The sequence below is a fragment of the Taudactylus pleione genome, unplaced genomic scaffold (assembly GCF_031769625.1).
Source record: "Taudactylus pleione unplaced genomic scaffold, aTauple2 ptg000095l, whole genome shotgun sequence".
In the NCBI taxonomy this organism is placed as follows: Eukaryota; Metazoa; Chordata; class Amphibia; order Anura; family Myobatrachidae; genus Taudactylus; species Taudactylus pleione.
Genome location: NW_028284497.1, coordinates 7,119,113 through 7,191,201, shown reverse-complemented (window position 1 = coordinate 7,191,201; position 72,089 = coordinate 7,119,113). Strand labels below are relative to the sequence as shown.

Below are 72,089 nucleotides of genomic sequence, written 5' to 3'. Positions count from 1 at the left end.
TGTAAAAAAAGAGTTTCTTATGAGATTTTTGCAAATTTAATAAAAAAAAAAACCCCCAAAACTTAGAAATCACACGTACATAAGTATTCACAGCCTTTGCTCAATACTTTTGTTGATACACCTTTGGCAGCAATTACAAAAGTCTTTTTGAATATGATGCCACAAGCTTGGCCCACCTATCTTTGGGCAGATTCGCCCATTCCTCTTGCAGCACCTCTCAAGCTCCATCAGGTTGGAGGGGAAGCGTCGGTGCACAGCCATTTTCAGATCTCTCCAGAGATGTTCAATTGGATTCAAGTCTGGGCTCTGGCTGGACCACTCAAGGATATTCACAGAGTTGTCCTGAAGCCACTCCTTTGATATCTTGGCTGTGTGCTTAGGGTCGTTGTCCTGCTGAAAGATGAACCGTCGCCCCAGTCTGAGGTCAAGAGCACTCTGGAGCAGGTTTTCATTCAGGATGTCTCTGTACATTACTGCATACATCTTTCCCTCTATCCTGACTAGTCTCCCAGTTCCTGGCGCTGAAAAACATTTCCACAGCATGATGCTGCCACCACCATGCTTCAATGTAGGGATGGTATTGGCCTGTTGATGGGCGGTGCCTGGTTTGTTCCAAACATAACGCCTGGCATTCACGCCAAAGAGTTCAATCTTTGCCAAAATGCACCTGAAGGACTCTCTGGTCTGATGAGACAAACTCCAGGTGGCCTGCCATGTGTTTTTTTTTTTTTTACTAAGGAGTGGTTTCTGTCTGGCAACTCTAATATAGAGGCCTGATTGGTGGATTGCTGCAGAGATGGTTGTCCTTCTGAAAGGTCTCTCCACAGAGGAATGCTGTAGCTCTGACAGAGTCACCATCGGGTTCTTGGTAACCTCCCTGACTATGGCCCTTCTCCCCCGATCGCTCAGTTTAGATGGCCAGCTATTTTTCCTTTCCCAGATTTGTGCCTCGAGACAATCCTGTCTTGGAGGTCTACAGACAATTCCTTGGACTTCATGCTTGGCTTGTGCTTTGACATGCACTTTCAAGTGTTGGACCTTATATAGACAGGTGTATGCCTTTCAAAATCATGTCCAATCAACTGAATTTACCACAGTTGGACTCCAATTAAGCTGTAGGAACATCTCAAGGATGATCAGTGGAAACAGGATGTACTTGAGCTCAATTTTGGAATAAGGCTGTAACATAACAAAATGTGGAAAAAGTGAAGCGTTGTGAATACCTTCCGGGTGCATTGTTTATCACCGCTGTCCTAGCATAATAATAGCACTAGTTGTCGGTGGGCTCAAACAGCTCCCACTCCCAGTGCAAGCAGTTGCTGCATTCTGCCTGCTTAAGTAGTTAGACTGCTGCAGAATGCTTATAGTATAGCTCTGCCTCATCTTTCCTGATGGGGTTGGCCCGTAGAGAATCTGCCCACTTTGCGGGACCTCCAGGTACTGTTATCTTCACAGTATTTTGCTAGTAAGAATGTTGAGCAATGGTTATGCTCCCACCTAGCATCCCGCCCAACCTGGGTTCAGAAGCCACCAGGTTTACTAAATTTATACTTATTTTGCTTATTCTCTGCCTGTTACTCTTTGCAGTGTAGCATTTTGTCAGTCTCAAGGGGAGTACACACCTAAAAGATGTATCTGCAGATCGAGTGATATGCAGATATATCTTTAGATGATGGTCGGACTCGTTCATACTAGGGGTGTGCACCGGCCACTTTTCGTGTTTTGGTTTTGGATCTGGATCTTTCTTCGTGTTTTGGATCTGGATTGGTTTTGCCAAAACCACCCTTCCGTGTTTTGGGTTCTGGGTTTTGTGTTTTGGATCTGTATTTTTTTGAAAAAAAGCATAAAAACAGCTAAAATCACAGAATTTGTAGGTTTTTCTGCTCCTATGCTATTATTAACCTCAATAACCTTAATTTCCACTCATTTCCAGTCTATTCTGAATACCTCACACCTCACAATAGTGTTTTTATGTCCAAAAGGTTGCACCGAGGTAGCTGGATGACTATGCTAAGCGACACAAACACGTGACCCATCTAGGCGTGAAACTGCAGTGGCAGACAGGATGGCATTGAAAAACTAGGCCCCAAACTGTACATAATGCAAAGAAAAAAAAGAGGTGCAAGATGGAATTGTCCTTGGGCCCTCCCACCCACCCTTATGTTGTATAAACAGGACATGCACACTTTAACAAACCAATCATTTCAGCGCCAGGGTCTGCCACACAACTGTGGCTGAAATGATTGGTTCGTTTGGGCCCCCACAAAACAAGCTGGCAATTTATCTGTCCCTGCACAAACTGGCTCTATGGAGGCAAGATGTCATCCTCATCCACCGATTCCTCACCCTCTTCAGTGTGTACATCCTAATCCTCACAGAGTATTAATTCGTCCCTGCTGGAACCACAGGTCCCTCTGTACGTTCTGGAGGCTGGTCTCCCTGGAAGAGTTGATAATTCATTTTATGAACATCATCTTCTCCACATTTTGTGGAAGCAACCTCCTACGCCTTTCGCTGACAAGGTTCCCGGCTGCACTAAACACTCTTTCGGAGTACACACTGTGGGGGGGGCAACTCAGGTAAAATAGAGCCAGTTTATACAGGGACCTCCAAATTGCTTCTTTTTCCTGCCAGTACAGGTACGGACTGTCTGACATGCCTACTTGGATGCTGTCACCGATGTAATCCTTTAACAGACAGACGCACGCTTGTCGCTGCTGCTTTGAGGATTCAAGTGCGGCTACAGCCCACACAATTCACAAAGACAGAAAAAAAAAAAGAATATTTTTATTGTTTGTGGAGCACACTTTGAGGGTTACACCACCCTTTAACAGACAGACGCACGCTTGTCGCTGCTGCTTTGAGGATGCAAGTGCGGCTACAGCCCACACAATTCACAAAGACAGAAAAAAGAAGAAGAATATTTTTATTGTTTGTGTAGCACACTTTGAGGGTGTCACCACCCTTTAACAGACAGACGCACGCTTGTCGCTGCTGCTTTAAGGATGCAGGTGCGGCTACAGCCCACACATTTCACAAAGACCGAAAAAAAAAGAACAATATTTTAATTGTTTGTGTAGCACACTTTGAGGGTGTCACCACCCTTTAACAGACAGACGCACGCTTGTCGCTGCTGCTTTAAGGATGCAGGTGCGGCTACAGCCCACACAATTCACAAAGACAGAAAAAAGAAGAATATTTTTATTGTTTGTGTAGCACACTTTGAGGGTGTCACCACCCTTTAACAGACAGACGCACGCTTGTCGCTGCTGCTTTGAGGATGCAAGTGCGGCTACATCGCACACAAGTCACAAACACATTAAAAAAATAGTTTTTTATTTTTTGGAGCACTTTGAGAGTTACACCACCCTTTAACAGACAGACGCACGCTTGTCGCTGCTGCTTTAAGGATGCAGGTGCGGCTACAGCCCACACATTTCACAAAGACCGAAAAAAAAAGAACAATATTTTAATTGTTTGTGTAGCACACTGTGAGGGTGTCACCACCCTTTAACAGACAGACGCACGCTTGTCGCTGCTGCTTTAAGGATGCAGGTGCGGCTACAGCCCACACAATTCACAAAGACAGAAAAAAAAAGAACAATATTTTAATTGTTTGTGTAGCACACTTTGAGGGTGTCACCACCCTTTAACAGACAGACGCACGCTTGTCGCTGCTGCTTTGAGGATGCAGGTGGAATCTAGACGGGATTTGGAACCGAGGACACACTACCTCCATCAATTGTCTAAATCCCACTGCACTAATGTCGGATACCGGACGCACGTCTAACACCAACATAGCAGTCAAGGCCTCAGTTATACGTTTTGCTTCAGGATGACTGCTGTCGTACTTCATCCTCATCGCTAGGGACTGTTGGAGGGTCAATTGTTTAGTAAAAGTAGTGATGTTCCTACTTCCTCTCTGGGATGATGAACAACTCCCAGCAGCAGCAACAGCACTAGGAGGAAGTGGTTCTTGATCTTTCCCTATTTTATTTTTATCGGAGAAAGTTTGGTCTTCCATTTATGTTATATTGATATATATACGTGCGGCTAAAGCGCACACAAACACAGAAAATATTTTTTTATTTTTGCTGGAGAGTAGTGCACTTTGTGGGTTACACCACCCTTTAAGAAATGAGCCAGCCGGCTCTTTACTTATGGGACACAGGCGAACGCTTGGCGCTGCTCCTTTGTTGATGCACGTGCAGCCACAGTGCACACAAGTCACAAACACAGAAAATATATATTTTTTTGGTTTGGAGTGTACTTTGGGGGTTACAGAACCCTTTAACGGTCAAGACAGCCGGCCCTTTACTTATGACACAGGCGCACGCTTGGCACTACTTTGTTGATGCACGTGCGGCTACTGCGCACACAATTCACAAACACAGAAAATAATTTTTTTTTTGGTTTGGACTGGAGTGTACTTTCGGGGGTTATAGCACCCTTTAACGGTCTAGCCAGCCGGCCCTTTACTTATGACACAGGCGCACGCTTGGCACTACTTTGTTGATGCACGTGCAGCTACTGCGCACACAATTCACAAACACAGAAAATTATTTTTTTTTTGGTTTGGACTGGAGTGTACTTTGGGGGTTACAGCAACCTTTAACGGTCAAGCCAGCCGGCCCTTTACTTATGACACAGGCACACGCTTGGCACTACTTTGTTGATGCACGTGCGGCTACTGCGCACACAATTCACAAACACAGAAAATAATTTTTTTTTGGGTTTGGACTGGACTGTACTTTCGGGGGTTACAGCACCCTTTAACGGTCAAGCCAGCCGGCCCTTTACTTATGACACAGGCGCACACTTGGCACTACTTTGTTGATGCACGTGCGGCTACTGCGCACACAATTCACAAACACAGAAAATATATTTTTTTTTGGTTTGGACTGGAGTGTACTTTGGGGGTTACAGCACCCTTTAACGGTCAAGCCAGCCGGCCCTTTACTTATGACACAGGCGCACGCTTGGCACTACTTTGTTGATGTACGTGCGGCTACTGCGCACACAATTCACAAACACAGAAAATAATTTTTTTTTTGGTTTGGACTGGAGTGTACTTTCGGGGGTTACAGCACCCTTAACGGTCAAGCCAGCCGGCCCTTTACTTATGACACAGGCGCACGCTTGGCACTACTTTGTTGATGCACGTGCGGCTACTGCGCACACAATTCACAAACACAGAAAATAATTTTTTTTTGGTTTGGACTGGAGTGTACTTTCGGGGGTTACAGCACCCTTTAACGGTCAAGCCAGCCGGCCCTTTACTTATGACACAGGCGCACGCTTGGCACTACTTTGTTGATGCACGTGCGGCTACTGCGCACACAATTCACAAACACAGAAAATATATTATTTTTTTAGCACTTGGGGGGAGCACCCCTGATGGACAGAGCACCCCCTGGACAACACTACAGCACCTCTTTAGGACTGGGACACTGCACAGGACTTTGGAGTGGACACAGCCCCTATGGAGAACTGACTGCACAACACAGTCCAGCCAGCCCCTATGGACTTTGAAGTAGTGGACACAGCCCCTATTAACAACAGCAGCACAGCACAACACAGCCAGCCCCTATGGACTTTGAAGTAGTGGACAACAGCAGCACTACACTACACTACACTACACAGCCCTAACTCCCACCCTCCCTCTTCACTGTCCACAGCCGAGTGAGAAAATGGCGCCGACGTGGGTACCTTATATAGGATCCAAAACCCGCGAGACTCGGAAGGCGGGAAGATGACGTTTTGCCTCGATTTCAGAATCCGAGTCAGGCGGGAAAAGTCGAGCCTGACTCGGATCGGGGGGGCTCGGGGGGGTTCGGATTTCAGAAATCCGAACCCGCTCACCCCTAGTTCATACACAGAGCAGCCATCATCTATCCGGCAGCCGTTGGTACTGCTGACTGGGAGACGGGTCAAAAATGGGACCGCCCCCCTCCCCACGGCTGCTGCTGTGTGTACGGGTGGTCTGCAGACCGCCCGTACACACTAGCCGATGGACAGATATGTCTGCAGACATATCTGTCCATCGGCTGTGCAGTACAGCCAATGCGATATGTCTGAACGACGTTGTTCACAGACATATTGTCTGTGCACATTGGCTGATGCCCAACAGATATATTGGCCAATCAATTCATCGGCCAATATATCGGCCAGTGTGTACCCAGCATCAGTGCGGTTATGTGATAACATAATCTGACACGTGGCTATCTCAAGATTGCTACCTACGCCCAGTCCATCAAGACACCCGATCTCGTCTGATCTTGGAAGCAGGGTCAGGCCTGGTTAGTACTTGGATGGGAGGCCACCTGGGAATTCTAGGTACTGTAGGTTTATCAGGTAGTAATACCCTGTAATTGGCATAAGGAGATTGTGGCTTCAGTTATCACTAATGTCAAATGTTATTGAGGAGAAGCAGCAGCTATCACTGTTACCTTGAATGTCTGTCAGAATATGCCTATATAATTACAGTATTGTAAACTGCATTGAGTTATGGTGCATACACACGGTCAGATTTTTGTTCAAATCTGACTGATAATGACTTAAAAATCGTTAAATCGTTCATATCTGAAGGAAAATCTGACATATCTGACATGTTTGTCAGATAAACGATGAACGATGCGCGTTCCCGCTTGCCAGATAACGATATCTGATATCTGATGTGTTTGCAGTCAGGTTTGGACGATTCCATTCATTTTAATGCAGTCAAAAATCGTTTGTAGCGTTCAATCGTTCATTTGACACATCTGACTATGTGTATGCACCTTTAGAGCTAATGCAGCGTTTTTCATGGCATATTGGGGCGGGGGGGAGGGGTCCTAGAACCTTCTCTATATCAGTACTTGCTTCCCTGCCTTTGGATAGGATATGTGTAAAGTGGTACTTATCAGTTTAATATCTGATATGCCTCCTATCTGGGGCACAGGCAGTGTGACTGATTGTCCATCTCTCAGTACACATAGCCAGAACTCCCGAGCAAGCTAATATAGCCTAGTGGGCTAATAGCAGAGCACACCATGCACAATAACCCACCTTCGAGCTTCACAGGAGACTAAAGAATAAAAAAAAACAACTCTTGTTCAGATAGTTACCTTATCAGGTTATATGGGTACCTCTGTGTTTAATATGTTTCCTCAGTCTTAAAGGAAAACGTGAAGATACAAATATATCCCAGACATAAAAAATATTAATGTGTTTGAAACCATATAAGCTGTTAGGCGAGGCCTACTCACTCCAACACTTAATGTAAAGGTGCCCATACACGGGACGATTTTGAACACGATTTTGGCAGTTTCTACAGGCTGGACAGACCAATTGTTTGAAAATAGATGTATTTTGAGTCTTCTGCGACCCTGAGGCACGTCCCCGCTGTCGTCTAGTTGGATCGCAGATCAAATGGTTTTGCAGAGAGATCCCAACCGAACGCGTACGATGTGACACACTTCTATGCATCTTATCCTATGATTGTAACGATCAATCGTAAACCATTTGACCACATCTTATGAACAATTTCAAGGGAAGAATTTCAAGGGCAATCGTCCAACTCATCTTACCAACTTTGAATCTTACCGTGTATGGGGGCCTTAACCCAAATATATACGTATATAATCTTTATCAGTGGTTCTCAAACTTGGCCCTCAGGATCCAACACAGGACATGTTTCCAAGTCACCCAGGGGTGCACAGGTGTATTCATTACTCACTGACACATTTTAAAAGATCTACAGGTGGAGCTAATTATATCACTAATTCTGTGAGGAGACCTGGAAAACATGCACTGTTTGGGCTCCTGAGGACCGAGTTTGAGAACCTGTGATCTATATCTTCAGGTTCCATAGGGATCCACAGGAATACCATGGGGATAATGTGGTTGGAGTGACCCAGGCACCAAAAAGTTAAAGCTTTCAGCTCCCAGGATACCTCTGTTCCTCATCCACATATACCCCGCCCCTGGCCACAGGCATTCAGTTGTTCATTTGGTGCAACAGGATTCAGACGCACCTTTGTAACGGGACTGCTCAGGCAGTACTAAGCTTTAATTTTATGTTTTATTTTCTATGTTTCTTCAGGATCCACAGGGATACCATGGGGATATTATGGCTGGAGAGACTAGGCACCAAACTGTTAAAGTTTCAGCTCACAGGATGCCTCGGATCCTACTCCCATATATGCCCCGACCCTAGCCATAGGAGTTCAGTTGTTCGTTTGGTGCGACAGGATTAAGACGTACCTTTGTAACAGGACTGCTAAGCTTTTGTTTTCATATATATTATTTTATGTTTTTGGGTTGGCAGTACTAAGCGTCTGAATTAAGACGCATGTACTGCGACTCCATCTACCATCGCTGGGCCGCAACATCAGTGGCTGGGCTGGTGATTTTCGTGGGTCGCGGCTGAGCTTACTAGCAGGAATGCTGCGCCCCGGACTGCAACTGGACGCACGAAGATGTCAGGTAAGGTGATTCTTCACTTATGGGGATTCGTGCGCAGCAGTCCTTGCTTCTGGTGTCAGAGATGCACCAGAAACCGCTGCAGTCAGGACCCAGGATTGTCCGTGTCCTCGCTACACAACTGGGACCGTATCGTCTGACGCCGGGGATCGGCAGTAGACCTTTCTGCTGCCACGAGGCCAGCGTACCCAGCTGGTTAATGCAGCTTAGGGGAGGTAGGCGCTCCCCCGGCAGCTCCTTCCCTGACCCAGACGCAGTCTCTACGAAGGGTTTTGCGCATATGGGTTGCTCTGCCTACCCTCCACATGTATATGAGATGCTCACGGTCCAAGCTCAGTGAGCCCTGTAGCTGTTTCAGTCTCAGGAGGGTTTGGGTCAGTCTCCCTGAATACCTCTCCCTTGGTTACGGTATATAGTGCTCTATATCCTACCATTCCTTTGTGTTTGTGTAGTTGATTCAGAGTTGATTGTAATTTTATTGCATATGCATTGTATGATACTGTTTACTAGCTGCTGTATTGACACTATACACAATACTTCATTCATTAAGATTTTGTGAAGGCTGTCACATAACATAGTAATTATCGCCTTTATTGAACATGTCAAAAGATAAAGGGATACAGGAGGGGGAGCCCTCTGTGCTGGTTTCATATAATTCATGTATGGCCTATTTATCCCCACAGGACATTAAGGATGGTTTGTGTGTTGTCTGTTATAAAGAGCCACCTCACCAGTCCAGTTTACCTGTCCCTGGACAAGAGCCATCTTGGGTATCCTTTTTGCCCCAGGTTATGATGAAGGTTGTGGATCGTATGGCTGCTCCCACTATGCCTCCTTGGATGGGGTGTCCACAGCATGCTATGTTTGCACCTCCTATGCATCCTTCATGGAAGGATGTTTATGGCCATTCTAATCAGCATATGGCACCATCTATTGTTGATAGCAGACCGGTTGTTACTAAGGCGCCTAAGTGCTAGATAACTTTTTGTCAGTCTGCTCAACATATGGATTCAGACGCATCATCAGAGGAATCGGATGATGCGCAAGGTTCCTCTCCAGGGTCTAGCTTGGGGGAGGAGGACCATCTGTCCACAGTGGATGTTCCTTCTTTGGTGAAGGCAGTTAAATCAATCTTAGATATTCAGGATGATGAATCAGCTCATAGTAAGTAGGCTCTAGTGTTTAATCACCAGTGGAAGGTGGTTAAAAGGGAGTTTCCTGTATCTGAACAGCTCACTGAGTTTATGGATGAGGCACTGATAAACTGTTTTATTTGAATAAGAAAATAACATTGATGTATCCTTTCACGGCTTCTGTATGTACTAAGCGGGAGGTACCTCCTACAGTGGATGCTCATGTGACGCATTTAATCAGAAACGCTACATTGCCTATTCCGTCAGCATCTTCCCTGAAGGATTCCATGGATAAAAAAAAATAAAAATTGAAGCATGTCTTAAAACAATATTTTCCTCATCTGGAATCTGAAGCTGTTACTCGTCCAGCTATGGCTGGAACCTGGGTAGCGAAAGCTGTTGAAGAATGGATGGCAGCATTGGAAAATTCTCTACCAAATGCTACCAGAGAACTGATGATTTATATCTCCCATATATGGGAAGCGGCTTCCTATCTGGGAGGAGCTGCTGTACAGCCATGGCCAAAGTTTTGAGACTGACACAAGTATTGGTTTTCACAAAGTTTGCTGCTTCAGTGTGTTTAGACCTTTTTGTCAGATGTTACTATAGTATACTGAAGTAAAATTACAAGCATTTTATAAGTGTCAAAGGCTTTTATTGACAATTACATTAAGCTTACGCAAAGAGTCAATATTTGCAGGTCTTCTTTTTCAAGACCTCTGCAATTCACCCTGGCATGCTGTCAATCACCTTCTGGGCCACATACTGACTGATGGCCGCCCATTCTTGCCTAATCTATGCTTGGAGGTTGTCAGAATTTGTGGGTTTTGTGTTATCCACCCACCTCTTGAGGGTTGACCACAAGTTCTCAATGGGATTAAGGTCTTGGGAGTTTCCTGGCAATGGACTCACAATTTTAAGTTTTGTTCCCCGAGCCACTTAGTTATCACTTTTGCTTTATGGCAAGGTGCTCCATCATGCTGGAAAAGACATTGTTCATAACCAAACTGTTGGTTGGGAGAAGTTGCTCTTGGAGGATGTTTTGGTACCATTCTTTATTCATGGCTGCGTTCTTAGGCAAAATTGTGAGTGAGCCCACTACCTTGGCTGAGAAGCAACCCCACACATGAATGGTCTTGGGATGCTTTACTGTTGGCATGAAACAGGACAAAAACTTTTGGAAGATGGCCTGGTGTCAAGAAGGGCAGGAAAAAAGCCACTTCTCTCCAGGAAAAACATCAGACAGACTGATATTCTGCAAGAGGTACAGGAATTGGAATGCTGAAGACTGGGGTAAAGTTATTTTCTCTGATGAATCACCATTCAGATTGTTAGGGGCACATGGAAAAAACATTCATGTGTGGGGTTGCTTCTCAGCCAAGGGAGTGGGCTCACTCACAATTTTGCCTAAGAACACAGCCATGAATAAAGAATGGTACCAAAACATCCTCGAAAAGCAACTTCTTGCAACCAACAGTTTGGTGACAAACAATCCCTTTTCCAGCTTGATGGATCACCTTGCCATAAGGCAAAAGTGATAACTAAGTGGCTCGGGGAACAAAACATCAAAATTGTGAGTCCATGGCCAGGAAACTCCCCAGACCTTAATCTCATTGAGAACTTGTGGTCAATCCTCAAGAGACAGTTGGACTAACAAAAACCCACAAATTATGACAAACTTCAAGCACTGATTAGGCAAGAATGGGTGGCCATCAGTCAGTATGTGGCCCAGAAGTTGATTGACAGCATGCCAGGGCGAATTGCAGAGGTCTTGAAAAAGAAGGGTCAACACTGAAAATATTGACTCTTTGCATTAACTTAATGTGATTGTCAATAAAAGCCTTTGACAATTATGAAATGCTTGTAATTTTACTACAGTATACCATAGTAACATCTGATAAAAAGGTCTAAAAACACTGAAGCAGCAAACTTTGAAAATCAATACTTGTGTCATAATCAAAACTTTTGACCATGGCTGTAGATGCTGGAATTTTAGCTTCTAAAGCATCAGCAGCTTCAATAGTGGCACACAGGGCCACAATAAAAGCTTGAGGGCGCTAAGATGTGGAATATAATTGTAATGTAGATAGGTTAATCAGCTTGTACATAAATACATTGGCATAAACAATAATTCTTTTCAGAGGTATGGATGGTTCTGAAAGTCTCTTAAATCAGCTCGTAATTGTTCTCTTCATATGTCGAATCGAAGAATCAAGTTTTAAGGTATCCTGGAAATACACCCAACTAAGAACAAAGGTGCAGAGAAACCCACTGCCTTTGTGGGACAGATGTTCAGACCCATCAACACCCCTGCGGATGTGAGCTCACTTGTGGGGTGGGGGACCTCACAGATGGCAGAAGGGACTCTACCAATGACCATAAGAATGCCAAACCCTGTAATAGATGCGGGCAGAGGAAGGCTTTCATGCCCTAAGAGAAACCTTTGGCTCTTAAGATAGAAGATTCAAGAGCCATGCCGTCAAAGACAGACAAGGTAAGTGCGGATGCATGCAGAGACCCTGTGCTAACAAATCCGGCCATAGAGGAAGAGGATATGGCTGTCTATGGATAGATTCCATATGTCGGTGAACCTACTATTGTGACATAATTATAAATTAGTGTAAGAGATGTGAAGAAAGCATTATGTATACTGTGAATAAAAATAAATAAATAATTAATAAACATAATATCGAACCTACCCAAAAGAAATTTATGATAAAACACCTCAACAGTGTCCCATTAATACAATAATAAAATTAGAGAAAAAAAATATAATTATAATATATAATGGTGATTAAACTACCATACCACTATCCGATTGGAATCCATCTTAGTATTATCTCATGTTTCTTATTCCTCAAGATAATTATTGTAATCCATATATTACATAGAGAAAGCTAGTAGGTCATTTCAGGAAAACCCCAAAATTAATATGTTCATTTAAACCTACTGGTTGTAAACCGCCCTTTAGGAAAGTCCAATGACTCTCCCTCTTCAGAAGTTCCTGGGTAAGGTTGCCTCCCCTAATACTTAAGCTCACCTTCTTTATACCAAACACTCTTAAGTTTCTAGGGTCTCCATGATGTTGGTCACAGTAATGTCTCGCAACAGAGGTAAGTTGTTTACATTTCTTCAAGTCCGTTGTAGAATTTCTTATGCTGCCTACATGCTCTAGCGCTCTTTGCTTAAGGGACCTAGTTGTCATACCAATGTATTTCTTCTCACATGGACAGATTAAACTGTATATGACCCCAGATGTATTGCAATTAATAAAGTCTTGTTTTTTGTGTACTTTATTGAATTTAACCTTCAATTCTGTATTGCGAAGCATGTAGTTGCAAGCCTTACAACTTCCACACTTATATGATCCAAGGAGACAGCAAAACGCGCTTCAGGAGTTACGCGGTACACACTGGCTAACGTACAATGTGTTTTTAGTTTGATAACCACCTCCAACATACAGTATAAGAGACGAATGAGATAGGTGTCTGTTAGATGCTTGGGCAGTACAAGCGGGCACATGTGACCTGGAATAGCTGTTGCTGTTTATTATGTGTAACATTGTATCAGTTTACTTATGTGCCACAGAGCAAAGGGATACATGATACTTGAATCTCGGACAGTGCCTGACGTAATACTGCGGGGAGTTTTCACTGCCGTGCTGTCTCAGGGAATACTATATGGGACAGTGTATCAAGATATTTAAAAGCAGAGAGATATAAAGACAGCTGGGTCACGGATTATGCCTGTTGATTTATCAGGAGGAATCTTCACTACCATTTTGTTATATGGGGAATTATATTCCCTTGTTTTATGAATAGTACACACTGATTCTATTCACCCTCAGAATAAACTACAAGAAGATGGATTATATGTATTTTGATAAAATTGATGAGGTAGATAGACACTCATTCTCAGGGGTGGAAGTTCCATCTTTGGGACAATATATTCCTGTGCTGAGAATTATATCAGCATATATAATCATTACCTAATTAATATTCAACGTAATATAGTTTACCTAGTAGGTTATATGTATGTATATACCAGCTAAAGGAATATATGAGTCAGAATAACTCATGGAAATTTGTGTTTAGGCTGAATATCTTTACAAAATAGTTGATAAGTATCTCAGCGACTACGAGCTAATGGGATCCGCTGTGATTCCTAATTAAATAATTTATTCTGATTTTGAAGAGGATATGTGAGATATATGATACTATAGTCCTAAGAGATAAACAATATATCTCTGGATTACTAGGATTTATGGGATCTGCTGCGATTCCTAATAATAACTGATGTTGAATTGTGAAAGAGCTAGATGAGCTGATGATGCAGTATAATCCTGCCTGACATATTTAAGTATGAGAAACATCTTGAAAGGAGTCGGTTGCTGAGATATAACAAGAAATCACTTGATCTATATATCCCAATACAACCCGATATCGATGTGGGATATGTTATAAGCCCTAAGGGTGCTGTATTGGACCTAATACCATGGCCAACTGACATATTTATAGGTGTAGATGGACCATATGATATTGTACTTGGACGGAATCAGTCCCTTGATTATGAGTGTGCGTTGGAGATACAATTAGATAGACAAACATAAATATATATATATGCTTCATCTACGGTTGTGCAAATAACGTAAATACAATGATGTTCCAGCGCTCCCTACTAGGCCTATAGTCCAGCAAGTTCTAAAAAACACATAAATAAACTTGTTTTTTTTCTTCATAAGTTTTTCCACATCTAAGGTGATTCTTCTATTTTTCCCCACATAGATGTCCAACGGAATGTAATTTCAGTGGTACATCAAAAGAGAGAAATATACCAAATATAGTGAAGTACCGCTTTAATTCGTGACATATACAATACAAAAGTATCCACCAGCACTGAGGGTATAAGCTGCGTACCAGATATGGAGGTGTATATGTACACCAGCATACATATGTGTCAACAAGGAGCAATCCCGGGAAAATCACCTGTATTAGCACTCACTGATGCACTCCAACTCCTCCACATCCACCTTTGCTCCTTCCTTCTGGGTGGACAGTGAGTGCTAATACAGGTGCTTTTCCCCGGATTGCTCCTTGTTGACACATATGTATGCTGGTGTACATATACACCTCCATATCTAGTATGCAGCCTATACCCTCAGTGCTGGTGGATACTTTTTTATTGTATATGTCACAAATTAAAGCAGTACTTCACTATATTTGGTATATTTCTCTCTTTTGATGTACCACTGAAATTGCATTCCGTTGGACATCTATGTGGGGAAAAATAGAAGAATCACCTTAGATGTGGAAAAACTTATGAAGAATAAAAACAAGTTTATTTATGTGTTTTTTCGAACTTGCTGGACTATAGGCCTAGTAGGGAGCGCTGGAACATCATTGTATTTATCTCGTTTCTGTTTCTGATAGAGTGTGTGACCTCTATTGATTTGTCCCAGCTGCACCCGTTATTGAAGTGCATTTTTTATATACCTATTGTATTTTTGTGAAAATAAGGTGTAGTTCATTCATATCTATATTTATACTCATACAAGTGGTAGTGAGGATCATTGATAAAGACCTCTGATGCATTACAGCTAGTGACAAATAGAAACATAGAATTTGGCGGCAGATAAGAACCACTTGGCCCATCTAGTCTGCCCCTTTTCACGTGTCCTTTAGGCAACTTCAACCCTATTTAATCCTTATATCTCGCTTAAGGATAGTCTCATACTTATCCCAAGAGTGTTTAAATTGTCCCACCGTTTTAGCTCCAACCACCTCTGATGGGAGGCTATTCCACTTATCCACTACCCTTTCTGTGAAGTAATTTTTCCTCAAATTTCCTCTGAGCCTACCTCCCTCCAGTCTCAGTGCTTGTCCTCATGTTCTTTTATATCTCTTCCTTTGAAGAATGCTTCCCTCCTGTCCCTTGTTAAAACCCTTCATGTATTTGAAAGTTTCTATCATGTTCCCCCTTTCCCTGTTCCAAACTATACATATTAAGATCTTATAGTCTTTCTGGGTTAGATGATAAATTAATTACAATTAAGAGCTGGCTGGTGGTAACAATTTTTTAGGTATTTTCATTTGTGTTGTATTTAATCTATATTTCGATGACCTTGTTCTAAAGATCTATTAAAGGTTATATTTTAATGTGGTTTGACAATAGGAAGTGTCAATACTATGAAAATTACATGACTATGATTAGTTCATAACATTTTGATGTAAAATTAATAATTGTTATTGAGTAACCCATTATAGGAATACTTAATTCTTTTTCTTCAGCAAAAAGCTGCAACTGCAGATGGCTAAGGATAGCAAATATTGGAACACAGGAAAAGTTCATCTATCAGTCTCTCTGGGTGTTGGTTGTGTCATAGTGAGAACCTTCAGGAGAGTAGAGCAATATGTGAATGCCACAGGCTATTTTAACATTGTTGGCAATCCATCCAGTCACCACACTTGAGAAGTTGTAGAGTGAGATGCAACTTGCTGTTGGGTAAATGTGCATAACGTACACCTATTAAACATGACTTGCTGTTGGGTAAATGTGCATAACGTACACCTATTAAACATGACTTGCTGTTGGGTAAATGTGCATAACGTACACCTATTAAACATGACTTGCTGTTGGGTAAATGTGCATAACGTACACCTATTAAACATGACTTGCTGTTGTCAAAAAACGAATGTAAATACATGTGAGTGGACCAATACACACACTTTTCCTGATCAGCTTTTGCTTTGTGTCATCTTTGACCTCTGTCTGCAGTGTTTAGAAGCGTTAATGCTTGTTAAAATACATTGGATGCTAAGGGAACGCTCATTATGTACATTGTACACTGCTGTAGGAAACTTTGAAGTGTCCATGAATGCATTGCTGTCACTTAGATTTAAGTATGATTTCTTCACTTCCATTCAAGCTCACACGCCTCTCAGTACTTCCAACACCTGTGTTTCTGCACAGTAATGGGTTAGATATATATATATATATGCGCTTGAGAACAAGTGACTTAATTAGCACCTTAGTCAATTTGATTTAACAGTTTAGACTCAAGCTTGGATATCCTTAAAACCTGGACTGTAATGGCAGCGTTTGTGAAACTCTGCCTCAATGAATAATATACTTAGTTGTTCATAGCATAAGAATGTCAAAAAGGTGCACTATTGAAAAGATGCATCCTTGCAGAGGTTTGTTTTGTGCCTGCTAAAATAACTACTATTTTGATAATATCAATTCTATGTTCTGCTAAGATGTTTAATATCCCACAGCACAGTTGCCTTTTACAACAGTAGCTATTACACAACATATGGATAACATGTAATTGAATAGAACTTGTAAACATTTGGATTCTATTTATAAAGCAGATCCCATTTGAAAGTAATTTGCTTAATCTCTCCTATACCATCTTAAATGCTTGGGGCAATTTTCTGTTCTTATTTTTATTTTTTTACTGTTTGTTTCTTCTCCTACGTCAGTGGTAGCTGAGAATGCCAAAGGCCAAATTTGGTGAAAGTGACTATGAAAAGAAAACATATTGGTGATTTTGACACGATTTGAAGCAGTGATTATTTTTTATTAAAGGCGTAATTGCACAAAAATCTGTACTTTTTCCAAATCGCACCCTAGCCATTGTTCTAATACTATAACTGAATGTATTGCATATCTGTAAGAGTAGACCACAAAAAGTTCTGAGACTCATGGTACTGGAACACTGTTTTACAAAATTGATTTGAAGATTTAATATATCTGAATTTCACAGTTTGTCTTTCAGGTTTAGGACTGTTTGGCCTAATCAGTTTGTAATAAGGGAGGTGATGATACGGCTCTGGTCTTCATTCTTTCCTCTCTCTGTACAGCCCGAGCTGCTTCCCTGGCTTCTATCACCACACGTAGTGCTCCAATTATTTGTCTTCGATTAGATGCATCCAAAACTAAAGAAACATAGATTGCACATTTATAAATAACCACAAGCAACAATGATGATAAACTTGATTTAAGCAACACATTAATTTGTCCACATATTGCATTGTGTGTGTATTTTGTACTTGACTTAATGCAAGATGCCTATGCAGTTGATAATAAAATTATTTAACCAATGCATGGTAATAAAACAAGCACTCCTAGAATGTACCCATCATACTGTAAAACAAATAATTAGCCAAATCTATGCAGACTCAAATGTCATTTTTTTGCAATACTTAAGGGTTATAATGCCTATTTGCTATACATGTAACAATAACATATATATATATATATGTAATTGTCATAGCATTACCTATCATCTGTGGAAGGGGCAGTGCCCTAAAAACATGTTTTTTCCTCACTTTTCCTGAATAATGAATATGCCCCCCCCCAGTGGTGGGCTGGGCTGGGGGGCAGGGTGCCATGTGCCCCCCGGGCCGCAGCGTCATGCGGGCCGCGGGCCGGCGCAGTCTGTGTCACTGTGACACAGACTGCACCGCGTGTGTAGCGCTGACCGGACGGAGTCCGGTCAGCGCTACACAGCACAAACACACAGCCGCCGGAGCCGGCAGCTATGTGTTTGCTGTAATCTGCAGCCGCTGAGAGTCTGTCAGACTCTCAGCGGCTGCTGCTGCTCCCACTGCGGGAGCCATCTTCCGGCTCCCGCAGTGGGTAATGGGAGAGCCGTCATCATGACGACGTCTCTCCCATAATGCAAAGCGGCCAGAGGAGTCGGTGGAAGCGTCGGGACCAGGAGCGGGAGTTTCAGGTAAGTGTTTTTTTTTTTTTTTTTATAAAGTCTCTCTCTACTGGGGGGGGGGGGGGGATTTCTATGGTGGCACTACCAGGGGGGGATTACTACTGGGGGCACTACCAGGGGGGTGGATTGCTACTGGGGGCACTACAAGGGGGGGACTACTACTACTGGGGGCACTACAAGGGGGGGACTACTACTACTGGGGGAACTACAAAGGGGGACTACTACTACTACTGGGGGCACTACCAGGGGGGGATTACTACTGGGGGCACTACCAGGGGGTGGATTACTACTGGGGGCACTACAAGGGGGGGACTACTACTAGGGGCACTGCATAGGGGGGAGGGGACTACTACTAGGGGCACTACATAGGGGGAGGGGACTACCATTGGTGGCACTGCGAGGGACCACTGCTGGGGGCTCTATATAAAGGGCAATACTGGGGGTACTGCATAGGGGGAGACTACAACTGGGGCTACTATTTAAGGGACATTGCATAAGGGTTACCACTATTGGGGGCACTGTATGGGGGGGTGGGCTGCTACTGGGGGCACTGCATAGGGGGTACCACTATTGGGGGCACTATATAAGGGGCTTACTACTGGGGGCACAAGGGGCACTGAACAGGGGGGACCACTACTGGGGGCACAAGGGGCACTGCATAGGGGGGGATCACTCCTGGGGGCACTACTGGAGGCCTGCATAAGGGTGTTCTCTCCTGTGGCACACGGGGGCACTGCATATGGGCACTACGACAGGGGGCTGCCCCTAATCTTTATTTTTACCTTACATTAATCCCATATGGACCCGCCTCCTCCCTGAAACACTTGAGGGGGGCGGCGCCGTAGCACGCACGTTCTTCGGGCACCCTGGCTACACGCTACTCCTCTGCCAGGGCCGCCTGCATGCATTTGCCCCCCAGGCTAAAAGCTGCCAGCCAGCCCCTGCCCCCCCCCCCCACAAAATATATCCATGTGCCCCTTTACCTGTAATAACCCTGCTTTCATTACAGCCATTGATGCTCTGTTATTCCCTTTGTCAAATTAAAACATGTTCCAGATAATATATATGTACTCACTATGTAGAGTTTCCTCTGCTGGGTCTACAGCTCTTCTTAGGAGGTAGCGCAGGTCCAAATAAGCATATCCCACATCGTGACACTCATCATCTTCGTTCATTGGATCACTCACTACTGTGAACTTTAATCTTCATTACACCCATGAGAAAAATACAAAAAGTTTTAGTACCAACGGCTCATTTGCACATGCCTGCTTTATTCTTATTATGCCTTTTACGCATTAATAAATGCATGACAAATACACTTATGAAGCGCATTTAAAACATGGCAACAATACCCCTTTCAGACATACGCCCTGGAAAAGACTGCTCCGATGCTGGTTTTTCATCACTGTTGTAACCCTGGTCCCAGCTTTGAAAACCCTTTTCACCCTATGCTGCAGACCTGGGTTTTTCCTGGGTCGACTCCTTTCACAAATAAACAAATAAGCCGTGTCTGCCCATTCAGTGTGAAGACATTTAAAGAGGACTTTTTTTTTGGCTGCCGCTGATGAGGTAATCAGCGCCTTCTCGGTATAACCCGGGCTGGGCCATTGACCTGGGTTGCGAGTCCTGGGAATAATGCTGGCCGATTACAGGGTCACGGACTCGGTTCTTTCAACCCAGGTCTGATCCTTTCAGACATGAGCAGGACCCAGGTCGACTCAGCAAGCCCTGGCAAATTCCCAGGTTTTAGGCTGTCTGAAAGAGTTATAAGATTCAGCAGTGGCGTAACTAGGGTATATGGAGCCCAGGGCAAATGTAAAAATTGAGGCCCCCCTCATGTGTGCACGTGCTGGAAAAATGGACATGGTCATTTAAAAATGGGGCGTGTCAACATGATACACACCCCTATCTCGTCACTCTGAACATTCCTTTCCATTCCATATGCACCTTAATGCAGTGGCCCTTTTATACAGTCCCCCCTATGCAGTGCCCCCAGTAGTGGTCCCCCCTTATGCAGGCCCCCAGTAGTGCACCTTATACAGTACCCCCAGTATACAATGTCCCCAGTAGTAGTCTCCCTTATGCAGTGCCCCATGTAATGGTCCCCCCTATGCAGTGCCTACAGTAGTGGTCCCCCTTATGCAGCCCCCAATAGTGCCCTTTATACAGTGCCCCCAGTAGTGATCCCCCTTATGCAGTGCCCCATGTACTGGTCCCACTATGCAGTGCTCCCAGTAGTGGTTGCCCTTAAGCAGGTCACCCCTATCCAGTGGCCCTTATACAGTGCCCCCAGTAGTGACCCCCCCATCCAGTGCCCCTTATACAGTGCCTCCAGCAGTGATCCCCCTATCCAGTGCCCCCCTGTAGTGGTCCTCCCTATTCAGTGCCCCCAGTAGTCCCCCCCACCCCCTTGCAGTGCCCCCAGTAGTGGTCCCCCAATGCAGTGCCCCAGTAGTACCCCCCTCCCCAGTAGTGGTGTACCCCCTGATTCAGTGCCCCAGTAGTGGTCTCCTCCCCCCAGTGCAGTGTCCCCAATAGACAAACACACAACCACTTACCGGAATCCCCGCTCCTGCTCCCACCGCCATCCTAGCACCACCGCAGTCCTCTCCCATTATGGGAGAGACATCATGACGTCTCTCCCATTACCCACTGCAGGAGCCGGAAGATGGAGCTCATGAGTGAGCTCCAGCCCAGCTCTTGTAGTGGGCACAGCAGCAGCAGCAGCCAATGAGAGTCTTTCTGTCTCTCATTGGCTAATGATTAACACACATTGCCGCCGCGCTGTCGACAATGTGTGTGTAAATACACCAGCCTGAGCTTGCCTCCCACCTACCTGGCGCTATTGGATAAGCACTCAGGGGGAGGAAAGGGGCTCGGCTGTGCAGCACAGGACCGGTGCAGGGAAGCCTAGTGCTGGTACTGAGTATATGTATAGTGATGACCGCACTCACTGCAGTCGGCACTACGCTGGCTACCTAGGACGGGATGGACGCCCAGGGCATGAACCCCGGCAGCCCTGCCCTAGTTATACCACTGAGAGTCAGTGCTTCCCCCTACTATAAAATGTTAGAACATAGCATGTCTCATGCATAAGCACGTGCTGCCAGTAGGATTGTAGATGATAGAATAAATGTGCAGCAAGGGAAAAGTGCATGGAAAACACATTAACAATGCTTTTTCCTATAGTGGTCCTAACATTGCTGCTATGTCTTGAAAAGGGTAAGATAAAGATTACATTTATAATGATTGAGTTCTTGCGTCACATTTTCCTGATTGTATAATACATACTAAGCATTACACTTTTTTAGTCATTACTGTTTCTTTTCTCTTTAAAGCAAAGGTAGCAATGGAGTTTATATATGTGTTTTTACCCTTGGTGCTGGTATATGTGGGTTCAACATTCGATGACTAGGAGTGTTACTTCAAATAATTCATATAAAAAGGGTGGGTTGGGTACGGGATGCCGGCGGTCAGAATACAGACAGCAGCATCCCGACACATTGAAGGTAGGTATATTAACCATCCCCTCCCGCAGCCTAACCCTAACCCTCCCACCAGTGTCTAAACCTAACCCCCTCCCCCCCAACACTAATACTTACCGCCAGGATTCTGGCGCTGGGATTCCGACTGCTGTTGGTATTCCTGCATCGGTATTCTGAGCGCCAGAATCCCCACCAACAGGATGCCAACTACATTCCAAAAGGGCACACATAAATTGGATTACTTCCAGTTCTGTAGAGCATCACTGCATATCCAATTCTTACCTGGCAATATTCCCAATGTATATGACCAAACCATGGTAGTTTCAGATGAGGCCATACCCATTTCACTGTGAGTAAGAACTGTTGGAAGAATGTGGCTTTCCTGCCTCTACTCTGTATCCTTTTCTGATAAGATATGTAACTAAGCAATTAATTTACACAAAATTCTGTTAATATGGTACTTACTATCACTGTGGTTTTATATAGTCCTATTTATTACATTCACAGACATCACAAATACTTCCTAGTAGCAGATGTTGTGAAGACTGAGGTTGAACGTTGTGCAAATTCTGTCAATTCAGAGCTTTCAGTCACATTCTTAGTATCTTGTTTCATACTGTATCTACTTTTTGATTCATGCTAAGATATAATCATTACATCATTTTATATTGAAAACATGATCTAGAGCCACAACCATGTAATTAAAGCTCATACAGCTACGTCCACATACACCTATTCTTAAATAGCTCGTTTTTTTCCCAGACATTGCTACTCAGCTACATGATGCATCTTAGCACAGACCATTTCATGAATTATGCGTCTATCGCATCACTAATGTGACAAAATGACAGTGCACTCGGAGCTGGCATTACATGTCAGCTCTGTGTGCGACTCAGACACTAACCTATGGAAAAAGATGGAGGTCCAACATAAGTGAGCTGCTTCATGCCATGCATCCTTATACTTAATCTATAACTTTATACCAATTAGTTTGCAACAAAAATACTAATCCTAAATGTCAAGTGCACTATAAGCAACTTCGTATGCAGCTACGATGCAAATAAGACTCCAAATTTAGAAAAAAGAACCAAAGTTTGGAAATTGCTACTTGTGGCAGAGTGTCTAAGTTGTGCCATACATTGCGTGCCACATAGCACATAAAGGATAGGTATATGAGGACACATCTGTAAAGTAAAACAACATTTCATAAGTGAATATAAAACTTTACATCACTTTTAATGTACTAGCTGCGACTTCCTGCAATAACGCTGGAGTACAGTACCTGACTCTTGCTCCTTCTGTGTCTGATCCCTCTAGGAGCGTGTATAGGAAATGCCTGCGATTTGCATGCTCCTCATTATCAAGATGTATGACTGTGTGAGCATAGGAGAAACATTCCATTTACAACTGCCAGTACACGTATTCCATTATGTATAAGTGTTCAGGTCTGATTTGTAAAGAGATGAAAACATAGGAAAACATGTTTTGGGCTTTTGCCATCTAAATATGTTGGGCTGGTGTTCAGACCTTTGCTGAAGTGGTAGTATATCTCCTCGCCGTGCCTTGGTTTGCGAAGTGACACAGGGGTCTCTGTTTCTTCAGGGGGGACACCAGGAAATTCAAATTCCACAAATACTCTCTCCACTGATTTGTCACCAACCACCTCTGAGCATGGATCTAAGGTCAGAGAGGCAACTTCTACCCGGATCTTGGTTGAAGACTGAATAAATAAACATCAGTAATATGAGACGTTTCTCATATCTACAGTACTTATGCACACAGACTAATAATAGGTCAGCCAACTGTAAAGGATGATTGTCATGGTATTATGTGTCAATTAGTTTCCAGCCTCAAATCATGTAGGCCGGTTAATGACTATAAGCTCAACTGAGAACTGACCCATGAGCGAGTTGGCCCATTGTAGCAATGGGACCTAGACATTATTAATAGGAATGGCTTCTCTTTGATAGTAAGATCTGCTCTAATTAGTTATACATTTATTTAACATGCTCCAAGTTAGCCCTGCCCTACCATATTCTAAACAAGTATGATCATACAGATCATGGCAAACCTCATTCCTCACAATATAAACTAGTCCCGGTCTGCATAGCATATGGCTTTGTTGTCAGATTTAGGGGTCTATGTAGTATTCGGGGTACTACTGTAATTATTAACAGTCCAACTCGCTGTGGATATTTTCATTTTTAATATAAATATCCCGGCTATGTAATAACAGGAACTCATAGGAACAGCGGTTGCGGTAAGCGCTGTCCCCGTGAGTTATATCCCCGGCAAATTGCGGAAGTCTTTCACAGATATGAAAGACTTAAACACGGGGAAGCTAACACTGCGCAAGCAAACAGCGTCAGCTTCCGGGGCCGACCAGGGGCTGTGGGGGAAAGATCAAAAGATTTTTCTCCCTCCCTTGGAGACCCCATAGACAAATAGTAGCTTACGCCATCTGAATATAGTGTAAACTACCGGTGCTAAACTCCGAAAAACTTAGCTTTATGGAGTTTAGTACATAGGGGTCAGTCCATAGTCCTCATTAATTATAATGGGGACTGCGATCTGCAGTGCTAACTAGCACTCTGCCGGAGATTTCTGTGCCATTAGTATATAGGATCGATATATAAAGTTATGCAGAAACTGCAGTTTCTGCATAATTTTATGTTAAAATCAGCTTGATACATGGGCACCATGGGAATAAGCAGCTTCAGCTACCAATTTATCAAAGGGGGTATTATGACATCAGAGAAGGCCATTGTATCCATTCTTTCATGCACTCACCAATTTATATGGAGCTAGGGGTTCTGCCACTATGATATCATCATCATCACTATCTTCAATCTGTAATTCTCCCAGGTCTTTTGATTTATCACCTGAGCAAATAAACAACAATAGCATAAATCTGAGTGGTCCTTTGAATTAATTTGTATTACCAGTCTAACTGTGCTACTTTACCATCTGCCTCTGGTGAGACTTGTCTGTCTTGTTTGGCAGAGTGGGAAGAGCTTGTTTCTTGGTCCGATCCATTTACTTCATGTACAGGTGGTTCTCCCTGCCGTTCCTGTCCTATTGCAATATCCTGAAAAGAACCAGGATTTTTACAGGATAATTGTTTTATCTGAATGGTGAAATTTATAAGCAGTTATTTGCATGCAGGGAATCTGCTTTACCTGCCTATTTGCATTTATATAAGCAACTTAACACATGTGTTCAAGCCTGGCAAGAGCCAGCTATTGCAGGAACATCTTTGTTCTTATCCTCATGCCAAATAAAAAAAGGCAAATAATAATATATATCAATATATACAGTGGATGCAGTGATCCACCACCATACTTATTCATTCATAAGTGAGACGTAAGTAACATTTATGTAAATATTTGGACATTAGTGATCTACAGTAAGTAAAATATATCTATATACATATATTTATATTGTGGTAGTAACAAACCATATGTCAAAGGTTCCCAAACATAGCAATTATTTTAGCAGCCACAAAACAAACTTCTGCAAGGATGCGTCTTTTCAATATTACACCTTTTTGACATTCTTATGCTATGGACAACTAAGTACATTATTCATTAAGGGAGAGTTTTCCAAACTCCACCATTACAGTCCAGGTTTTAGGGATATCCATGCTTGAGTTAGGTCATGTGCTCAAACATGGATATCTTTAAAACATGGACTGTAACGTAATGGCGGAGTTTGTGAACCTCTGTGAAAGATACTAAATGTGACAGAGATGGTAAAGATTGGATATAGTATTGGTAGCTTGTCTGAGTTCATTCTTCCTGGTCCTACAGACTTTGGTACTTTGGTTCCACAAGGTTTTTGATCATGTTTCACACAGGAGCCGAGGTGCAGACATCTCTGTATTTTATACCATCTCAGACACGTCTTTGTAACTGGTACAAGCCATCTTGAATATTTAAACCTAATATTTGGTTTATCACTATTTTATTTAAGTTATAACTAAGGATGCATTTTTGAAGTAGCTGCTCATCTTTAATTCCACACTCCTAGCAAAATCCTGCTTCCACCGAATAAGCATAAATATTTCTTTAGAGAAAGGATAGGCACCCATTGGCACATATGTTATTATTGAACTGCAATTACCATGCTCACCCAGGTAACAGCTACATTGCCAGAGATCACATCTATTCCTGTACATTAACAAATGACATATTTCCTCATATTACACTTTGTTATATTTATTTCGCACTGACCTCCACATTCATGTCCATGTCATCGCTCTGGTGGTCAGCTGGCAATGAGACCTGTCTTCTCTCTCTATGACTTACAGGTGGATAATCTGTAAAGTAAGGCTCTCTCCTTCCTCTTTTGCTGGAGCCCACATCTCTCTGCAGGTCTTCATCAGCCTTACGAGATTTGGTTTGTCTGGATCTGCTTAGATTAGCCTTTGGAGCATCTCTAACCATTGGTTTCCCATGTGATATTTGCTAGTAAAATTTAAGAATGTATTTTTGTGAATATTAATCAATCCCCTAGAATATTTAGTATGAATGGATCAAATAAGGTTGTATGTTACGTTTTATGTAATGTATTGAATCATGTAATTAAGTGGATACATTCTATGAGCAAACTAACCTCAGAAGAACAAGAATAATCTTTTGTAAATCCTGATAAATTGAACGTAATGAAAAAGTTTACACTAAATTGCTGCAGTAATTGTGAGTGGTGCCATACTGTACGTCAGGCATCAGAAAACATTTCACGTTTCATATTAAGCTTTTATTAACACAATACACATGTCTTAGATATGCATATAGTATATACAGTATGTGCCATCAGATGGCTGCTTAAAATCCCATTGCCATAAACTGAGAGCAGTAGTTTTCAGCAATGCTGTAAATATACCTCAGAAAACACTGCTGCCAAATACTACAGTAATGTCTCTCCACTTACTATCAATAACCATCAGATAAATCCACTAGTTCAAATGTGCAGAGCAGTCTTCATATAGCACAATTATGCATGTTGTGTGCCTTCTCTTACCTGTGACATTGTGACATCTTGAAGCTTCCCAGGAGTTAGGTGACCATTGATGGTGGACTCCCGAAGGCTCTGTCCTGGGCCACAGTAAGGAAATGTCCACTCCAGGCTCATCTGCACTGATCCAGTACATTTACTATTGGAATTCATAAGTGCAAAATCACCTTAGAAAGTAAAAGAAAATATATAGGAAATAAAGACGAGACCAATTATATCATGGACTCTTAAAAATAATATCTGTTGACAGTGACTAAATCTATGTTCTCTTATGCACATTGATATTGACATCAAATTAAAGTAGAGCGGGTAGCAAAAGTATTTCTTTTAATTTTTTTTTCTGTATTAAATAGAAGGGTGATATAAATCTAGGAATGCAGTTCCATCAAATGACTATGGTGTCGAAGCCACCATTTTGCTTAGCTTGAAAAGGTCTCCACTATTCCCATCTCCCAGTAATGGTCACATCTCCTAACCTTTCAGTGGGCTCCATATCACATACAGAGGGGCATTTATGTAAGCTAAGGCAAGGGGAAATGGAAGCGTGGCACCCTTCTTCTTCGGGGTCTATAGGGATCCACAGGGATACCATGGGGATATTATGGTTGGAAGACCAGGCACCAAACAGTTAAAGCTTCTGCTCCCAGAATGCCCCCATGTATGCCCTGCTCTGAAACCATAGGACTTCAGTTGTTCGTTTGGTGCAGCAGGATCAAGATACACCTTTGTACCTGTTCTGGCAGTCCTAAGCTTTTATTTTATTTTCTTATGCTTGAGTCACCAGTACACAACGTCTGTATTAAGACACAGATAATTCGACTCCATCTACCTCTGCCGGGCCGCAACATCAGTAATAGTGCTGGTGATTTTGGCGGGTCGTGGCTGAGCTTAGCTAGCAGCAATGCTACGACCTGGACTGCACCGGATGCTCGGAGATGTCAGGTAAGGCGATTCCTTGCTTATGAGGAATTGCACACTGCAGTCAGAGACGCACAGGAAGCCGCTGCTGTCAGGGCCCGGGATTGTCCGCGACCTCACTACACCAGCTGGGGCCTTATCGTCTGACGCCGGGGATCGGCAGCAGACACTATCTGCTGTCACAAGGCCAGCGTACCTGGCTGGTTAATGCAGCTATGGGGAGGTAGCACCTCCCCGACCCAGACGCAGTCCCTACGAAGGGTTTCGCATGTCTGGGTTGCTCTGCCTACCCTCACGTGTATATGATACGCTCACAGTCCACGCTCAGCGCGCCCTGTAGCTGTGGTCTCAGGAGTGTCTGGGTCTGTCTCCCTGTATACCTCTCCCTTGATTAAGGTATATGGTGCTCTATGTCCTACCAGTCCTTTGCGTTGTTGGAGTTGATTTAGAGCCGATTGTAATTATATTACATATGCATTGTATGTGACTGTTTGCTAGCTGCTGATTGTCACTGTCTTTTATTACTAAATCTGTCAATTATAACTATCACTGTTTTTTCTCCATCTTTTTGGGGTGGAAGTTTCTTTCTGAGTACTTCACATTCAATTAACATGTTGTGAAGGCTGTCACATAACATTGCAATTATTGCCTTTATTGACCATGTCAAAAGATAAATTGAAACAGGAGGGGGAGCAGCCTGTGTTGGTTCCATGTAAATTATGTATGGCTTATGTGTCCTCTCAGGATGTAAAGGATGGTTTGTGTGTTGTCTGTTATAAAGAGCCACCTCACCAATCCAGTTTACCTGTCCCTGGACAAGAGCCATCTTGATTATACTCTTTTTCCCAGGTTATGATGAGGGTTGTGGATCGAATGGCTGCTCCCACGATGCCGCCTTGGATGGGGTGTACACAGTATGCTATATTTGCACCTCCTATGCATCCTTCATGGAAGGATGTTTATGGCCATTCTAATCAGAGTATGGCACCATCTAATGTTGATAACAGACTGGTAGTGATCAGACCACCTAAGCACAAGTTATCTTTCTATCAGTCTGCCCAACATATGGATCAGATGCATCATCAGGATCAGATGATGCACAAGGTTCCTCTCCAGGATCTAGGTCTGGGTAAATGTTCCTTCTTTGGTGAGGGCAGTTAGATCAGTCCTAGATATTCAGGATGATGAACCAGCTCATAATAGAAAGGTTCCAATGTTTAATCACCACTGGAAGGTGGTCAAAACGGAGTTCCCAGTATCTGAACAGCTTACAGAGCTTATCGAGGTGGCATGGGGTAACCCTGATAAACAATTTTATGTGAATAAAAGAATAACATCATTGTATCCGTTCCCACCTTCTGTATGTACTAAGTGGGAGGTACCTCCTACTGTGGGTGCTCATGTAACACATTTAATCAGAAATACTACACTAGCTATTCCATTAGTGTCTTCACTGAAGGATTCCACAGATAAAAAGATTGAAGCCTGTCTTAAAGCAATATTTTTGTCATCTGGAGCGGTTGCTTGTCCAGCTATGGCTGGAACCTGGGTAGCCAAAGCTGTTGAAGAACGGATAAGGACATTTGAAGATTCGCTACTAAATTCTACCAGAGAACAGATGATGACTATTTCCCACATACGGGAAGCAGATTCCTATCTGGGACGGGCTGCAGTGGATGCTGGAATTTTAGCTTCTAGGTCATCAGCAGCATCAATAGTGCTATGCAGGGCCCTTTGGTTTATATCTTGGAAAGCTGATACAGGATCAAAGAGGGCGCTGGAAGTCTTACCTTTCTATGGAAGGTACTTTTGGAGCAGAGTTGGATAATATAATCACTACTCTGCGCGCTTCAAAATCTCAAGGTCTGCCATCTAAGTCAAATACTAAATCTAAGCAGGTTTCATTTCAGTCTTTCCATCCTCATGGACGAGCAAATGAACAGTCTTCCTCTAAGCAAAATAGTATTCGCAGGTCTAAGTGACAAACTGAGAGCTCTGGCCCAGCAAGATGTCCAGCTTCTAAGCTGTACAACAAGCCCTCATCCTTATGGAGCTGGCCTTCACCTGGGGGATGCCAGAGTTGGAGGCCAACTTCTTCAGTTTGCGGATTGTTGGCATCAAACAACAACAGATGCCTGGGTCTGAGAAGTGGTCTCTCAGGGGTATGCCCTCACTTTCAGGAGACATCCCCATCAGAAGTTTTTTTTGCACAGATTGTCCATCAGATGCAGACAAGGCCTTAGATTTTCACTCACTACTACAGGAAGGGGTAATAGTCCCAGTTCCTGTGTCTCAACAAGGAAGGGGTTATTATTCCAATATGTTTTTGGTTCAGAAACTGAATGGGGCTTATCACCCTATACTAAATCTAAAAACCCTCAACAGGTTTATCCATGTACCCAAGTTTCGTATGGAAACTCTCCAATCAATTATTTTGGCAATGGAGCATGTCTGAATCTCGAGCACAAAGGGTGTTTCTGCCAGAGGACAAGATTATAGATCTATCATTGTGGATACGCAAGCTGCTACGCAAGTGAAGGGTATCCATTCTGTTAGCAATGCAGGTTCTGGGATCAATGGTATCCACCTTCGACATGGTGGGGGTATGCTCAGTTCCATTCCAGGCCTCTACAAAGAATGATTCTATCCAAGTGGAACGGACAGTATCATCTGATAAGGTCGCAGGGGATCATTCTCATTCCAGAGGTTTGTCCCTCCCTCTTGTGGGGTCTGAGAAAGGATCATCTAAACAAAGGGTGCCCATTCTGAATAAAAAATTGGGTGCTTTTCACCATGGACACCAGCCTTTGCGTATGGGGGGCAGTGACAGGTCGTCACACCTTTCATGGAAGGTGGACAAATCAAGAAAGTTATCTGCCAATAAACATTCTGGAACTGTGAGCAGTATACAGAGCTCTTTTCATGGCATAGGACTTGCTCCAGGGCAGGCCTTTCCAGATCCAGTCCGACAATGCAACTACAGTGGCCTACCTCAATCATCATGGAGGCACAAGAGTTATGCAACCATGAAAGAAGTGACAAAGGTTCTGATTTAGGCAGAACATCATTTTCCGGCTCTCACGGCAATATTAATACTGGGAGTACTCAATTGGGAAACAGACTTCCTAAGTGACCAGGACATACATGCCTGAGAGTGGTCTCTCCATCTGGGAGTGTTTCAGCTCTTGGTAAACAAATGGGATCTACCAGAGATAGATCTCATGGCATCACACCACAACCACAAGGTCCCCAGGTATGGGTCCGGTCCAGAGACCCATCAGCAGCCTTTGTGGATGCACTGGCAGTAAGATGGGACTTCAAGCTAGTGTATCTCTTTCCTCCAATCTCTTTACTTCTAAGAGTTCACAGAAAATTCAAGCAGGAAGGCGGAACGGTAATACTAGTGGTTCTGGCTTGGCCTTGATGTCATTGGTTCACCGACATGCAGAATATGTCCATATACAGTCCATAGCTTCTTCCTCTATGGCAGGATCTGCTAACGTATGGTCCCTGCCGACATCCGGACTTACACCATTTGGCTTTGACGGCCTGGCTCTTGAATCTTCCATCCTAAGAGCGAAAGGTTCTTGTAGTTCTGTAATTCAAATGATGATTAGGGCATGGACGGCTGCCTCTGCCCGCACCTATTACAGAGTTTGGTATTCTTGTAGCCAATGGTGTTCCCATAGAAAGTATGATCCTAAGATATTCAGGATTTCCAGGGTACTGGCTTTTCTTCAGGCAGGATTAGACAAAGGTCACTTGAGAGTGCAGGTTTCTGCACTGTCAGTATGGTTCCAGAAGAAGATTGCTTCATTACCAGATGTTAGAATTGTTTTCCAAGGAGTTTTGACAATTCAGCCTCCTTTTGTTTCACCGGTAGCAACGTGGGATTTGTCTTTGGTTCTTAAGGGACTACAAACTAACCCATTTGAACCTTTGGACTCTGTGGATTTTGGATTTTATTTTTCACCAGGATAAAGCTGTTCTTCATACAAGGGAGGGTTACCTTCTTAAGGTAGTGTCCCGTTTTCATGTGAATGAAGAAATTGTTGTTCCAGCTTTTCAGGCTCCAGACCTTTTTGTAGGTGAAGCCTCCCTGGATGTAGTTCGTGCTCTCCATATCTATGTGGAGCGTACAAACTCTGTTAGAAAATCAGATGCTCTTTTTGTATTAAATGGTTTTCACAAATGAGGATGGCCAGCTAATAAGCAGACTCTGGCGAGATGGCTACGCATGACTATCTCTCAAGTGTACATGCAGGCATGATCTCCCTGTCCCAAGCACAGTGACAGCACATTCTACTCGGTCTATAGGGCCATCGTGGGCATTTAGTCGTGGTGCCTGTGCTGAACAGTTTTGTAAGGCAGCACGTGGTCTTCTATCAACACTTTTCTTAGGTTTTATGCCTTTGATAATTTTGCCTCTCAGGATGCTTCCTTTGGGCGATGAGTTCTCCTTTCTGCTCAGGAGCATCTCCCACCCTAGGGGAACTGCTTTAGGACATCCCCATGGGATCCCTGTGTATCCCTATGGACCCCAAAGAAGAAAATTAGAGTTATGGTAGACTTACCTAGATAACTCCTTTTCTTTGAGGTCCACAGGGCACCTAGCTTCATTGGGTTATATTCTTTCGGTCACAGATTCCCTCATCTTATGTAAGAGTGTTTCTGGTGTATGAATGTTCTTCCTTCTCCTCTTTCCTTCTTCTGCCTTGAGGCTTTTTAACTAAACTGAAGTCCTATGGCTAGGGACTTGGGTATATATGGGGAAGGACTCAGGGCATTCTGGGAGCAGAAGCTTTAACTGTTTGGTGCCTGGTCTTCCAACCATTTTAGCCCCATGGTATCCCTGTGGACCCTATGGACCTAGAAGAAAAGGAGTTATCTAGGTAAGTCTAAAATAACTCTAATTATTTGCCTCCCTTCACCTGCTCTATTAACCTTGTGGCGCATGGCTGTGACATTATAGCTACACTCTGGTATCATTAATATTGAAATTGAATCCACATCAGCAGATGGAGTCTAAGGTGGGGGCGACTTGGAGAAAATAGCACTATATTATGTTATGGGGGTGATTGTATAGCAGCTAAATTAATGCCGCTTCTGATAGGCATCCTAATGAGACACCCAACAGAAGTACTGCAAATCTCCACCGATGTGCGTACAAAGATGCACCATCGGACATTACGGAATGTTGGAGGGACCATGGCTGTCGGTGTCAGTGACTGAGAGTGACATGCCCCGCCTGTTAATCCCCTTCTCCCCTCCCAGTTACCATCCAGAAATGCCCATCTACATTGGATGGATCTCAATGCAAATTCAATCTGCGTTTCCCAGCGGTACCCATCTGGACGCATGTGTGAAGGGAAAACACGACCCCCACTCAATGTGCCATCCTATGTGACTGATTGGCTTTTATAGTGGTAGCAACAGCCCTGACTGGTGCACTATTTTTGGTTTGGAAACACTTGTCCTAAAAATTTTTTTAATTAAGCTTCTAACAAATCTTAATTCTAAATATTTTTTTAAATTGCCACTTTGTATATTCCACAACCTCGCATCCATTCTTCCCTGTCTGTGCATGACATCAGTCAGAAGTCCTGCCCATGAAACAATGTGAGACTGATTCAGAGTGGCTCACAGTCTGCACATTCCACCGAGCCGCACTGCGCATGATGGTTATTGCCAAAAGCCACAGAATGAATTTAGATGAGAGAGTCAATTTTGATGGGTGTTTCTGGATGGGTGTTTCTGGATGGTAACAATAATGGCTAGTCAGCTGCGGACTTGCCACGGTCAGTGACTGCGTCTTTTACGGCATTTGCACTTATTCTGGCAACCATGTTCAGATAGAGATTCTGCACCTCCATGAGGCTGGTGCAATATTCTGATGTGCAGCTGATGTCTTAATACACACAATTGCAGATTAGCACCACAGCCAGTGAGCACCTCTATATGAATCCCATCGGCTGCAGCATTAGCATAAAGATGCAGTCACAGCAGCAATAGCGTGCACCTAACAGACCCTGTCTTCTCTCACAGATTCAGTTGATCAGTCATTCAAACTCACACAGTTGACATCCTCAACAGCCATCCCCTTTTTTGATCAGGAAAACAAAATAGGGTTCCAGAATCAAAGGTCCACCATCGATGGCAGGAAACCATTGCAGGAAAACCATTGGTTGTTTACAGACCTTGCATGCACTACTGACCTAGATCAGCGCAGTGTTTAATGAACTGATAGTGCCTATTCCTTCCCTTGACAAGGCTCCCTGAGTATACGCATCATTACTTTTCTGTTCCAGATGGTCACCGTCGTGTTACACTGGGACAGAGGGCCTGATTGAGGTCCTGATGCTGAGCGCTCGCAAGCAGGTCGATGGTGCCCAAGTGCTCCGTCGTGCGCATGCGCGAGACCCGAATAACGACGGCCAAACCGTCGTTATGGGTCTCGCACCAAAGGGGGCGTGCTGTCGAGGGTGATTGACAGCACGCCCCCTTTGGTGGGAGTGCCGGGGGCGTGGCTGCCCACACGGAGGCGTTCCCATGGGAATGTCTACCGTCTGGGGCCGGCCCCACTGACATCACTAGTGATGTCAGTGGGAGTGCTTTTGTCTGCGATAGAGCCAAAAGCACTCCAGGGCTTGCGGCAGCAAGACCATACCGCAGGGTCTCGTCGCATGCCCGATGGTCGCAATGGTCTTGACCATCGCGACCATCATTTTGGCCACTCGCTATAGCTGTGGGTGGTCACCCACAGCTATGCGAGCGGCCAGGAGGCCGCTCCAAATAGTTACAGGGCCGGCCCTGATTCAGAGCGAGAGACCAGACGCTGGTTATAAAATCAAGGCAATTACTGACGACAAGCTCAACTCCACACATCCTGCAGAGGAGCATCTACTCCGAGGAGATCTTAGTGTGTTCAGGCAGCAAGAGAATGGTCAGAATGCATAGACTTTTAGGTGGCTCAGAAACAGTGCCAAGAAGTCGCTACCCATTCTATAGGCCTGATTCATGTACGATATGCCAATGTTTTCACAAATGGAGAAATATTCTGCCAGTGCACGTGCATCAAGGTACATTACCAGAGTTGGATGCTGCAAGTCTTTAATAACAGCATGATTGACAGGCAGGTGGTGGCTATAGGGAGTGTCAGCTAAAAATGCTGGTGGGTCTCCACCTTTACGGAGGCATATCACATCCAGCGTCTGCGATACCCTACACGGTTAACATGGCTCGGGTGTCTGTTCCAGTGGCCATTCTGAGTGACCATAGATTTATTCAGTGAGTTGGTGTTTGCTTGATCTTCATCTGATGCTGAGTATGTGTATGACACTGTGGACAGCTGTGATGGCCTGTAGCACAGTTACCGGTAGGCAACACAAACGATCGCTTAGGGCCCGGTGGTCCCAGGAGGCCTACCAACAGGGCTGTATAATGGATGTCATTTTTGCTTGCGACTGCCTTTTTGAATACTCCCGGGCTCCAGCAGCCTGTCACCGCATGGATTGAACAGTTGCCAAGTGGTGGCTCCAGCTCACACCGCTTTGTGGGAGGGAATCTCCAGCTGAATTAAGCTAACATTGCTGCCTCCAGGTGGGGGATTGGTGTGGGCGGAGCCACCAGCACTGATGGGGAGTTAGAGGCGGGTGCAGTGATGCATTGTGCCAATCACCTTTAGCCCCACCCCCAGAACGTAGTGACAGTTTAAGATGACGGGCAACTCCATTCAAGAACCACATCTGGCCACACACTGCAGTAAGTGACCTGTGCTTCCTGTCTCAGCAACTCTGTCCTTGCCCTGCTCTCTTTACTTCACATTATATGCCTGTCTGTCTCCCCAGTCTTTGTGTATGTCTCTATGTGCTCCTCCCCCTTAGCAGTGTGTATGTTTTCATGTCCCCCTACACCCACCAGCGTGTGTCTGTCTCCATGTCCCCCTCTCCAATCAGCAGTGTGTATGTCTCCATGCCCCCCCCTCCCAGGGCCGCCATCAGGGGTGGACCATTGGGCCTGGAGTCCTGGGCCTGGAGAGAGTGGTGAGAGAGGGGAGCCCTGTAGCAGCGGCAGCCAGGGATGGTAAAGAGAATGGCTATACATCGCCGACAGTATTTCAACTATTAGGTGTCGCCGCTGACTGCAAGCCAGCCAGAGCTTGCGGAATGGCATCCTATTAGGAGCAGTCGATCCTGATTGGATGCCAGTTCACAAGCTGTGATTGGCTCGTGGCCCGCGCTGTAGTTGAAATGCTGTCGGCAATGTATAGCTATTCTCTTTACCATCCCTGGCTGCCACTGCCACCCGGGCCCCCATGTCTTCTATCTGCACCATCTGAAGAAACCTCTAAGGTACTCCTTGACCTTGCTGTGTGTTTGCCCCTAGTACAGTCAGCCTTCCCTGCCCTATCTCCCCCTGTAGTCCAACCAGCCTTCCCTGTCTCTCCTTAGTCCAGCCAGCCTTCCCTGCCCTATGCCTCCCCCGTAATCCAGCTAGCCTTCCCTGTCTCTCTCTAGTACAGCATGACTTACCCCCCCAAGTCCAGCCAGTGTTCCCTGAACTCCCCCCAAGTCCAGCCAGCATTCCTTGTCCCCCCCCAGTCAAGCCAGCATTCCCTGTCTCCCTCAATTCAGCCAGCCTTTCCTGTCCCCCCCAGTCCTGCTAGCCTTCTCTGCCCTGTGCCTCCCCCCACCTAGTCCAGCCAGCCAGCCAGCCTTTTTCTGCCCTGTGTCCTGCACTTCCCCTTTCTTTTTGACTTTTTCTGTAGATCTTTCTTTTTCAGTGTATTTTAGGTGGATCTGGCTTATTTTAGGTGATCCGAGTGCCACGACTGGACGCGCTAAGTATATATATATATATATATATATATATCCAAGAAGCATCCGGCACTCAATAAACTATTAAACAAATGCCAGAGTGCCCGAACCATCCATCACCACGTATGGAACATATAAACTGCACACAAGTGTGGCACTCCCGTTATGTCTTCAAAAAGTTATATTGAAATAGAAAAAGTTGTCATATCCACAAGTCAACGTTTCGGTCCATATATGCACCTTTGTCAAGACAATTTATATAACAGCAAAATACACAGGTATCTATTAGGGGTGAGCGGGTTCGGATTTCTGAAATCCGAACCCCCCCGATCCGAGGCCGATCCAAGTCAGGCTCGACTTTTCCCGCCTGACTCGGATCTGAAATCGAGGCAAAACGTCATCATCCCACCTTCCAGGTCTCGCGGGTTTTGGATTCTATATAAGGTACCCACGTCAGCGCCATTTTCTCACTCGGCTGTGGACATTGAAGAGTGAGGGTGGGAGTTAGGGCTGGCTGGGCTGTGTAGTGTAGTGCAGTGTAGTGTTGTGCTGCTGTTGTCCATAGGGGCTGTGTCCACTCCTCCAAAGTCCATAGGGGCTGGCTGTGTTGTGCTGTGCTGCTGTTGTCCATAGGGGCTGTGTCCACTCCTCCAAAGTCCATAGGGGCTGGCTGTGTTGTGCTGTGCTGCTGTTGTCCATAGGGGCTTTGTCCACTCCTCCAAAGTCCATAGGGGCTGGCTGTGTTGTGCTGCTGTTGTCCATAGGGGCTGTGTCCACTACTCCAAAGTCCATAGGGGCTGGCTGGGCTGTGTTGTGCAGTCAGTTGTCCATAGGGGCTGTGTCCACTCCAAAGTCCTGTGCAGTGTCCCAGTCCTAAAGGGGTACTGTAGTGTTGTCCAGGGGGTGATCTGTCCATCAGGGGTGCTCCCCCCAAGTGCAAAAGAAAAATAAATTGCTGTGTTTGAGAATTGTGTGCACAGTAGCCGCACGTGCATCAACAAAGTAGTGCCAAGCGTGCGCCTGTGTCATAAGTAAAGGGCCAGCTGGCTCGTCCGTTAAAGGGTGGTGTAACCCCCAAAGTGCACTCCAAACAAAAAAATATATATATTTTCTGTGTTTGTGAATTGTGTGCACTGTGGCTGCACGTGCATCAACAAAGGAGCAGCGCCAAGCGTGCACCTATGTCCCACAAGTCTGTTAAAGGGTAGTGTAACCCCCAAAGTGCACTCCACAAAAAATAAACAATTCTTTTTTTTCTGTGCTTTTGTGCGAAATATATGCACAGTAGCCGCACGTGCATCAACACAGCAGCCGTGCCAAGCGTGCGCCTGTGTCATAAGTCAAGGGCCGGTTTGAACATCTGGTCCAGACTGAAGGACGTGCCAACAATTTCTGACATGTCTACTGTCACTGCATATGATACTGTCACCACTGACAGAATGGTGGAGGAATTATTTTCTGTGTTTGTGAATTGTGTGCACTGTGGCTGCACGTGCATCAACAAAGGAGCAGCGCCAAGCGTGCGTCTGTCTGTTAAAGGGTGGTGTAACCCCCAAAGTGCACTCCAAAAAAAATAATTTTTTTTTTTTTTTCTGTCTTTGTGAATTGTGTGGGCTGTATCCGCTCCTGCATCCTCAAACGCAACAGCACCAAGAGTGCGTCTGTCTGTTAAAGGGTGGTGTAACTCCCAAAGTGCGCTCCAAAAAAAATTCTTCTTTTTTTTTCTGTCTTTGTGAAATGTGTGGGCTGTAGCCGCACCTGCATCCTCAAAGCAGCAGCGACAAGCATGCATCTGTCTGTTAAAGGGTGGTGTAACCCCCAAAATGCGCTCCAACGAAAATAAAATAATCTTCTTTTTTTCTGTGTTTGTGTGTGAAATGTATGCGCAGTAGCCACACCTGCATCCTCAAAGCAGCAGTGACAAGCGTGTGTCTGTCTGTTAAAGGGTGGTGTAACCCTCAAAGTGCCCGCCATAAAAAATTCTTATTTTTTTTCCTGTCTTTGTGAATTGTGTGGGCTGTAGCCGCACCTGCATACTCAAAGCAGCAGCGCCAAGCATGCGTCTGTCTGTTAAAGGGTGGTGTAACCCCCAAAGTGCGCTCCACAAAAAATAACTAATTTTTTTTTTCCTGTCTTTGTGAAATGTGTGGGCTGTAGCCGCACCTGCATCCTCAAAGCAGCAGCGACAAGCGTGCGTCTGTCTGTTAAAGGGTGGTGTAACCCCCAAAGTGCGCTCCAACAATAATAAAATAATCTTCTTTTTTTTCTGTCTTTGTGAAATGTGTGGGCTGTAGCCGCACCTGCATCCTCAAAGCAGCAGCGACAAGCGTGCGTCTGTCTGTTAAAGGGTGGTGTAACCCCCAAAGTGCGCTCCAACAAAAATAAAATAATCTTCTTTTTTTCTGTGTTTGTGTGTGAAATGTATGCGCAGTAGCCGCACCTGCACCATCAAAGCACCAGCAACAAGCGTGCATCTGTCTGTTAAAGGTTGGTGTAACCCTCAAAGTGCGCTCCACAAAAAATAAAAAAATCTTTTTTTTTCTGTCTTTGTGAAATGTGTGGGCTGTAGCCGCACCTGCATCCTCAAAGCAGCAGCGACAAGCGTGCGTCTGTCTGTTAAAGGGTGGTGTAACCCCCAAAATGCGCTCCAACATAAATAAAATAATCTTTTTTTCTGTGTTTGTGTGTGAAATGTATGCGTAGTAGCCGCACCTGCATCCTCAAAGCAGCAGTGACAAGCGTGTGTCTGTCTGTTAAAGGGTGGTGTAACCCTCAAAGTGCGCTCCACAAAAAATATATATATATTTTTTTCTGTCTTTGTAAAATGTGTGGGCTGTAGCCGCACCTGCATCCTCAAAGCAGCAGCGACAAGTGTGCGTCTGTCTGTTAAAGGAATACATCGGTGACAGCATCCAAGTTGGCATGTCAGACAGTCCGTACCTGTACTGGCAGGAAAAAGAGGCAATTTGGAGGCCCCTGTACAAACTGGTTCTATTTTACCTGAGTTGCCCCCCTCCAGTGTTTACTCCGAAAGAGTGTTTAGTGCAGCCGGGAACCTTGTCAGCGAAAGGCGTAGGAGGTTGCTTCCACAAAATGTGGAGAAGATGATGTTCATAAAAATGAATTATCAACTCTTCCAGGGAGACCAGCCTCCAGAAAGTACAGAGTGACCTGTGGTGGTGGATTCCAGCGGGGACGAATTAATACCCTGTGAGGATGAGGATGTACACAACACTGAAGAGGGTGAGGAATCGGTGAATGAGGAGGATGAGGACGACATCTTGCCTCCATAGAGCCAGTTTGTGCAGGGACAGATTAATTGCCAGCTTGTTTTGTGGGGGCCCAAACGAACCAATAATTTCAACCACAATCATGTGGCAGACCCTGGTGCTGAAATGATTGGTTTGTTAAAGTGTGCATGTCCTGTTTATACAACATAAGGGTGGGTGGGAGGGCCCAAGGACAATTCCATCTTGCACCTCTTTTTTTTCTTTGCATTATGTACTGTTTGGGGCCTAGTTTTTCAAACTGCCATCCTGTCTGCCACTGCAGTGTCACTCCTAGATGGGCCACGTGTTTGTGCCGCCCACTCGTGTCGCTTACCATAGTCATCCAGCTACCTCGGTGCAACCTTTTGGACATAAAAACACTATTGTGAGGTGTGAGGTGTTCAGAATAGACTGGAAATGAGTGGAAATTAAAGTTATTGAGGTTAATAATAGCATAGGAGCAGAAAAACACATTCTGTGATTTTAGCTGTTTTTATGCTTTTTTTCAAAAAAATTCAGATCCAAAACACAAAACCCAGAACCCAAAACACGGAAGGGTGGTTTTGGCAAAACCAATCCAGATCCAAAACACGAAGAAAGATCCAGATCCAAAACCAAAACACAAAAAGTGGCCGGTGCACACCCCTAGTATCTATGCAGTATATATATATATATATATATGTATATATATATATATATATATATATATATATATATATATATATATATATATATATATATAAATGTAGAATCAACATTGATTTCCATATATTTATAGATTATTTGAGAGTTTTTAAACTGGTTTATAAGTCAATATATGTCCCACCCCTGATGTAGCTCCGCCCACCTCTGATCCATCCCCCTTGGGAGGCCCAGCCTATTTTGACTGTACCGGGTCCCACAATTTCTGATGGCAGCCATGCCCCCTCCCATCAGCAGTTTGTATGTCTCCATGTGTTTCTCCCTCCCAGTCACTAATGTGTATGTCTCCATGCCCACCTCCCCCTCCCCCAGTCACCAGTGTGTATATACCTCCCAGATCTCTTGCTCCAAGTATAGTGCTGATGCAAATGCGCACTGATAGTGATAATGGTTACTTCAACAAGTGGACAGATGCCATGCAGCCTGACTTGCAACTGACTTGCGTAGAGCTCCAAATCAGGCTCTAATGGGTCTATTCATCATCACTTCATTTATACAAATGAGGTGAAAAAATTAAATTTTCACCTACTTTTGTATAATTTAGGTCTCAGACCCATTCATCATTCATGTAATACAGAAGGTATCACAGATATCTCCTGGTTACAAATGTGTCTCGATAATTTCCACAATCCTCAAACTTTAGTATGGGGATGTAGAAATTATGAAATTCATCAAATGCTTTTTTTTCGGAACTTGACTGAGAAATTGTACTTCACCCTGAGATGGTGTAAACAGCCCCCGATAATCTTCACAGGCTGCTGTTCCAACGGCAGTCTGTGAATATTTACACCTCTAAGGGGTCTAACATACTAACTCGCCGTGAGCACCGGAGCAATTCACCATTGCTCTGGCGTGGAGACAACTGATCTGAAAATAAAGCATCCGCAATCAAGCTCAGAAAATATTGTATTATCGGAGCTTGATGAATTCTGTCCCCATACTAGTGTATGGGGACAGCGGGCCATTCCGTGAGAGAAAGGTAAGCAGGAGATATCTGTGATATCTTCTTGATGAATGGCCCGATAACTTAATTTCACCTACTTTTGTAGAAGTTAAGTGATATTGAATAGACCCCTAAGTATTCTAAATGATGGGTTGAGTAAAAGGTAAGTGTGAACTCCAGTAAGATCTGAATGTTGACATAGTGAAATTTCATTTTTGGTATTAGTTCCCCTACTCTTACCTTGAATGCTGTTCCCCTGTGCCAGGCTCAGCAGTGGCACTTCAGCTTTTCCCAAGTAATGTCCTGGCTGTGACTCTTCATCATCAAATACATAAACATTTAGACGCTCCCGGTGGAGATATTGTTCCAGATCAGTGGTCAACCGTAAAGGGTAGACAGCTTCATCTCCAAACTGCGGGTTGTTGCTACAGGGTATGATGGTGGTGGAGTGGTCTGGGTGATGGTAGAAACGATAAACAATATATGGACTGGGTTGATGCCCCAAACAGCTCACTTTTAGACTTCTGCAACCCCAGATTCGGATAGTCAAGTCATTCCGAAATCCACTATCTAACACTGATATCCTTGCCTAAAGAACAAGAAGAAAAACAAACAGTAAAAACTCATCAGTTATTTACAGTCTGAGCAGAATCTGACTTCACTCCTTCATATTTAGGTACCCTATCTTTGTCCATTTTATATACAGTATTACACATTTCTCTCTTCCGGTTCATTCTTCTCACCTTTTCTGCACCGCCAGGTCTGCCAGTGGATAGATAGCTGTGTGCTTTGCTTCTTTGTTTTTGGAGACACTGAGCACGAGACAGGGGTCCATGCATTCGCAGCCAGAAGTTCAATTCTCCTAACTTTTGTCCAGTGGCATCTAAAGATTGTAAGCAGTGTAATCATTGTATTAATACCTGAAACCATTTTCCTTTCATTGACTATTTTTAATATTCACATCATGAATAGAAAGTAAATAATCTGAATAACTACAGTGTTAAGTGCCAACTTCCCCAATTATCTACTGTTCACTTACCAGGAAAATACTGAAATAAAAGTGCAGCCAATCTGATCAGAATATCACATTACTACAAGTTATAACATAATGTTTACCAAAATCACATCATAGATAACAATAAATAGTAATAAAAAAACAAGAAACATCATAGATTAAATATCTAAAACTAAAAAAACAAAATATCAAACCAACATCCAGAAATAAAGCACAGTCAATTTCTGATCAAGAGAATGCTTCACATTGATTGTTATGATAGAGATTGTACCATTTAGAATGATAGAGCTGTATACTCGGTCTGTAGTTTGCAGTACCGAGTCCATTTTCAGCCGACCCCGTGCCAGTTCACAGTGCTCCCCACCGATGACTTGATAAAGCTCCACTGTTAGTGTCCCAACCCTTAGGTAGCGCAGGAATTCAGGATCTGGTGTTACCGCATAAGAAGAAGTGAAGTTGTATTGTGGGCTGATGCCAGTTACAACAGGGGTGGCATGAGTCTCAAAGTCGTACAATGAATAGATACAGAAAGTAATTGGCTGAGGATCTTCAATAATGCTTATGCCATAAGGGGTAAAACAGATACTGCCAATATTGACCTCAAAAAGAGTTTCCCCACGATGTAGGGAAGGTGGAGAGACACAGATTTCAGAAGAGGGAAAATCTTCAGTACTAAGCCTGACAGGATATGTACCATATGCAACATCCTTCAGCTGGGCTGGAAAGAGACAGAAACTAAATTCAATATATTGTTGATATACTATGGCGCATTTAACATTGTGGGTCAAATATTCTGCCCTAGCAAAGCAATGATTAGTATGATTGTTCAGGTACAAAGTATAAGCAATAACAGGACCAACGAATGGGCAGGAACAGGAGTTGTTTTCCTTAGATCCAAGTACAACAAATGTACAGAATCCAATCAACTATGTTTTATAAATTTGTTTTGTGTATTAAAAACATTTTTACATTTAACTGTCGTTCTGTTCCCCTCATATTAGGCTGCATTATACCAAAAAACTAGGGCCAACACTGCTTGTCATTTTGCAACCAATTTCCCAGTCTTTGGGCAGTTCCTAATAGCATAGGAGCCAATGTTTGTGTATATACCTGAATATGTACATGGTGGAGAGAGAGAAAACAATCCTAATATTCCACCTTAGTACCACTGTATGACCCTGCTATTCATTAGCATCATATTTTATGTGTTTCTTTTAAATACTTCTTGGTTCATTTTGATTTATGTCTTAAATTACAATGGTGGGAGATTGGGGTTATCGTTATCAGTCGTGTGTTTGAAGGTTTATATTACATCAGTTGAAGTGTAACTAGAACTGCACTTTCCTCTAAAACTGCATCTGGAATGTGTAGAATACATGAGAGTGTAAGTATAGGAAAAAATAAAGTCTTATGGCAGAGAGAAATAAGATCTCAAATAAGGAAACACCCATGTACTGCAAAACCTTCTTCACCCCTTTTTCTCATACAAATAATCTCATTCAAGTAAATAAACGATGTTCATCTATGAACAGTGCCCATAATCATAAAGTGCTTAAATTTGCAAAAGCATGGGAGCATAAGTGCAAACATAGGAGCATTGCATCACAAAATAACATTTATGCTGCTGGTTTGAAGATTTTTGTATGGTCATAAATCAGCCTACATGCATGAGAAGTAGGGATGTACAGGCTCGGATTGTTTCGAATTTTCTTGCCAAATTCGGATTTTTCCCGCCAAAATTCGGGTCTCAGAAAGAGGCAAACATCATTCCTGGACAAAAGTCCATGAAAGATGATGTTTGTCCATGAAAGATGACATTTTGCCTCTTTCTGAGACCTGATTTTTGGCGGGAAAAATCCGAACTAATCCGAGCCTGTACATCTCTAATGAGAAGTAGACTGCACATCTCTATGTCATATATTAAATCCAAGAATAATCTCAGAATCTATGTAGGTAAATAAATAAATACATCCTGATCTCTAATCAGGCATCCTGTACACTTACAGTATATACAGTAAAGCAACATATGGAATAATGGTACCTTCCAATATCTGGATCCTGGAGTTGCGCTGAAGCAGTCTGGCTTCAATTTCCCGCTCCCTTTCTTCTCTTTCTCGGCTTTCACACTCTGCCTTAAGTTTCACAGACTTCAGCTCATCCTGTCATTGGGAGGAAAGAAAGAGCAAGGTAAAAGAAGTGGAAAAGAATATACAATAAAATAAACATGAAGATGATATGAGAACATGTACGCACTGTAGAGATTAATCAGGGATGCAATGACTTGTACATGCCTGGCGTGTTTAGACAGATTACAACAATGTATTTATTAATGTCATATTGTCCTCTATTGTAAGTAATCCCTATATTGAAGTTGAACATGAAGTCTATAGGCTACTTCAGTCAAATATTAGTCTTTCATTCAGGCCTGACAAAATCTTCCATATGTTGTAAATTATTTCATAAGAACATTTGTTAGAGACCCATTACCGGTCCCAGGTTGATGTTTCTTTTGGACATTAAGTGAATAATACATAGGTGACTTGGTTACCTGGTAATCCTTGTTGATTTTATGCTGCAAGAATAACATCTCCCGAATTTTCTCTAGTTCAAGAATGGTCTCAGCGTGAGCGGCATCCATTTCCCGCATCTTCCTTTGTCTTTCCCGCTCTATCTCTCTCCTCTCCTCCTCTTCCTGTATCCGGAGATCTGCACACCCCATATCAGATTTTGCTTCATGTTGTCTCTGCTTACTGTCTCTCTCTTTTTCTTTGTTCCTCTCTCTTCCTTTATCCAATAGATCTTCCTCACCACAACTGATTCCTCTCAGTCTTCGATAGTCTTCCATATTGCCAACCTACAATAAATCAGGTAGAATAAGTAATCATCTTATTAACTCAGAATTCTTCTCCTGGTTACTTTGTAGTTCAGAAGAATAAGCTAATACACTACTGTAGTTGACAATTGAAACTACATCATATTACTGTTATATATGTTGGTAGCTGCTCAATCACTTCAGTAATATCACTCAGGTGCATGTAAGGGAGGGGTTATTCTATACAAGAAAAAGTATTCCCCCAGCACTCAGAATGAAGTTTATAGATAGATGAACTATGGATTGTAAGCTTGCGAGCAGGGCCCTCTTACCCTTATGTATGTCATGTATGTATGTATGTATGTCTTTTACAACCCAGTATAATGTTAATGTTGATTCAAATTGTAAAGCGCAACGGAATTTGCTGCACTATATAAGAAACTGTTAATAAATAAATATATAAATAAATAAATAAATAAATAAATCAGCAATAAGATTTGACAAACTACATGGTGGTAGATAATTCAGATATCTCAGTTGCATATATTTGCAAAAATATGGTTAAGCCTCCAGGCCATCTCACAGCTTCTATGATACTGGAGGCCCCTAATACTTGGTCAAAGTCTGGGGTGCAGAACCCCCAAAAAGCCGGTTAAGGCCAGCCACCCAGGGAAGCACACCAGTGAAAGACTAAAGTGTTAGTTTTTGCTTTATTCTTATTAACACTTACTATGTGTGAATAGGTGATAGAGGTGAATGGTGTAATTAAAATGCTAAGAAAAAAAATTAAAATAAATAAATAAAAATATATATGCTAAGAGAAAAAATATAATTTGAAGGTGTTAAAGTGCTAAATAATGTGTTAAACTGTGCCACCCCAGAGCAGCCTGGCCACACCAACCCCAAGGGGCACTGCACCCCAAAACTGATAACTATATCCAATTTGGGTCATATAATTGCCCAATATAAGGCCACATGATAAAGGCACATACATATATACCTGACTTGAGAGCCAGCTTACTTTGGAGTCACCCCTAACTCCACCTAATGGCACTACAAGAACCGGCATGACCTCGAAACACTGGTCCTATCTATGCCTCTCAGAACAGCAATATATGTTGGTATCTGCTCAATCACTTCAGTAATATCACTCAGGTGCATGTAAGGGAGGGGTTGTGTACCATTATCATGTGGCCTTATATTGGGCAATTATATGACCCAAATTGGATATAGTTATCAGTTTTGGGGATGAGTTTGGGGTGCGGTGCCCCCTGGCGTTGGTGTTGCCAGGCTACTCTGGGGTGGCATACTTTAACACATTATTTAGCACTTTAACACCTTCAAATTATATTTTTTTCTCTTAGCATATATATATATATATTTATTTTTATTTATTGTTTTCTTAGCATTTTAATTACACCTTTCACCTCTATCACCTATTAACACATAGTTTTTGCTTTATTCTTATTAACACTTATTAACACTTTAGTCTTTCACTGGTGTGCTTCCCTGGAGTGGCTGGGCTTTGCTGGCTTTTTGGGGTTCTGCACCCCATACTTTGACCAAGTATTAGGGACCTCCAGTATCAGAGAAGCCATGACGTGGCCTGGAGGCTTAGCCATAGTTTTGCAAATATATGCAACTGAGATCTCTGAATTATCTACCACCATGGAGTTTTTCAAATCTTATCATCTTACTGTCGTCTCAGACACCAAGTGCTGGGGGCTTAAATTAACTAAAATTGTAACTGACCTACAGAAATTAAAGTTACGCAGCTAAATAAAAATTTTCAATAAGCAAAAATGTTAACATCTAATATATTTATTTCACTTGGCATGTATCAGAAGGAGTACCTCTAGCAATTGTGGTATAGTATGCTTTTGCGGTAGGTCCTGTTAAGTTACTAACACATGTAGAAACAAAATAATATATTGTTTCTCTCATCCTCATAACTAACTTAACTTTTTTGGTGGAGGCTGGAGGGGGGAGGGGGGATGTGGTAGATATAAAAGCATTAAATAGTGGAACTTTAGCTCAAACCAAGCTTAATGTTCCATGCATGCTCCATGCCCCACAAATTCTCACTAGGGCTAAACAGCAGCAGCCAGAGCTGTAAGTAATTCTCATCTTTCTAGATTATTCACTAAAATGATAGCTGCGCTTTGTTGGGCTGCAGAAAATGAAAATAAATTGCAGCACTACATTAGTGATTTACAGCAATGTATAGTATTATCATAGTAAATCTCACACTTTATTTAAAATGTAAAGGTCACCATGGATTTTTGCAGCACATATTTTTCACCTGAACTTGTGGTGTAATTTCCTTCTCACAAGGAACCTTCTTAGCAGCCACTGAAGATAAAATGGTTGATACTCTGTCCTGAAGATTGTGGATTTCTTGCATCTTTTCGAGCAGTTGATACTGCAGCTGGGAGATTTCCTGTTTTAGGTGAATATTTTGTTCTGAGAATGGCAGGGGAGATGGTTACAGTACTTAGGGGTCTATTTACTAAGCTGTGTTAGGAGATAAAGTAAACGGTGATTAGATGCCAGCCAATCAGCTCCTAGCTACCATGTCACAGGCTGTGTTTGAAAAATGGCAGTTAGGAGCTGATTTGCTGGTACCTTATCACTGTTCACTTTATCTCCTCCTAACACAGCTTCGTAAATAAACCCCTTAGAGTCCAATGTAGTAATGACCGCACAAGTAATACCTTACCGTATTGCCAACAACTATTGGTCATATCATATTACTTATGTTTGCCTGATTTCTGAGCATCAATTAAGTCCTGTTTAATGCTTTTCAATAATAGTTATTAGTATTTCCTGTTAACCTCTCTCATGCTGAAGTTGCTCCTTGCTTTGCGTTAGATCAAACACTTGGCAATGATTTTGTCCCTCCAGTCTTGTAATCTGGGCCTTCAACTCGGCTTCTGTTGCTTTCCAGGAGTTCACACGCTCTGAATCCAGAGAGCTGACAAAACAATGTGAACAATCTCTCATGGATATTCAGGTCATCTATAAATGCCTCATGTTATCTCACCTGGCTTTTCTCAGCTCACCTTTTAAGAAGGTTCTCATAGTTTTCCTTGATAAGTTCTTTCTCCTTCTCCAGGTCACAAACCCTCTCCTGAAACTGAAATAAAGCCACACTGTTACTGTTCGCCTTCAGATAGCAGTGCTGACAGCATTATACACTATCACAGCAGGGGGACTAACGCAGTTATCTATACCATTGTAACTGGTTAAAGTTCCTTCTGCTTAAAGGAGAGACTATGCACCAAAAATGTTACAACTTCTTACCATCAACAAGAGAAGGACGTCCACTCTACCTATCATAATAGTCTACTGATGACAACTTGAGGCAGCTTATGTTATAGATACACAGACTTTCTATTATGTACAATTAGAGATGACACCTTTAGCATAGGTGAAAATAATTTAAATATACAATAATTGTTCTTTATTCATGAAGACTGAGTAAAGCTGGCCACACATCTAAAGATTATCTTTCCAACCAGCCAACTAGCTGGAACAAAAAGCAAATGACAATTGATCGTTGGCTCCCAAACACAGGAAAATGGACAAAACTGTTGTTCAGACTAATTAGTTAGATGGATTGAACCATCTTGTCTGAAGGACTGATTTTGCCAATTTTTTAGTGTTTAAGTACAAACAGACAATTGTCCTTTGCTCCCATACATTACCCGATTTTTGCTACAACCACCCAAATAGTTGGCTGGTTGGAAATATGATCTTTAAGTTTGTGACCAGCTTTACAAACACGGGGTCTCATTCAGACCCGCTCGCGAGCGCTGAGCGCTCGCAAGCAGGTCGATGTTTCCCAAATGCGCATGCGCACGACGTAGGCACCTCCGTCGTGTGCATGCGGGAGACCCGGATAACGACGGGGAAGCCGTCGTTATGGGTCTCGCACCAAAGGGGGCGTGCTGTCGATGGTGATTGACAGCACGCCCCCTTTGGTGGGCATGCTGGAGGCGTGGCTGCCCAGATAGAGGCGTTCCCATGGAAACGCCTACCGTCTGGGTCTGGCCCCACTGACATCACTAGTGATGTCAGTGGGAGTGATTTTGGCTCTGATAGATCCAAAATCACTCCAGGGCTTGCGGCAACGAGACCCTACCGCAGTGTCTCGTCGCAAGCCTGATGGTCACGATGGTCTTGACCATCATCATGGACGCTCGCATAAGCTGTGGGTGGTAACCCACAGCTATGCGAGCGTCCAAGAGGCCGCCTCGCTAAAAAAAAAAACACACCCTGATTCAGAGCGGGCGCTCGTTCAGAGCGTCCGGCTCTGAATCAGGCCCACTGTTCTATTGGGGAAATCAGATAGTTGGAGTAAAGTGTGGCTAGTAGGGTGAAAAGGAGATGTTTTTATTATACCCACAGGATCTCATTTATGAACGCCACCATGCCAATCACTTTATATTGCATTGGGGCACCTGGATGGTCCCCTCAGCACACTTCAAGTTACAAAGTTACTTTCTGGAACCTAGAGACACCTCTGCAAACTAGATATGTGCTTTGGTTTGAGGGAAAATTTGAAGAACCACTCTGTGAGAAAGTGTAAACATCACATTTAGATGCACCCCTGTCATTAAATGGTAATTCTTTCTCTACTGGTGTAGCTGCTTTTTCTGTTGTCTCTACTCTCTGGTTTAGCTGTATTTAAGTTTTAAATGAATCATGTAGGCAAAGGCACCTAGAATTCTGGTGAATGTACAGGGTACAATAGTCTGAATCTCCAACTCTGAGATGGTTCACAATTCAAGTGCTTGCATTGAGTAAAGATGTCGGTGTGCTCTTTTGTAGATCAAGAAACATTCTCAAATGTGCCCTTACCCCCCTTTATCTCATTTCATTAATTTATCTCTACAAAATTAAATCTCATTATGGCAGTAAAATAGAATATTAGAGGAGTGCCTGCTCAATATTCTGCAGCAAATGACCCCTGTTGTGGCCTACTCTTCCCATTGCATGGTGCAAATTTCTTGTCCACACAAATCTTGATCTGCAAACCCTTGTACTTTGTCAGGCATTACGGCGCATATTGAAATGCATTACATCACCCATAACTAGGTTTATTGTAGTTTGTGCTATGTATGTGAGGCCCAATGTATCATACATACAAACACTGAATATACTCATTATCTGAGAAAACACTTCCAATGTAACTCATGTACAACACCTGATAGTATCTGATAGGAACTTTCTTCCAGTACAGTGCTGCTTTCATTCCCTTCAAGGCCCCAATCAATCACATGATCTTCAAATAAATGATGAACTTTTCTGCTGTCTTCTGGTTTATAATGAAACATGCTGGGGCAGCATAGTACTTTGAAATAGTCACGTCCCCGAAAAGATGTAGTATGAGGACAATTTGGCATTGCCATTCCTCTTTTTGTTTCTGGGCTGTCAATGTTTGGACAGACAGTCATACTATTACTTTTTACTGTATTGTAACATTGTTACTTTACTTTGCAATCAGTTAACCCTTGGTGCTGCACAGAAACTGATTTTATTTCAACTGCTAGCTGGGATACCTGGCATTGCCTGGGTTGAAGAATGGACACTGAAGTACACCTGCAGCCTTTATTTGTTTACATTGTCCTTACCTATAACCCCATTCCATTGATCCTGAAAAGGACCTCACTGTTAGCATACAAACAGTGGCGTAACTACCGTGGGTGCATGGGGTGAGGCTGCTATTGTGCCTGAGCTGCCTCCATGGCCCGCCGCTCTCCCTGCACCCAGTCACACACACAAGGTGGGCCGGTCCAGTCAGGGTCGCCGAGGGGGGCCCGGGTTTCAGTGGTGTTGATTTGGTGCTGGCCCACCAGCTGATTACAGCTGGCACACTGGCAGGCAGGCAGACATTGAGACATGGAGAGACAGCGCCACTGGTCGCAATGCAATCGGAGCTCATGGACCGGCAGCTAATCAGCAGTGGCGGTTCCTGAGTGGCTGCCAGTCCGGAAGCTCTGATTGGCTTGCGACCGGCGCCAGATTCAAATTGCACCGGCGCTGTCTGTCCATGTCTGCCACTGTCTGCTGGTGCACCAGCTGTAATTAGCTGCTGGCTGCTGATGGCACACAGGGGTAGGCGAGAGGCTGCTGGAGGGACATGGGGAGGTGAGTTGCTGGGGGATCATAATGTGTAAAGGGCATTACTGTGTGGCATAATGTTATAAGGGGCATTACTGTGTGGCATAATGTGTAAGGGGCACTACTATTGTGTGGAATAATGTGTTATATGGGAAACTACTACTATGCAGCATAATCTGTAAATTGCATTACTATGTGGTATAATGTGTAAGGGGCATTACTGTGTAGTGTAAGGGGCATTACTGTGTGATATAATGTATAAGGGACACTACTACTGCATGGCATAATGTGTATAAGGGGTACTACTGTGTGGCATAACCTAAATGGGCTCTGTGTGGCATAACCTGAATGGGCTCTGTGTGGGGGCAAATGGATGTCTTTTTTTTTTACTTCATGACACAATCTTTGTCATCACAGCACTTGCCAGCCCACCATGCGGTTGAATTAGTTTTTCTTACCAGACCCTAATGCAGGAGTCTCCCAGAAAAGTGTCATTATCTTTCGCCTCAACATTTTTATTGTTTTTGTAAAAAAAATCAACATCTGTCTGGTTCCTGGTTACTATTCAAGATTGTAAACCTTACGAGCACAAAACAAATAACAATGTTTTCAAAGCTTATTATTATAAATGTCCTATAAGAATTAGAAAATGAGATTATATTTTGTAGAATAATTTCTCAACTAAAGTCATTGATACTTCTCACTAGGATGCTACTGATCCTTTACCTCAAGAAGTGACCTCTGAAGGGTAGCAACGTTCTGCTGATCAACATCCATTGCCACCACTTTGCCCCTTTCTTCTTTTAGTTGTGAACTGAGATCCTCCAATTGAGCCAACACAGCTTTGTGACTCAGTGTCAGTGACTTTTGCTTCTACCAGGATAAAAAGACAAATATTTACCAGTTCCCAATAGAACTTTGGGTTCAGTACATTTTACAGTTTACAAGTAGCCACTGCTGGGGCTCTACATGAGTAACTCCCATCTGTACATCATAAATAAATGGAAACCATTCAATTGCAAACTTCTTTTAAATGTTTAAACTATGCAAATAATAATAATATTCAACATAAAAAAGTAAAATAAAAACAATGATGTAGAAAGTAGCAAGAGATCCCTATTACAACCCAGTCACCCTATGCTGAGGGCTGTGAGGCTAACTCACAATACTAGGCATGCCAATCATGTAAAGGTGGGCACACATGGTACGATGTGTACCCGCCGATGCGACCAATGATCCCAGAGCCGACATATCGGGCGGTCCCTACACACGGGGCGATCCGGTGCCCGACCGCCCGATATGCCAGATTTGACACAATCCGGTGCCCGACCGCCCGATATGCCAGATTTGACAGAATACAAGAATACAGTAATAACATTGGAAATTACACTTTATAGATTACACTCATTAATATGGATTATGTGATCATAACCTACCTCTTGCAGCTCTGTCTCATAGGACTGAAAATGAAACAGACCAAAATGGGAAAAATGTTAATGACGATTAGAAAAATATAAAATAGTACTAAAAATGTTAACACTTAAATGTATAGCCTGACACACTGATGTCATAGTGGTCGCCTGTGCGAACAATAAAAAGGAGGAAAGACAAGTTTTGTAAACTTGGAGGCATATATTTAGTTTACAAGAAACAACAACGCTATTACAGAGCGCAAACACAGTATTATTACACTTCTTTGTAGGGCACTTACTCAGGCATGACCTTTGAACTTTGCCCTAGAATGCAGTGTACATACTGTAATTTCTTCTCGGATCACCCATAAGATTGGGCATATTTATGTACATTTTAGGTATAGACATAAGTATGCATCTGACTAAATGGACACTAAGATACACTGGTCTTCTGTAGGTTACATTTCCAGTGTGTAAAAGAGGAGTGCGTACAGTACTGGAGTTATTGGAACTACTGTATATAACACCATCAGTCACGTGCCCCTGACCTAGTTAGTTTGTCCCTAACTATCTTCCTACCAGTCATAGGGCCTGATTCAGAGCTGGAGACAAATGCCGCCACTGCTATGATCCAGTACGCAGCGGCTGTCTGAAAATATGCAAATGTCACAGCCACGACCATTGGAAGCACATTACAGCCCACAAATGGTCCCTGACTGTCCATCATATTGCGAATGAAATCTCTCTGTGAACGCTGCCACAAGAACATCACAGCATATGCGCAGTGCGACTCTGATACATGCACTTTAGGAAAAACGTTCTCCATTTGCAAAACCATCAGCATTGCGTCCATCTCTGAATCAGGCCCATAGGTTTATAGAAGCTTAAGAGCCAGAAGATAATTACATTGTTTAAGACAAGGGTATGCATTCGGCATCCCGGCGGTCTGGACGCTCCTATTACCGGTGCCAAAATTCTGACTCCGCTCAGAAGCCCAGTGCCGTTATCCCAACAGCCGGGATACCGAAGGTAAGTATCGAGGTGTTAGGGGGGGTTAGGGTTAGGCACTGGGGAGGGGTGGGGGTTAGGGATAGGCACCAAAGAGGAGGAGTTAGGGTAGGGAGAGGGGGAGGGTTGGCATACCGACCACCAAGTGTTGGTATGGTAACCCTTTTTTCTTCCAAGACATGTTGAGATGTTAATGTGTTAGATAAGATGTAAGGAGTAGAGGTTGAAATTTGGTTGGTTAATGACTGCACTGGAGAAATATAATGTTGTCATACTGTATGGGGATAAAAAAAATACTTAGGTGACTGGAAGATATAACCTCTTTGAGTTGTTGGAATTGTTCTCTGAGAGCGCAGAGACTTGTGTTCTTCTCTCTGAGCTCCTTTTGCAAACGGATATTCATCACATTTTCCTGGATAGTAGTCCTAAGAGAATACAGTTACTAACTATTCTCTGACAACAATAGAATCACCTGTAGTCAACCTATATTCAACATATCATGAGGCTCTGTCTATATAAAAAAATAATTGCCATGGTCTAGTTATTAGATATGTTTCATAAGTTCAGAGCACACCTAGAAACACTAATGCTAGGCACACACTTAAACGACAGCTTGGTCAGCACACCAATCGTAGGAGCTGATTGAAGCTATAGAAGCTGTATGTAAGCTGATAGAAGCTATACACACTTACCGCTCAATATGTCTGGTCTGACATCACATCTGGACGGGCATTTAAGTTTGCCCGCCCAGTTGAGATATCAGTGTTGGCGGTCCCTGCAGCAAGTGTACGGATGGTCGGCAGGTCACCCAAACACTAAAAGAAATGCTGACCTGATATGTCTGTGAACGACGCTGTTTACAGACATATCGGGTGTACACAGCCATCAAAGCACTTGCGATACATCTTTCATCGATATAACTAGCGATGTATCAACAAGTGTGTACCCAGCATTAGAGCTCTATAGATGCAGCAGTGAAAAGCCCTTTATCACTCTCCCTCTGTTATAAAAGGGCTTTAACTGCTTGCTTTGCTTCAGTCACAGAAGGGATTACCATAGAAAAATCTCCAATTTGTCCAGGGATGACCCCAATTGTGTAAATATTGCTAACTCATACACTAGTATGGGGAAAGCAATTCAGAGAAGAATGGAAAGCTCAGCATTCCACTTCACTCCTGATTTGTGGATGGCATAATGGGCCTTGATAGAGAAGAGCAGTACTGTCTTCCTGCCTCCATGCCATCCTTTCTGCCCCCTTTAGTAACAGCGAGCCAATCAAAAATGCCTAACTGTGTAGAAAGGGTTTGGTACAGTGCTAGAATGTCCCAGTACTGTGCCCAAATTCAGCCATGGGGCTGACCGGGGTAGAGGGCAGAGGCTATAGGATGTGTCTGCTGTGGGTTGTGAGCATTTGATGGGCAGCCAGCGGCTTGGCACAGGAGGTCAGTGGGAGGCGTGGACAATCGTTCTGTTATCCAGTACTGCTCCTCAGCTTCATCTTCAACCTCTGGTTCAATCAGCTATAAGGAGGCGACTAACCAGGGCATCCATCTACCCTACACATGCACAATTGCGATTATGGATGGTAATTACTTTGTTAACAGGGATCGGTGCATCGATAGGATTGGCTTGACCACTTCAGATTGCTGGAGAATAAGTATTCCTGAATCTCCAGTTAAAAATATATGTTTATATATTTTTGCCATGAGGAGAGATCAGCTCTGTGAAAGGATTTCACATCGGTATGTGAAATCTTTATGAATATAACCTGTCTAAATTACAAGGTGTTTGTATGAATTCAAGCTCACCGCTGATCCTCAACTTGCTGCATGTGCTGTAGGGAAAGCATCTCTGTCCCTAGATCTTTTGACTTCACAGTAATCAGGTCCTTTAACAAGATCACAGACCGGTCATCCACGGTGCTGTTTTGCCTTCCAAATATCTGCAACCTGGGGAGCAAGAGTGAGTTTGTCTCATTTGTCAATTTTATTTTCATGGGACATTTTGATATGATACTTACAGCCTATCAATCTCTGCTCTGACTTCAGTACAATCAGCTGCCATTCGTTGGGGTCCAGTCTCAGGACCTTGCACATGTAAACCTGTAATTATAATATGTGAATGAGATCAGTATATTATTACCTGTTGCCGATAAGACCAAATGGTACCAATCCCAAGGAGCCAATGTATTATTAATCATGACACTTCCACGATTATTAACAATTTGTGTTGCGTGGATATTTTTATTAGAAATGAAAATATCCTGGTATGTACTAAACTGAACCCACTGGTCCCTACGAGTTCTAGTACTTCCCCAGTATATTGGAGGCACCTATCACATTTGTGAAAGACTCCACTGGGGGAATCTGACACTGCGCATGCTCACATGGAACCAGAGGCTGCAGAAGAGGGATCGGAAGTTCTCTCTCTTGCGAGTAAAACCTCAATAAGCTTATAATGGTTTACAACATCTGCAGCGTTAAATAGCCTTCTGCAGGAGATTTCTGTGAACCTCCTGCATTTAGGGTTGCTATGTTTCCAAAATAAAAATCCAGGACACATGCAAAGGGCTGTAGGGAGGGTGGTGGACCAGTGCCGTCACAAAGGCGTAGATCCCTGGGGGCGCCACCGTCACAGCCCCTCAGCCTCTGCCTTTGGCTAGCTGGGTGCTTTGAACGGCACCCTGCAGCCAGTATTGGTACTGCAGTGCCGGGCGAAGTGTTCTTCAGACACTCAAGCCACACACCCTGCAGCCTATACAGCTGGTTTGAGTGTCCTGAGGATGCTCTGACTAGTGCTGCGGCACCGCCTACCCATGCTCTCAGGGTGAGGGGGCAGTAGTGCGCAGGATGCACTGAAGCCCTGTTACGGGGCTGCGCCAGCGCAGTCAACATGCACCGCACCCTGTTACATAAACACCATAATATGGAAATGATATTGCTTTGAAGGCAAAATACAGGCTGTACATAGAATTTAGTGGTGTTTGGACATTTAAAGCACAATTTATCCTTACTATATGTATTTTCTTTAAAATAAAATGTCTACTGAACGAAAAATTTTATTTTATAAAACTGACATTATGATGTAGATCAGTGGCTCCCAGTTTGTGCACCGTGGCTCTCTGGGGTGCTAACGTCGGTGGCCTAACGAAACTGCCCAGAAGCTGCCTGATTTATAATTTTTTTTTTGCGTGAGAGGGTCGGGTTGGTGACTGGGGTGGGGGGGGAGCTGTCAGTAGTAAGCGACAGGCAGAGAGGGTGCTTGTTGCTGAATGGGGTTATGGCTGATTTGAGGGCTCATTATATGCTTTGACAGGTATAAAATAATTGGTCACCTTCCTGAAAGTTAAAGCCTGAGATGCAAGTTTGTGAATCTTTGATTTAATAAGGTCCATAATGTCAGACCACCCACCATGGCCAACTGCAAACACAGCATGGCACATTGAGCGCAATGTCAATCGCTCGATCTGCGTCCGTATTCGCACATGCGATCTGTACTGAATCAGGCAATTAGAACTAATTCAAAATAGGATTTAATATAAATGATGGAAGGCAGTCATTTCAGTCAAAAAGACCCAAGACCAAGTTGAAATGCACAATATATATTTTTATCCCTAATTACAGGGTAATAGCCTAGTTTATATGTAAAAGTATATGGAGTCCTTTGTGCTGCACTTAGTAGTGTGAAAATGATTTGCCAGCCTCAGAGTAAAGTATGTAAAACCAAATACAACTTGAAATTCAAAAAAAGAGATTTTTTTTGTATCTCTTATTGCAGGACAACTTTTAATATTTATTAATATAAATTAATTTTAACTGAATTAATATAACTAGCAGCAGCAGCCTAACAGGGCACTGAATTAATATAACAGCAGCGAACAGGGCATTGAAATGATATATAAACAGCCACAGGGCACTGAATTAATATAACACTAGTCATCCTAACAGGGAAGTCTGAATTTTCTCAGACAGACTATGAGGACAGGGTCACAGTGGGGACAGGGTCACTGTGAGGATGGGGGTCACTGTGTAATGGTTCAGGTTGGGTCTGGGAAGGAACGATTCTTCCAGACCAACTGCTTGCCACAGAATAAAATGAAATAGGTACAGCTAGGCACAAGCCACAGAATGCCTGCGTGCCGCGGTGAGTGGGAAGAAAAAGAAAAAGGTGGTCTGCCGAAGTTGACATCGTGACATCATAACATGCAGCCAGCTGCCTTCCTCCCTTACTATCAGTGACAGCGGCTGCACCTCCAGCCTCCTTCCTCCGAATCCCGGACATTTTCTAGATGCCGATGGGCACACCCTGAATCCGGTATGATCCCGGAAAATCCAGGACGTATAGCATTCCTACCTGCATTAGTACATAGCAACAATTCATAACGTATGCAAACTGCAGTTTCTGCATAATTTTATGAAACAAAATACCTTGATAAGTATGCCCCTAAGACTTTCACCTACACCACTTACAAATACAAAAACACATTTTTACATTAGTAATCAAAAGTAGAGGTAGAAGTCTATTTTATTTAATATAGAGAATTTCCCTAATATTATAGTTACTCTCCTTCTTGTATTTTACTCGCCTTTCTTATATTTATCTGGCAGTGCTGATTTTTTTACTCCAGAATCTGTTCGTGCTGTTATTGCGCTGTAGGGACAATGTCTGCATCCATCCTGTAGCTGCAGTCGTTGTTTGTATGTAGATAGTCGGTGCCTTAAGGCTTCATTTCTGCGTTCCAAGTCCCTGACCCGGTCCTGTAAGTCCTCCATGGCTTCCTCAGCTTCCAGGTCTCTCCCATCTTTCCTAGATCCCAATGTTTTCTTTTCCCCTTGCTGTCCAAGTTCCGAAGTCAAACGTAGCAATTTAGTAGCCATTCTGTTTAAGAAAAGGAGATTTTATGTTTACCAACATTTAATGGATTTACTAATTGATGCAGATTTTTACATATTATTACTGTATGTAAAAGTTCAAAGTAGAAACACAAAGAGGGGTAACGTCACACCCTGCAAATATAGGGACCTATGTATTAATAATCACGGCAACGGCCGCAAATTATTAACATTCTCATCACAGTGGATATTTTAATTTTGCATGAAAATATCTTTGCTATGTAGTATGTACTAATGTAAGTCGCACGGACAACGGTATCGCTATCTGCTATCACTGCGAGTTACGTCCCGGCATATTGGAGGAGTCTTTCCAGTGGCGTAACTATAAATTTTGCTCCCCCCTGCCAAAATATTTCTGGCGTCCCCCTCCCCATATTTGTTATGGTTAAGTACTAAGTAAATTAAAAAACTTTGCAAGCCCATACATTATGATGCCGCTGGTTGGAATAGCAGTGGGAGGCAGGGGGCAGGTTGGGAGTAGCAGTGGGAGGCAGGGGGCAGGATGGGAATAGCAGTGGGAGGCAGGGGGCAGGATGGGAATAGCAGTGGGAGGTAGAGGGCAGGATGGGAATAGCAGTGGGAAGCATTGGAGTGGAAGGACTCGCTGGGAAGGTCACACACAGTATGCTGAAGGAAAAGCTATGGGGGTCACCTCATCTCTGCTGCTCCCAGATCCCAGCCGCTATCTCTCTATCCATGAACAGTGCTGACTGCAGCAGCCACCCTCACACAGAACAGCCAGTGTGACCGGAAAGCAGCACCTGGCGTTTCCTGCTTCTCCCATCCACACCGCAGCATGCCAGCTCCTACCCCTCTCCTGAATCTCCTCCCCCTCTGCTCCTTGCGTGGTTCCGCGGACCTCCAGGGAGCAGCTCTAGAGTACAGCGTAGACTGTATTACCTCCCCAAGTAAAAAAACAAATACACCCTTTCCTATTGAATAAGTATACCATCCCCCTAGGTCTGATGGGCAATGTCGCTGACAGTGACATAGCGGGTACTAGATATTAAGTTTAGGGAGGGAGAGGTTAGGTTTAGGCACTAAGGGGGAGGGTTAGGCACTAGGGGGGAGGGTTAGAGGGCGGGGAGGGGGAGGTTAGATTTAGGCACTATGGGGGAGGGATAGGCATAGAGGGGAGAGTTAGACACTATAGGGGAGGGTTAGGGTGCAGGGAGGGGGAGGTGAGATTTAGGCACTGGGGAGGAATGGTTAGGGGTAGGGAGAGGGAGGATTAGGATACTGACTGGCAGGTGTAGGTATCCTATCCCTGTCGGGATGCTGGCGTCAGGATTTTGACCGCCAGAATCCTCAGAGCTGGCATCCCTTACTCATCCCAAAGGAAATGCTAGGTTAGGTAAGCAAGACATAGTAATGGGGAAAGGGAATGAAAACAAAACTCTGCACAGACCAGGCAGTAATGACAATGCGAATAAGCCATGAATTTTATATAAAAAACATAACTGACAATATTTATTCTCCAGGAGCAATTAAAGAAATTAGTTAAGATAACTTGGTAAAACAATGCACCACTAAATAGGGCGACCCTGTGACTGAAATTACACAGCCATCCGAGAGATAAAGCATAGGGAGAACTCAGCCCCTGCGGGCACAGGTATAATGGACACACGCACACACACAATGGGGCCCATTTATTAATGATAGCATTTTGCAATGCGATCAGGGAATCCAGTAACGCCCATGATCACATTGCAAAATGCGATCATAGCGGCTGAATGTATTATCCGGCACACGCAGGGAGACGGGCTCCGAAAGGAGCCCGTCCCTGCGATGTGGCGGGAGTGCATGCGGGGCAGCTGCACCTATGAAACCTATTGGAAATGCGGCTGCCAGCGGCAATGCAGGGATCGCAGCAGGTCCCTCCTTCATACATCCGGGGGATACTTAGTATTTGAGGTAAACCCCCCAAAACAGGCGTTTTCGGGGAATTTACCTCAAATTAACTTTGATAACTGGGCCCCAATGACAGGTAATGCTCCTCCCCCCACCCATCTCCCCTCCTCCTTCCTGAATTATTTACTTCCCATTACACAGTCACCTATACATCCATAATAGACAATAGTTACTCACTGCAGTGCTGTCTCCTATTCCCTTCTCTCCACTTTCCCTGACTGGGAGCCGGAGGTCAGGAATAACGCTGGGAACAAGCAGGGACAGTGTACAAGCTACTTGCCACTATTCAAGTGTAATCAACAGTGTGTTAAATTGAATATACTTGTAAACTGGCATATATTTTGCAGACTGTCCCTGCTTGTTCCCAGCGGCAGCCTGACGATCTTTCAAGCAGAGAAGAGGAAGAGAGGGACTCACTGAAGAGAGCGAGAGAAGGAGCAGACGCTCAGCTGCCATCCAGGCATCCACCCCGGCGCTTCAGTTCAGGCTGATGGTCTTACAGGTGCTGTAGCTAGTCAGCCCCCTGCCTCTGACGCCCCCTTACATGGATGGGACTGTATGAAGAGCGCTGCTCAGCCGCACTTTTCTCCACAGTAGGCTGCCGCTGGCTGTATCACTGTGACAGGCGCAGTAGCAGCCGGCAGAAAACTAGAATTGTAACAGCAGCAGCTGCAGGGAGAGCGCCTCTCCAGCCTGGTGCCTCCATGCAGTGCAGGACCTGCTGAGCGGTTTGTGCTGTCCCTGGCCCTGCGCCTCCCACTCTTAATCGCCCCCAAGCCACCGCAGGGTCTGTGTGGGCTGTTGTTACGCCACTGAGTCTTTCACATTTGTTTGATAGGAAAAAGTCTGTATTGTCTATATCATCTCCACATACTCTATATTGGTATCAATGTATATCACATAGTCTTAGGATACATTATATAAACTAAATAATAGGTTATAATGATAAATTATTGGATTGCAATATAAGTCTATTCATTAAAATATGCGGTATAGAATTGTTACTTATCACTATGATCACATCACTTCGTTGCGATCTATAGTTTTGATAAGAAGCAATTAATGTACACTTACCTGTCTTGCGATGATCGCCGGTCCGGTCTTCTTTTTCTCTGTGTCTTCTGTTTTTTTTTCTCCTTTATGGTCCTGCGCATGCGCCGGGTCATCACGGTGGCAGCAGCAGCGGCAGTGAAGGGCGCAGGGGCAGCCTGGATGGAAGTGACCCGGCATATGCCGGGTCACTTTACAATAGCAGCAGCAAGGAAAGGAACGGGGGAGGGGAGGGCGTGGGGGCAGCGGGCAGCTTGGATGGCAGTGACCTGGCATATGCCGGGTCACTTTAGAATAGCGGCGGCATGGGAAGGAACAGGGGGAAGGGGCATGCATGGGGAAGCCTGGATGGAGATGACCCAGCATATGCATATGCCGGGCAGCGGCAGGTTAGGGGTAGGTTCAGCACTGGGTCAGCGGGGGCAGCTGCCATCCAGCAGTCAGCACTGCAGGAGGTGACCCAGGATATGCATATGCCCTGGGCTCCTCTGATTGTCAGCTGGCACATAAGGGGGTGGAGAGAACAAGGAGAAGCCAGGAAGACAGCTGTCTTTGCTACTTTTCTCCCCTATCAGCACTGCTTACGACATCCTGAGATGATAATTGCAGTGTTAGCAGAGGAACGGATAGCTGAGCTTTCCGTTCCTTTATGAATGACGCTCACCATAGAAATGTATGGTGATGTGATACATACAGGAGCGGGTGCACCGCTGGAAAAGTAATAAGCTTCTCCAGCGGTATCCTGCTCTATGAATAGCATGAGGCAGTGAAGTGCCCTCATGCTATTCATAAACAGATAAACAGGGCACTTCACTGTTTCATGAATAGACCCCTAAAATCTAGTTTAAAAAAAAAATATATATTATATGTGTAACAAAACTTATACTAGGTCAAACTATGTAGAACTTATAATAAGGTCTTCTCAAGTGAAATACTTAAGATTCAGGGCCTAGTTGACAATGGAGTGGATGGAGCTCCAGTTCCAGGCCTCCACAAAAAAATAAGCCCATCATTATGACATCATAATAATGGCCAGCTGGCCCCACAGTCAGAAATTAATCACCTTTTTCACACAAAATGATGCAATTCTAATACCTTTACATATTTTGAGAGACATTGGGGCTGATAGTGTAAAGTTGTACACGCCTGAATAGCACTGGTCATAGATCCTCTTATTCTCACAATAGGCCCTTTTGGCCCTTAAGCCGGCCCTGATAATAGTGTGAAAAAGGATTGAGACAGGTGCATAAAAACCGCTGTGCACTATCCCTGTATTTCTTCTGTATTTAGCTGAATGTCAATGTCTATATAATGCTGGGCATACACTAAACAATAATCGGGGAGATCAGGCCGATACCAGCGGATCACCCCGATAATTGTACTGTGTGTGCGGGCGACTGAGGGTAAAATATCGATCAGTCGGGAATGCCGCCCAAATATGAAATTCTGTCATTTCAATTTCAGCCGCATCAGGCAGTGTATGCCCTGCCGCAGCCGGCTGACAGATATTTCCCATATTCCTTCACAATGAACGAGGAAATGTCTCCTCCCCAGCGTAGGAGCGCAGATATCAGAGCCAATATACTGTGAGATATCTCACTATGTATGCCCGCAATATCTGCAGGGTGTCAGGCTGTCAGATAAAGTTTCTGTCAGTCTGACAGGCATTTTATTTGGCAGTGTATGCCCAGCATAAGTAACGTACCATTGTATTGTATCTAAAATAGTTACAGTTACTACAAAAGTATAGGTCACTAGGATGAAGGATACATTGTGTGGGAATATGTATCCATTAGATACATATTCCCGTGACACCGGGTGCCAGGGGGCAATTGCAGGGGTGCCATGGGTAGATGTTCCAGGACCAAATCAAATTATTTATAGTCCATGTGATAAGCAGAACCGGTGGTTGCCAATAATAAAATATGTGGTCAAACAAAAGCGCAGCCCTGTCCACCAGCACATAACTGACATTAAGGATGACATGAAAACACAAGTTATATTTAATATAAGAAACTTTTAGACATGGGGTGCTGTGAAAAAAAATGCTGATACTCTAGAGTGCCGTGATTTAAACATTTTTGGAACCAATGTTATAGTGTGTAAATAGCTGATACTTATTAGATTTAAATATTTTCTCAAATCCCACTGAGATGATGTCTTCTGATAGTAGATATTTAATATGTTGTATCAGGGATCTTTAAGCAATACTTCCCAGCAATACTGCTACAACAGTCTATACTACACAATGCAATTCCTAGACAATGTATTCTTCATCATAATGAGCTATCCTATAGTAATTGTATCTATTTTAGTAACAATGCAATGGTTCGTTACTTATACACACATTGACGTTTAATTAAATACAGAAGAAATACAAGAACATTGCACAACAGTTTATACCCCGATGCTCCTTTATTAGTGATTTTATTTTTATTTTTATTCTACATACTGGTTTTCATATGTATTAATTGTCAATAAATGTGTATATTTTGGTTTTTAGACATCCGCTTCCTACTCATTCAACTGTCAATTGTGTTTGTTTAATTATTCACTAGCTCTTAGCGCCAGTCTTTGTATCTTTCTATATATATTGTGTTAGAGGCTGACTACCTCTGACTGGCTGCTTCAGTGACAGCGCACCTAAATACTTTTTTACACACAGCAGTTTATACACCTTTTTGAATCTTTTTTTTACACTCTATATTTTTTAAAGTATTTCGCTTAACAAGACCTTAATATAAGTTATATTAATGTATGTTATACATATAATATATAATCTATTTAAACTATGTTTTGGTTGCCCTATATTACAACCCAATAATTAATTAATAAAACATATTATTTAGTTCATATAATATATCCTGAGATTAAATGTTATAGATTGATACCACCATTTATGGGAATGTTATATAGATACGGACTTTCTCCTTTCAATTTTAATGCATGTCTTCGAAACATTTGTTTTTTAATCATTTTTATATAACAATTGGATCAGAGGGCCTGATTCAGACATGCAATGCTGAATGCAGATTCCTGATTACCGTGCAGATTACAAGTGCAGAACGGGCTCTGCGTGATCGCATGCAGGCCCCTGTATGCCTCGGCCTGATTGACAGGCAGAGGCATTTAAGGAGCGGTGCAGGAGGCAAGGATGGCCTCGTTTTTCAGTAGTGGCAATGCCAGGGGCTGCACCTACGGACGCAGTTTCCTGGCCTCGCAAGCCGGCCACCCTAAATAAGCTGAGGTTTACTCAGCTGGCCTGCGCCAACCACCATTGTGACTGATGGTTGCAATGGTTATCCCAGCCTGCGACCTCAGTCATAGTGCTGGGATGGAGAATGCAGCAGGGGGTGTTAGACACCTCTTGCTGCATTTGAATATTTGCAAGGACGGAATTGAAAAGCTGCTTGCGTGCAGCTTTGCAATTCCGTCCTCTGCTGGATCACCCCCAGAGTGCACCATTTTAAGTGGTTCCCTTTCTCCCCAAAGCATGAACAAAATAGAAATAAGAAAACTTTGGTAAATCTCAATAACTTTCCATACTTGCTGGCAGACAACAGATATAAGTAGTAAAGCCTGCCATACCGTGAGAGGCATAGCAAACACTTACAGTATCAAAGGTTCTATTTTGAAGAGTGGACTATAATACCTCTTAATTTTGTCCTCTTGCTTTCTGATGTAGTCCTTGAGTAAGAGATTCTCCTCATGGAGATGAAAGTAATTGTCCTCTAGCTCATTGCGGGAAATTAAAGACACTGTGCACCTAGTCTTCAGGTCTTTCTCTACATTAGAAAGATTGTCATTCAGGTATGACCAGTTAGATCAGTTTATACATCCAGAATAATCAAAGGTTGATTGTTTAAAGGTGTTTTAGGGGGTAGTCTGAGCCCCAGACTCTCCTCAACAAACTCACTGGTGCAAATGTGACATTGACAAAATATAAAACAAATTTGGGGTAAGGTGTAGCTGTTCAGAGCTTGGACCCATTTGGTATTGCCCCATTAGCTAATGCCATCTATGGGCTACAATGACAGTTGCAAACCTATTAGTACAATTATAGCATAAGTTACCACTTTACTTTTTACCCTTTTGCCAGACCGGCCCTTATTGCAGTCCTTGACCTGGCGTGTGCCCGCTTATAAATAGCCCCTGTATCACAACTTTCTGTGATATGCGGCAATGAGGAATGTTACTTTTTGAGGCATTAACGCAAAAATAATAATAATAATATTAATAATAATAATAACAATCATGAATTGGGCACCGAATAACAAAAATTAGGGTCAATTCAATTAAAAGCGATACACTCACAGGCAGGGCCGGTGCTACCATTAGACAAATTTAGGCGGCTGCCTAGGGGCGCCAGCCACTGGAGGGCACCGCTGAGGCCACAAAAAAAAGGATGTCTCTTTCAGTCCTGGGTAGGTCTACTGATGACCAAGGGTAATGCCGGGGTGTGTGTGTTGATTAGTGCAGACAGGCTTAATGTATGGGGGTGGTGATGGTTTTATTGAGTGCTGACAGAGTAAGTGTACATGTGCTTGTGTAGGTTTAATAAGAACTGGCAGAGTGAGGTGTGTGTTGGGGGAGTTAATGGGTGCTGACATATAATGGGGCACATGTGTGTCATAAATATATATTAGGGCATGGATGTGTGGCATAATGTATTGGGGCACAGCTGTTTGGATTGTAAAGAATATGGGGCACATGTATAGCATATGTATTAGGAGCATTGTATAGCATAATTCATGACTATGTGGCATACAATATATTTTGTACACAGCTGCGTGGCATATGTATTAGGGACACAAATGTGTCACATATTATACATTGAAAGCATTGATGTGTAGCATAATTATGAATTGGGGATACAGCTGTGTGGCATATAATGAATTTGTGGCATATTATGAATTGGGGGCAGTGTTATGAAGCGCATAATGATTTTGGGGCTCTGCTGTGTGACATATTAGTTGGGACATTTTTATAGAGTATATCATGAATTTGGAACACTGCTGTGTGGCAAATTATGCATTGGGAGCACTAATGTGTAGCATAATTATGAATTGTATTGGAGGGAACAAGGGCATTGGATGAAATGTTGCACCAGCCCTGCTCACGGGTGCGAGTCATCGCGACAACAGGTGCACTTGATGGCGGGCTGAATTTCCTCAAAACTATGCGCAGTCCCATAGGGCTGTGTACAAAATTCAGTGAGTTCTGCCTGAAAGCAGGCCGCGAGGGGTGCGAGATGCAGTGCCGTTGCTGGCATTTTAACGCCTTGGCAATGGCAAAGCTCACACAATTCGCACCCATTGCGGCAAATTGGTTTGCCCCCTATAAGTTTGGAATATGATGACAGACATCTGTGAGCTAATTGCTGTCTACGTAACTACTAACTATGGAATATTTACATTTTACTTCAGTAGTCCTGAACATTGGACCTACCAAATACTTGGATTTTGGGATATAAGAATTAGCTCATCTTTGTACATCAAATTTCTTTTCTACTATCTCCTTTTTTTTTAAATGTCCCCCTACATTGCTAGGTATGAGTATATATTGTATGCGGAACCCTGTATGCAGTCATAGAACTCTACCCCTACCTTCAATAATATTACCAATTACAACACACAAAGCACAATATAAAATTAGCCTGAATGTTGCATCCAGAAACCAAACTACTATGGCGGAAACTATCAATATTTTAAGCCAGGACACTGTAAAATAGGGACAGTGACAGCTATTATATATTGTACTGTACCTTTTATTCTTGGAGACTTTTGAGTCAGATACCTCTGAGAATGGGATCCTCTTATTACATCTGAAAAGCAAATATCAGCAGCTTCATTTGTAACTACAAAATAAAAGCTACTTATAAATTGGAGTTCAAAAATGCATGAATAGTATTAAAAAAAGACATAATAAGAGGAGGAATTCATTACCTTGTATAGCTGCTATAACTGCCGGCCTACTATCTGTGTCCTTCACTGGAAGATCTGAAGAGGTTTCATCCAGCACTGACATATTCACCTTCTTATAGGTAGTCTAAGATAGAGCCAGTACTATGTATGCCAATAAATGACTATTCAGCCAGTGTATTACTGATCTATATAATAAAATACTATTCAATGAATACTAACCTTCTTGCTTTATTAGCCCCTCCTGGCCTCCACTTTATACCATCTATTTTCCCTTTTAGGCTTACAGTGTCTACATTGGCCTGTGTGAATTACCTCTTGTAGTTCTCTCTGCGCTGTCTCCTTTTTCACTCTGGCACTTCTTCTGGATTAAAGTCCAGATAATCTTAGCCCCATCTGCTCCTGGTGGGGGATGCAGTGGCCAATCCATTGAGGATGTTAGTCAGACTTTTAGTTGAGCCAAATCCTCACAAAGGAGAATAGGACAAGGCGTTTTTGTAAGAGTAATAACATGATTAAGCATTTGCTGTCATGCCATTATTAATAACAGAATAGCAATGTTCTAAAAGTGTCCCTCTCTCTGCTATCTTCCTGATGGTGCAGAGCTGTGGAATATGTTGACTGCATATAAATAAGTGGTAATAATAATAATAATAATAATAATAATAATAATAATAATTATTATTATTATTAGCAGTAGTAGTAATAATAATAATAATAATAATAAAAAAATAATAATAAAGAATTCTCCAATAAAATAAATAATACGGTTCTATGACAATGTAACAAGATTCATGTTACATAGAATTACCATTTATTGACTGAAATTAATGGAATATTACACTTCACAAAAATAAACAAAAACATAAAAAATGAGTTCAAACTAAAAGTGAATAAGCCCCTGACAATACCCTGCACTTGTTTATTAAGATAAAAAATGGTGTTAGGACCACCACTATTTTGCAAATATTGTTACAGTTGTAACTAGGGCCGGTGCAAGGTTTCACCCCGCAAAGCTCTATGTTTCTGCCCCTGCATACACTAATCCACACTTCCCAAAGCCTTATACACTTGTCTTGTAGAATAAATATAATAAACCTTACCTGCTCCTGACTGGCTGGTGAGGCTGCAGTCCAGATGCAATGATGTATGGTGCAAAACTCTGTTCAGGCTCTTTTGCTGCCCAGGTTCTCATACAGGATCTCTAGTTGGGGAGGAGAGTAGAAATTTTACGTTTTGGAACAAAGAGATATGTTAGTTCCCCTGCGATACAGGCCACATTGCAAGCCAGTCTTTTCTGCACATGTATGACACGGCTTTTCTAAGTCACACAGGAGCACTGAGGATATATTTTCCCTTACAGCTCTATATCAGAATATAGTATTTTGAATAAAAAATAGTTTACTGGCATTACTGCATTTAGGGCTCTGTGTAAAAGGAAGAAACTGCTGCAGTAAAAGAAAATGTTTAGTATATAGTAGAAGTAGAAATGGGCGGTTAGGCTTTGACTCGCCAAAGTTCAGATTAGTTCCGATTTATGTTATTGGCTATCCAAAATATGTGAGAGCCAGATAGCCAATATGATGCCGTTTTTGAGATCCGAACACAACTGAGTAAAACCTCATCTCTAGTATAAGGCGTACATAGTATATAAGGAGTGTTTAATAGGATTAGGATAAGAGCTCACTATATAATTCATGTACTCCTAGTACTACATATTAAAGTTTTCTCTCTGTGTGTCTGGTACACAGAGACCCAAATGCCATAATCCTAATAAGCAGTTTTTTTTATGTCAAATATATTTAAAATAAAAAAAAGACTGTTTACATTCACAGCTAAAGTGTTGCTTAGGCCTCCATGTAACAACAGTACTTCATTTAGTATCACAATGATACGAGTATGCCATTAGTAATTAATATTACTTACCTGTCTGGCAGGGGTCCAGCAGTGTCCACCTCCTTGAAGGTATCTTCAGCTGAGTTGCCAGCAGCCTACCACTTCCAGCTGGGCATTGATGACTAAAGCCCACGTGCAACAGTTATCTGTGTAAGTGCACTGCGCTTCAACCCATTACTGCTAATGCCAACTATAGATCGTGCCAGTGGTACAGTCACAAACAGCAGTGGTCAGAATATCTTTAGCGAGTGCTAACAATGTTATGGTTCATTCTTGTATGGAGCCCTTAGTGCATACACCCAAATTGTCCTGATTTTGACAGGACAGAACAACTTTTTGGGCACTTTCCCACTGTCTCACCTATGGGCCAGTATCCCCCAAGTGTGTGTGTGGGCTTGGGTTTCGCGCTCTTGTCACCTTATGCTATGCGCTGAATGGATGCTACATGCACACAGTGCTGAGAGAGCCAGTGTGACATGGATGTGCCCAGCATTATCTGAGCTGGTGGTATGACTGCTTAAATGACACAATGATGGCATGGCTTCGCATTCCAGGGGGCCACTCCCCTTTTCCACACATGTACCTTTTTCCCACTCCCATGGCATCCCAATACCATCCTCCTAAATGTTAGGAAGTATATCTTTGTGGGGCATTGCTGGGAATTCCTACTATATAGTAAAGAACAATAACAAATACAAATATGCCTGAGACCTAGGGCTGCACTAATTATAAAATGAATACAAATTACATAACATCTACACATACACAAAAAGATTATTACTTGCTGTTTTGTAGTTGTCCTCCACTCCAGGAGTATTCCTTCCTTATGCAGCAGTGCAGATCGTCAGCTCCTTGGAGGGGGAGGAGGGGGTGGGATGTAAGATCCATGACCAGCACCAGCATTATGTAGAATAAGGATGTCTCTTATAGAGTCTTCCTTCATTTTAGTGCTAGGTGGACTCAGCAGCGCCCCCAGGTGCCGTGCCCCTATGCAGCTGCCTAATGGTAGTGCCGGCCCTGGTTGTATCCCCTCTTTTTCCTCTAAAGGGATCAATCCTCCTACTTTCCTTAGGTTACTAATTTCCTTTGTGCCTCAAAATGTAACTCCTCCTCGGGGTACAAGTTTACAATGTCTCCACCCAAGCCTATTTGTACAGATATATGTATATATCTAGGACTTGCATGTTCCTTGTTCTTTTAACACCACAAGGTAAATAAACCCCATTACATATAGATTTAACGTTCTTTATATGGACAAAATTTCAAGTAAACATTTACCTCATTACATGACAAAGAAGGTTTTCTGTGTTGTACATTCACATATAAGTTTATCTGAACAATGCAGTAGCATCATGCATAAATAACAACAATATATTTATGTATATATCCTCCATAATACTAAGTTCTTAAAGTCTTGTTGCAGTTCCTTAGCAAGGTAAGTATAATGAATTCCCTGAAACCATTATCGATGTTGGTGTTTCCCGCAGCTGCAAAAGATTACTTTGTGTCCTTGGCCCTCATTCAGAGCCACTCGTAAGCGGCAGCTCATTCGCTCCGAGCGATGTTTGCCAAACTGCGCATGTGTACGGATTGTTATACGCATGCGCGAACCAGTCAGTGCGGCCAAAATTCATGTGCTCGCAAAATAGCGCATGCCTGCTAATTTGAGTGACAGGATGAGGCGTATGTGGGTGGTAACAGGGGAAGGTGCTTGAAAACGGCGAGTGGAAATCAGAACGCAGGCGTGCTTAAAGGTCAAAACGGGCGTTTTATGGGTGTGCATATTTAAAACAGCAGCGTCATTGACCACGTCACTGGGTTTTTTTTTAGCCAGAACTGCTCGCAAAATTGTGGTAGCAAAAACCAACCACAAGAATAGCGAGCAGTTCATACGCTTATCGATGTACTCGATTAATCTAATAAATAGCGGACATGACGTCGGATGCGAGCGGCCAGGGGGCGTAGTTTCCCAAAAAACGACCGCAAGTTTTGTTCGCTCGTTCAGACCTAGAGGCATGAACAGACCGCAAACAGCGAACGGTTCATTTGAATAGCCACCCCTATTTTCTGGACGAGCGAGCGCAAATAGCGACCGGCTCTGAATCAGGGCCCTTGATCCTACTGAATGGTATCTGTAGTAAGACTGAAAAGTTTGTTTAATGTGTAAATAAATATTAAAATACCAGTTGTCAGCTTTGGCTGATAAATGCACTTAACTATTCACTCCTCAACTCAGTCAGTATGGTAGCATGCGAGCGCATTAAAGATATATGAGGCTATTAAATGCAGGGAACACTGTCTGCTATTGGTGCGCCTGCCCAGCTCTCCTTCACTATACAGTAGCTGTTTGTGTGCAGTGCATCTGATTTACTAGCGTACAGCCATTAGTGTAGAGCATCCACTGAATACTGGGTAGAGTACAATGATACTATTTCTCTGCTGGGGCTGGGACGACCAGCTACCGTATTTTCCAGCACCTGTCACCTGTCTCCTACTTAGGGCCCATCAGCTGAGTGGGCTGGATTCTGCCTCTAGCCACTACCGCTGCTGCCTGGTTCCCTGAAGCTGCTCAC

At 43.3% G+C, this 72,089-nt stretch overlaps 1 protein-coding gene across 1 annotated transcript; it reads right to left on the bottom strand.

The window, feature by feature from the left end:
- Nucleotides 1-17,196: 17,196 nt before the first annotated feature.
- Nucleotides 17,197-67,941, bottom strand: RPGRIP1 (RPGR interacting protein 1). Its single transcript, XM_088469940.1, has 26 exons — nt 67,843-67,941; nt 67,645-67,747; nt 67,464-67,523; nt 65,352-65,484; nt 58,432-58,724; nt 55,867-55,948; nt 55,655-55,795; nt 54,166-54,271; nt 52,863-52,886; nt 52,153-52,299; nt 48,363-48,436; nt 48,135-48,274; nt 47,603-47,763; nt 45,037-45,342; nt 44,530-44,647; nt 42,760-43,206; nt 42,217-42,356; nt 41,714-42,062; nt 26,832-26,992; nt 26,042-26,275; nt 24,774-24,897; nt 24,600-24,691; nt 23,337-23,529; nt 23,092-23,182; nt 19,400-19,527; nt 17,197-17,533 (listed from the first exon to the last, which is right to left on the bottom strand). The coding sequence occupies exons 2-26, from the start codon at nt 67,724-67,726 to the stop codon at nt 17,391-17,393; spliced, it is 3,969 nt and encodes a 1,322-aa protein (XP_088326066.1). The 5' UTR covers nt 67,727-67,747; nt 67,843-67,941; the 3' UTR covers nt 17,197-17,390.
- Between the last annotated feature and the right edge of the window lie 4,148 nt (nt 67,942-72,089).

Bases quoted from the DNA above. Each gene is read 5' to 3' on its own strand.
- RPGRIP1 (XM_088469940.1), bottom strand. From the start codon at position 67,726: ATGTCAGTGCTGGATGAAACCTCTTCAGATCTTCCAGTGAAGGACACA. The intron at 58,725-65,351 runs GTATTATAGTCC...TTTCTTAAACAG, and splicing joins CAAGAGGACAAAATTAAGAG to AATGGCTACTAAATTGCTAC. The intron at 45,343-47,602 runs GTGAAAAATATG...GATTTATTGTAG, and splicing joins AAATTACACCACAAGTTCAG to GTTGGCAATATGGAAGACTA.